The following is a 72,089-nucleotide window of genomic DNA, read 5'->3' as shown; positions in this document are numbered from 1 at the left end:
CGTCCCACCCCTCCCTCTCTCTCTCACCTTTCTCTAACCCCCTTCTCTCTCTCAGCCCCCAAATCTCTATCTCTCCCCCTTTCCCCCACTCTCTCTCACACTTCTCGCACCCCCTTCTTTTTCTCACCCCCATTCTCCTGTCTCAATTTCACACTGCTCTCACCCTCTCTCTCAACCCCTCCTTCTCCCCCATCTCTCTCACATTTCTCTCACCCCCTTCTCCCCCCTTTCTCTCTCTCACACTTCTCTCACCCCCTTCTCTCTCACCCCCCTCTCTCAACCCCTCCTTCTCCTCTCTCTCTCTCGCCCCCTTCTCTCTCTCATCCCCCCCTCCTCTCCCCCCTGCTCTCTTTCACTCCTTCTTTCACCTCCTCTCTCTCCCCCACTCCGCTCTCCCTTCACTCCCCCTCTCTCACTCATCCCATCCCCCCTAAGCACTGCCACTGATGTCATCCCCCCCAGCACTGCCACTGATCCCATCAATCCCACAGAACTGTCCCTGATCACACCCTCCCCCCAGCACTGCCACTCATCCCACCCCCCCAGCACTGCCACTCATCCCATCCCCCCCAGTACTGCCACTCATCCCATATTCCCCACCACCACCACTACTGCCACTGATCACACTCTACCCCCAGCCCCAGCAGCCAATGGGTGAGTGGTGATGATGTGCAATAAACTCTATCAACCAATCAGCAAGCAGAAATGATGTTCTGTAATCTCTAGCAACTAATCAGTGAGTGATAATGATATGCTGTAACCAATCGCAATCACTGCATGCTTTGCTGCAGTAAACAGATTTTGAGTCTAGCTGCTATTTATTTTATGCCTCAGAGCAGGTGGAGAGCAAAACTGCATGTGGGGTGAGGGGCCCAAGAAAATGTTTGCCCAGGGTCCAATCAATATTAAAGATGGCCCTGGTCTTGACAAAGGGGGACCTGCCCCCAAAATGTGTTGCCAAGGTAACCTGGTTTTAGGTGATTGGAGCGCTCTGTTGCAGAATGAGGAATGAGCACACACAAACAGCCCTGCAGATGTTTCCTGAACAGGAGTGAGCCAGAGAAGAAAATTTGAAAGGTGCGGGAGTGTACAATATCCCTGAATCTCCGGACCTGAATGAAGAACTGCTGTACTGCTGGCCCAGGTGACAGTTTTTATCGGTGTTTTGGCTCTGTATACAGTGATCATTTCACTTGCAAAACGTGAGTGCAATACTTTTATCTTTTTGTTGTTTATATTTAATAAGTGATTTACCTTGGTAGATCAATGCACTTTCTCTCTCTTTTTTTTTCTTTAAAAGAGCACTTTTGCCTGTGTCAGCAACAAGTGTGCACTCCCTAGAAAAAGTAAAAAAAAAGTATACCACCCAAAAAATAAAATTGTGCACTGTTCCACCTTCAGGGGTAGTCAGACTAGACCGACAAGGGGAAGCCCTCTTGTCACTTTGGCTTCCAACCAAGGTGCAAGCAAGCTCAAAGGCCTTGCAGCATTCTAAATTCCTTGGGATAAGGAAAAATTGAAAAACAATGGTCGAAAGGGAGGTTTTGACCTTAGCGCATTAAAATCCTTTTATTAAGTAAAACAAAGATAAAACAGTTGTATTGCACTGACATTTGAAAGAAATCAGGCAGTATCATTGCAAAGACCAAGAAGGTGCTCTGGCTTCATCTGGGGAGAAAACATTCCATGCGGGATGCATGGATCAAGTAGCCAAGAGATAAACCCTCAAAATACTTGCCTCTGTCTTGTGTAAATAGCCTGAATGCCAGGTGAACTGCCACCACAGCTGAGATTCAGATCTCCATAATTCCCTGAAAGCCTGACACACTGTAGCTGCACTGCCAATACTGAAAGCCACAGCCATGGCTAAGGGACAGCTGAGCTGACACATGCTGATGAGACAGACGCCAATTTGCAAAGGAAGACAAAGCATGTGTTCGTGTTGCCATAAAAACGTGTTTCAGGACACATGTCCCTTTTTATCAAGTCTCCTAGAGATAAAAACACCAAAACATATAACAAATCCTTTATCAAAAATGTCCCCTGATGTACAAGCCCACAAGCCTAAATGCAAAGCCAGAAGCCATTGGCAGGAATCTTGCTAAGCAATTAAAACTGCAGGTTAGAGGGGAAGCTGAGGGTAGCAATAATGTTCAAGCTGGTGATAGTAGGAAGATAGGGAGAACTCATTGTTTGAACTGTGCTTGGGTCCTATATCTTACAGTGGTGAAATGCATTGTTTGTTGTGCCTCCCCGTGTTCACAGAGCTTAAAACCCAACAGCCATTTTAAGTCCTACTATCTGACACTGAGCAATGGTTTTAAATGCAAGCTGCCTTTTTTCTTTTAATTTAGATGTTTTCTTCTTTTTTTAACTTCTTTTTGATTAAGATTGATGTAAGGGCAGCAGTCACAAAGTGGATTTTCTTTTGGGGATAGTAGTTTAAAGGTTATGCATTTTGTTTTCATTCTGTATTGATAGGGTTTTTTTTTTATTTTAGATTGAGGTGATTAGAAGGCTGCAGCTACTTATCGCTGACCATTTTTTCAAGAGATTTTTTGCAGAACCTACTGCATTGTTTTAAATTAAGAAAAATATATATATTGTGCTCACAGAAAGACAATTCACACTATTACCCAACATCAACATTCCCTGCAAAGACACAAGACAGAGAAAAAAAATACCTTTTTTTTTCATTTTATGAGTTGTTTGCTATGGAAGGGAAGGAGGCAAGAGGCAGCTAAGGGGCTGTAAGCAGCAGCAGCAGAGCCAGCAACAGCTGAAATTGTCTATTTCTTTTAAAATGGAACAGAAAAGAGACAAATTAAAATGTTTGCTGTTATGAGTGTAGAGAGCATGTGTGGTTGGTGTATTTTAAAGAGTTACACTACAGGGGATTACTAAAATGACCAGTACGCAACTCCTTATAGCAGGAAGCCATTATCTATTGATTTATAAGAGTTTGGGCTGTCACTGTCAATTTGTAAAGGCTTTACTGACTGCAGACTGCTCAGGGTGAAACTACTGAAGATTAGAATAAATTATTTTTGCATGTCCATTATTTAAGTTCCTGGTCTCATGCCACCTGTGCAGCAATACTAGCCCACCTTGCATTACAAATTGCTCCTATCAATCTGTGTGAATGTGTATAGGGGGCAGCCCCAGAAGAAAAATGCAACACAACACAACAGTTATTGACAAAAAGTCATTTTATTAGTAAGAAACTGTAGAAAACAGTGAGAAATACTTTTCTTTCAGCCTTTCATCCCTTGTTTAGCAAGTCCAACAAATTAACCACTAGAGAAGAAAAATACTTCAACACATACAGGTTTTAGATACTTCAGTCTTTCTGTAACTGAATACAACAGAGTGCTTTCTTTAAGCTCCAAGTCCCTGTAACCCTGTAGTGGCTACTAGACTTCTTTCTTGATGTTGGCTTAGGAAAAACAACTAACAGGCACAAGTTTAAAGCCACCCACAAATACACTCACCGCAGAAAAGGTAGGAGTATAAAGTTGGTAACCAACCTCTTCCCACATTGCCCCAAGTTTATTAAGGAGTATAGTCTTTTGCATTTACGTCACATGGCTAAATGCTGAGGACTGTAAGAAATGTAGTATTCAGCATTGACAAATAGACCAAATCCGTATCCACACGATATGGACTCAACTCCCATGTTGCTTTACGTTTGCTTGCACAGGTATGTTAAGGGTGTTAGATCACGACTTTCTATCTCCTGGCTTTATGTCCCATTGTCCCAACAGGTCTCTTATATTGTCAGTAAAGATGTTCACTCATCCACCTAGTAGTTGTTCCACACTTTGTTGTTTACAGTCCAAATAATAGCCAATAATTCAGGCTTGAAAGATCTATAATAGACACCGAGCAGATAACCATGGTGACAAGGCACCTGGGCAATCAAATAAGCGTCACTCACAGGTTTATCAACTGAATTTAGACCTTGCCTTGCTGAATGGTGGACAGCCTTTATAGCCACTTGCTTTTCACCTTAAGGTCTTTGCATGGCTTCACCAATATGACAGTTCCCCGTAGTTGTCTGAATTGCAATAAAAAACAGAAGAGTGTAAATACCCCATGGCAGACAGTGGTCAGTTAAAAAATTTAGTGAAAATCCGGTAAATCACAGTCCAAAATTTTAATAAAACACAGAAGATGGGTACTCAAGTGAATTCCACTCCAGGGGCTGACAGACTGATGAATAATAAAGTGACATGTAATTCACACAATAGCTTATTACAAAAGCTGTGAAAGTAGCACTCAAGCCAGCCCAGATGAGTGATGCAAAGTCTATCCTTTCTCTGTGGCCAGCAGGAAAGGCTAGATTGTCTGAGTCTGAATACATAAGGGGAGGGGCTCTGACGTCATGACGCTTACGGAGACAGGCAACATACAACAAGTACACAGCAAAGATTACAAATGCATACTGTGGATTGATTTTATAGCGGTTTAAAGTGATTTTAACAACAATTACATGTCAGTGCGTTACTATTTGTTTAATAAATGTTATAAAAAGAAGATAAGGCACTGTGTTTTTCATTACTCTTTATGGTACATACATCTATGGAGAGAGAGTCCTAAGGAAGTGAGGGGATCCCTAACTTTGAAGAGTGACATTCCCATCCAGCTTTAAGTCCAAATAATTGGACACAAGTCTTATATGACCTCAATTAATAGTTTGGTCATATATACCAGGTGAGAGCACAGCACAGTGTAGGTGCACATTTGGTTGTTTTCACAACTTATTATTGGTAGATTGCACAAAAATCGTTTGTGTTACATCACCAGAAGGAGTGTGAAGTCACGGATTGAATGAGGACTTTTTTTGCTGCAATAGTGATATTGTATCTTTATACAGAATTTGCTTTGGATAATATTTTGGTTTTGATATCACATAATTTTGATTGTCAGTGGAGCTCAACACTATTATGAATTTGGATTTGCTATGACACATTGGTATGAGTATGTGTAATGTGTAGGCAACCTACTACTATTTTTATTTTATTTTGTTATAATTTAGTTATTCACAGCACAGGATTGGTTTAACACATTAAGAGATTTTTTTTCATACCATAGTAGCTCACAAGATCTCACTATTTTAACAGCCCAGATGAGTGATGCAAAGTCTTTCCTTTCTCTGTGGCCAGCAGGAAAGGCTAGATTGTCTGAGTCTGAATACACAAGGATAAGCTTCCCATCACCAGCCTTAACTGTTCACATGGCTGTTAGTATCTGTGAACGCGTCTTTGTGTATTCAGTCTCAGATATTCTGTGACCCAGATTGTGCTATTCAGGGGCGGACTGACCATTTGGAAACTTGGGCACTGCCGGAGGTCCCGGGGTCAGTAGGGGGCCCCATGAGATGCCCCTGGAACCTTTTTCATAGGCTTTTTTGAGTTTGGGCAAGGACACAGGGGCCTCATTATTCCCTATTGCCCGGGGGCCTCATGAGTTGTCAGTCTGCCCCTGGTGCTGTTTATAGTATGGCTGAAAGATGGCCACTGAAATCTCAAGGTGGAGAACACAATAGTTCATTTCTGGAATCCCCCTAGTGGCAGTGATAAAAGCAGTGGTTACCTGACCACTTTCTTGACATTGGCTTAGGAAGAACAATTAACAAACACAGGTTTAAAGCCATTGCCCATACTCACTGCAAAAGGGGTAATAGGATATATCTGGTACCCAAACCATTCTTCCTATGAGCAAATTATTTACTTTTACATTACACCATATTCTGTATAAAATCATAACATCAAAGTCCATTTTTGGAGTCTACAGGTCACATAATATTACAGGATGTATAAGTCAAATGATATCTACATGTTAGCATGACATTTATACAGACAAGCAATTCTCATATATTATACTGTGATTAGCATTTCTGCCACTAGGTTGTAGTGTTATTGTAAAATGTAATGTCCTTTCTAGTGGAACTACATGGTTATGATGTAATTTCATGTATCTGTCTTCTTGTTTTCCAATAAAGCAAGAAAGGTTCAGCCATATACCCAGTCATCTGAATGCTAAGAGTCCTATCTGCAGCAGTTTTCCAACACCAAATAACTGAATTCATTTCTACTGGATTGTTGTATGAATTATCCAAGGGAAGAAAAGTCATGTTGCTTAGCATATAAAGTACTTCTTCATTTAAAAATTAATCTTTACAATTTCTCATTTTAAGCATATGTATGTGAAAAGGTGTGTTACAATAAATCATATTCTCAAACGCAATTCCAACCAATCACAGTGGCACCATGGTACACTTTGGTGTACCTTCTGTAATTTGCATAATCTGCAGGAAACTATACACCCCCCCCCCATGGAAAGTCACATTGCTTGTGGTGCAGCCAGGACAAAAGTTTTAAGTTCTTCCCTTTATTCACCCTATCAATGTTAATTAAGTTCCGCAAAATATGATTAGCTTCTCTGGACCAAGCCTCTTTCGTCTACTTTTCATTTAAGAGCCTACACCTAAAAGGAAAATTATACTTCTATAAAGAAAGTTGGGCCCCCACAAAGTGCTGTCATTGATAACTGATGGGTACAGGAGTTAAAGGTCAATGGCTTGTTGTCAATAACACTGCTCTTTCAATTGAAAATAAATGTTAAAATAAGTCTTCCCTTGCCAGGTGCTGTCAGGTCTATAACTGATTAGAATTTATGATGATTTTGTAGGCACGTCAAGATTAATGGGTGTGCTTGAGACACATTATGATTTAATAACAGGAGCTGAGAATGTAATTGAGCTCCCCTGCCAAGATACAGGCACCAGGCACCTGCTGTACGTGTAAACACATGATATGGTTCACCTGTATGATTACTGCAGAATTACAGTTTAACATCATGACGTGGCTCTGTACATTATATGTTTCCGCTTTCACTAACCAGGCAACATCAGCTTTAAATCTATTCTATATATATATAAGGTATATAGTACCAACATATTGCTCAGTTCTGTACAGAATAACGAGAACCTGCCATGTTTTTCCCTACCCCGAAAATCTCCTGTTCCCTACCACAATAGAATTCTATAGTTACATAGTTAGTCTGGCTGAAAAAAGACAAAAGTCCATCCAGTTCAACCATTAAAAAAAAAAAAGTTATAATCCTATACCCCCAGTTGATCCATAGGAAGGTAAAAAAATCAGCAAAGCATGATCCAATTTGCTCCTGCAGGGAAAAAAATTCCTTCCTGATCCCCCGAGAGGCAATCAGATATTCCCTGGATCAACTTTACCTATAAATATTAGTATCCAGTTATATTCTGTGTATCTATAAATAAATACTTCATTACTGTGCATTCAAACCTGTTTTAAAAAATACAATTTCAACATGAGGTAAAGGTGGTTTTTAGCATTGTACTGTAGGCTACAGTATTAAAAGAAGACAGAGCACCCCAGGTTTGGTACCTTGTGTGAGTGTAGTGAATGCCTGAAGAAAGAGGTATGAGACCTCTTGCAAGGAGCAATTGGTTAAAGCCAGTCAATGTCTGCAGAAGATTGGGTTATTTTGGATGCCCCTGCTTAAAGAGCCCACTGGATGCTACAGTACATGGCCTGGGACATTGGGCAATTGTGAAGCCTGAAAACTGCGGGTTGTGTAGCAGAATATTTATTTGCGTTAAGGTGAATGTATAATGATTCCCTCATTAATTCACATATTGCCACCTGGATTTGGAATTCAGCTTTCCCACTCTTCAAATGTTTAAATGTTTTTTTCAAAGCCAATACTAGAAATTGATGAATCTTACAAAATGCGATCTTTCAAATTTAGTCCTGCAATTTATTTCATAATGTGAGGTATATGCAATTTGCCAGGTAGTAAAGTGAACTGGTAAATCTGGACCTTTCTCTACTTTAAAGCTCCTATTGAGCTCTAAAAGGCCTCCTGCCAGCTTCTGGAGTCTACTGTAGGCCTCCTCCCCAGAAGGTGGGGAAACCATTGAGTATCCCCTATTTGTTAGACTGATCAGTAACTTGTATATAGTTTTGTCACTGAAGAGAAAACACCGATGCACTAAACATTTCACCAAATACGTAAATACAGTCTGGGCACATTACTTGGTGTTAACGTGTTATAGACTGACAAGGTATTGGATCTGTGAGCAGATCCAAAAATCTACATAAGAATTTTAGAGCACTCAAGTAAATTAGTAGATGGCTTAAAGGATCCCATTACATGCACACTTTTTGGGAAACTAAGGAGTGAATAGATAAACCTGGTGAATCAATCAAATTTTGTGAACACTTAAATATCCACAAATCTGCCAAATATGGGATTAATTTTGATTTAATATCTCAATTCACTTATGGCTACTCTCAACCCTAGCACTGGATGACTCCCATGCTGTCTGATATATTTTTCTTTATTTAGATCTTTAGAATAATATAATATGATGTTAACCAGTTTATTTCTAAGATGATGATAGCTTTTGAGAGTTCTGCTGTCATGATCATACACTGTAGCCACAGATCTTCTAATGCATTTCAATTTTTGTTATTGATTTGTCCTTAGATCCTGTCAAAAGTAACTCAAGGCACATCTAAAATTCAATAAAGTGTTTCTAAACTGCTTGTCCTACTAGTCCTACTGTGGTGGCTGCATTTGTGTGTGTTTTTTTTTTAATTTTCTTGTTTTAGTTTCACTGGGTAATCCTGCAAATTTCCTGTCCCTGGGTGACACTGTGTATATGGAGGGAACAATGGTTGTCAACCTAAGCTACTCTCCTGATATGGATTACACATATTTCCATATCCCTTCATCTCTAAGGGGGCAGGGCAATCGGTATATTATAGAAGATACCTTGGAAGGAATATATTCTTTAGTGTAGATAATGGGAAGTGACAAGGACACAGCATTTCTGATCAACAGGTATTTTCTGTATTTGCTGAAGTTCTTAGTTTAAAAAAAATATATTGAAAATAAATGCAACCACCACATCTAAGGACTGTGAGCTGCAATATATTACCTTTTTTTCTTGGGTTATTTATTCTTTAAGATTTCATTTGTTATATCACCTGATGTACGAGGGTACTTTGGTGGGTTCTTTGATGCAAGGGGAGGCTCTGGTAGGGACTCTTATGTAAGGGGGACTACGACATAAGGTGGACTTTGGTGGGAATCTAATGGAAGTGGAAACTCTGATGGGCTCAAGTTTATTTTGGAATTTCTTTGCGTTGTTTTACTGAAGATTTTTTCTGTTGTTTTATATCATATCATGCTGATTAGAAAAAAATCTCCAAGTAAAATTTTATTTCAATTTGATTTGTTTATTTTTTTTGGTCGGCATAATTTGTAAAATATAGGTGGCCCTTGTATTGAAATTTTGGAGACCCCTGCTTTAACACAAAGGTTTGACATGCATGTATTTTTAGATTTCAGGTTCTGTTTCAGTGCAGTCAACATGGAGCTTGATAACTGCAAATGCAGTCATTCTGGCTTCTGCTGTAGTAGGTGTAGCTGAACATTTTTAAATTTAGCTAATTATAAATACCAAATTTAAAACAGTTATATGCAGCCATAGCAATACATATCTACAAACACACTAAAACAGTTGCTAAGCATACTTTGTATTTACACACTGTTTGTATTAGATAAACTGTATAGCGGTCACATTTAATTTTAAAAAAGGACCAGTCTCTTACTCTATTAAATCTATAATGTGTATCTGCTGCATCACATAAATGATGTGTTTTTATCCAAAGACTCAGAACAAAATAGGCCAGTGGCTCTATAAACAGCAGCTTCCCTAATGCAAAATCAACAGCTGAGGAACCTTTGTCTCATGCTGTGTCTCTCCTTGGGTTGCTGCGGATGTGCACTGAGCACTCCACAACACTGTAATTAACATCTTAGGAGCAAGTCCAGATGTAAATCAAATTGCAAGCAACATGGCAAAGAAGCAATTTAGCAGCATAACATATATTTCAGATTTACACAGTTAGGCATGCTCTTTATAAACCAAATGTAATCTCTTTAACAACTTTTGCCCAGAAAGGTCCAAACCAGTGGTTAAAAAATAATAATAATTATGAAAAAAATTGAACCTTTTTTCACTCCAGTCTGTGATCCCATTATTTTCAGAATTCTATTTACCTTTTCCATTTCCAATTACCAAAAACCTGTTTTTCATTATGACCTGTTACTTATGACATGCTACTCAGCACACCCAATCTTTATTCTCATATTTCACTATCTTTGTCCCTCTTAATCATTAATATTGTGGGGGGCACAGCGTTGTCACACAAAGAGATAAACAGTGGTCGCTGGTCAGACTAGATAAATGAGCTAAAAGAGGATAAAATAGTAAATGGATAAGCAGGGCTCACTCAAGGCAAAGACATGGAAGGGCATTCCATTCCAACAAAGATGGATTACTGGAAGTTGGGAGTTTAGAAATCAAATGAGTAAAATGTAACAAAAGTCACAAAATGTTTGTGTTAATACAGTTGTGATTTTATTTCAAATATAGGGGGAAACATTAAAGGATACAGTTGGATTAAATTGGAGCTGGGAGAAAAACTAAATAACCAGAGCGGTAGCAAATGACCCATGAAATAGGAGATATCATTTTCCAAAATGACCTTGAGTTTGACCTTTCTAAAGGTCTGAAATTTTACAATACTATAGAGCTAATTGTATTGCTGTAAAAGGTGATCTTTATTTAAGATGATATGCACTTTGACAAATATATTATATAAAGAAAAAATAAAAAATGTATTGAGTAAAAAAGTGTCAAAACAAAAACAGGCTACAGCAAACAAAGATAGATCAAGAAATACAGGGACTGTAAATTGAGAAAGGCTACAAGCATATTATTATGATAGCCTTGATGACACCATATCAGACTGTGAGAAATGAATATGTGGTTCTATGAAATTTCAGCACTACATTTGTAGATTACCTGCAGGAAGAAAAAGCTTTTTTTAGATTATCAATACAGAAAGCTTTATACTTTGCTAATATTCAGTGTACATATGGGCCACCATCAATATTCTGCTCAGATGTCATTTGAGTAGGGTGCTGAATGCAGCTCTGATCTGATTACAAAGTAATACATAATAAATAAAAAGTTCCCCCATGAAAAAAAAAACATTATTAGCTTAAGGTGTTACTAAACCCAATATATATATATATTTATATATATATATATATATATATGTATATATATATATATATATATATATATATATATTATCAGTATTAGTTCTCTATGGCCCTTCTAATGGCAGCATTTGGACAGAACATACAGAAAATTGTGTTTAAATTTTCCTGGGCTCCAACTTCCTATATGAGTTTGGCTATATTCACATAGTCTACATGGTCCACATGGTCCCACTGCATATGGGATCATAGCCACCCTCCTTTTCTTGCTGCTGACATGTACTACAGTAATACATGCTAGCGCTGAGAAAAGCACAGAGAAAACATCCATTGATAAAATTGCCACCAAACACAGCACTGCCAATAGGTTTCAGAATGACCAGCCTGAATGGAAAAAAATGGGGACATATGTGCAGAACAAATGATTAGCGCGTTGATAGCGGGGAATTGTAGTTATGCTCTTCGCACACACTGGAAGTGAGTAGAAAAGAGAGAGGTCTATCAAGTTCAACGCATATTTGCATGTATATGTTTGTATGTCCAGGTACTTTAAGTACAGTTCTTTTTAAGAAAAATAAAACCACTAAGTGGGAGTTTCACACTTTTACTGATCTATCTGTAAAAAGCTCCTTATGCAGTTTAAAATGAACCCATTTGCTTCCAGAGCCATTTTTGCATCTTTAGGATTGAGATGACATTGAAACCCAAAGACATTATATATTTTCTAAATGCAGACACCCCAGAGCAGGGGTATTGAATTAAAATTCATGGAGGTCCGATCAATAACATTTTGTTGAAGCAGAGGTCCAAACTGCCTGCTTGTGATATGATTCAGATCCTTCACTTTACAGCTCTCCTCCTATTGTATCACAATCCTGTTCTTACATTCTCTGTCCCCCTGCATATCACATTCCCCCCTTTACAGCAGTGTCCTCCATCACCCCATTCACATCATCCCACCACAATGGTGTCCTCTGCCCCTCTTCACTTCGCACAGCGGTGTCTTCTGACCACCTTCACCTTAACTTTTCTTATTAACAAGCTGATGATTGGTTGCTAGAACCACTCTGCAACCAATCACTGACTGGTTAACTTGAAAAGTTAACTCTGGTAGCTACCATCCGAACTCTCCATCCACAACTGTTCTGCCTCCAGCTCTCCTGTCTGCTGTGAAAATGACGGCGGAAAGGCCTGATGAAGGGGCTCTGTGTGGCTCAGAAATGATGCCTTTGTATTTACCATGTGACCACGAAATAAAGCTTTGGACCTGTTTGAGGAATCCTTGGTGTGCTGGTGACATTTCTTTGCTTTGATCATCCACGGTTCCCAGCCTGTGGTCACTACAGCACCAAACCTACTGTTTGGCAATCACAGTCTTTGTGAAAGACAACAGAATTTGTTCTTGAATGGTTGCTCAAGAAACATGTACATAGAGCATGATGTGTATCGTGTGGCATAACCACCAGCCAAGGACTTGTCTACCACTAAATTAATGGGGTACTTAAATACTTGGTGTACTGTAAATTTGTGGTTAAGTTGGAGACTTTTTTTTAGTTGAGCTACTATCTTAGACCCTAGACCACTCTTTTCACAATGCCCAGCAAATTTCTGAATGCCCCGCAGTTTTCACATCATGCATAACTTCACTTAGTGCCCAGCAGTTAAAAAAGTGCCTGGCAGTCACAACAGTTCCCAATAGTTTTCATGGTGCCCAGTAGTTTTCTATAATATCCAGTAGTTGTTGCAGTGCCCAGCAGTTGTTATCACAATGCCCAGCAGTTAATATTACAGTTCTCAGCATTTAATATTACAGTTCCCAGCAGTTTTCATGGTGCCCAGTAGTTATTATAATATCCAGTAGTTGTTGCAGTGCCCAGCAGTTGTTATCACAATGCCCAGCAGTTAATATTACAGTTCTCGGCATTTGATATTACAGTACCCAGCAGTTGACTATTACAATGATCAGCAGTTGAATATTACAGTGCCAAGCAGTTGATTGGTAATTTTAATATGCTACAGTGGTGTAGTAATTTATGCTGGAATAGAATGGTATTGTAGCATGGAGTGTTTAGCAACACTTTCCATAGACTGTTACAGTATACAAAGCAATTTGAGCTAAAATTTGTACTCAGCTAAAACCTGTTAAAGTGAGCTCCTTCTTGGTACATAGGAATGATGATATGGCCATCAGTGTATTGTAATCCATCATCCAATTCAGATCATTACATGACCAATTGCAACAACTCCAACTTCAAAAATATGTGGGAAGAGGACACGCTCACCTCACCTTTCCCATGTGATAACTCTCAGTGCCTAAGCTATACCTTGACCCAAGCACTATTGGTTGAAGAGCAGAGAGCTCCATATTGGCATGTGTATTTGAGATTAAATTTCTGAGTCTTAGAATATGAGTGAGGAGCAGTGCAGGTACCATCTAGAAACATATGGAACCTACTAGTTTAACTTTTTTAACTAGCATAACTTTTTTTTAAATAAAAATATATTAATATTTAACATACCTATGAATTGTAAAAAACACAATAATCAAAAATTTAAATTTGATTTGTTTGTGGCCACGTAAAAAGAAATATTGCATACGAATAATATATAATCATATATCTAACCCACAGGGGAGATTTAGGCTTATTTTCACGTTTTCTGTTTTTTTCCTACCCACAGTTGTAAAAAGCCTGTTGCTTACAGAGCTCAAAAGCTAAAGCTAGAATTTAAACACACAAGTGAAAGAGACAGAGCAGTGACTTATCCTCTGTTGAATGGCTCCAGATGCTTCCAATCAGACAAACCTGACAGGAATCATCTGCTAAGTTTTGTATAGCCTGTAGTACCTTGGAAATCCTTTGTCATGTAATAAAGATTAATATTGTAAAATGAAGACTACATACATTTAGTAAAAAAAATTATATAAAACATCAGTTATAAATGAAAAACATAAAAAATTTAAATAACAATGTCTTTAAATCATATGATATTCCCATAGACTATGCTACATTTTAGATGTACTAGTCCTGTATTTTAAACCTACAGTAAAATTCAGTTAAGCTGCACTTAATGGGGTGCTGCATCTTTACCAATTTATTACATTTGAGAATGCATGGTTTGTGTTCACACAGTCTAAATGTTCACCTGGATGCCCCTAAATGCAGACTTAGTTAAAATTAGACTGGTACTAGAACAATTGTTCATTAAAATACAGATAAGAGCATAATGTAAAATTGTTCCATTTCATATTTATTTAATATAGAGTAATAAGGCTGACCATCTCTTCAGAATAGTTTCATCTGTTTTGTACTTATGAAGCTTAATTGCAACCAGTATTTACTGGCTGTTCTTCATTTCCAGGTATTGCCCCAGCTTTTGAATATTTGTTTCTGGGTGTGTATTTTACTGTCAAGGGCTCTGTTTTTAAATCTGACCAACTGCTCAACCAACACATTTATTTTATGCACATTCAAATCATATTCATTTCCATTTATACTAGTCTAGCATCAAGGTGAGGCATCAAGGGAGAGTTCTATAAAATAGAATTCAATGTATTTTTATGGACTTATTCAACCTTCCAAGCAATATTTTATTTATAGCATAAGCTGTTAACAAACCAATAAAGAAAAATACTTGCATGTAGTTAATGCACATAAACATTTACATGATAATTGCAGTAAGTGAAACCTTGCTCTGTGTGGCCTGCGATAGTATTGCCAGCCTCCCCCTCTAGTGACCTTCTTTTAAATGCAGTTATTGCACACACAAAGTAATCCTGCCAGTCATGGCTCCCAACATAAAATAAAAGTTCCCTTGGCCCCATCAGTTTAGCAGCAGGGGCTGAGGATAGCGGGGGGGGGGGGGGGGGGGTTACTTATTTCTTTTATGGGATTAGGCGTAATCCTGCATGATGTGGGTCCCAACAATAAAATAAATTCCAGTTTGCCCCGGTGGATTGATAAAGAAGAACAGGCTGGAACTTTAATTTAGTTTTTTGGAGCCGAGTACTTTGTCTACTCCTGAAAATGAGTAAATAGCCCCATCTTTGTCCCGGACCCCTGCTGCTGAACTGATGGGGCCTATGGAACTTTTATTTGTTTGCTGGGAGGCATGTCCCATGGGATTACTGTGCATGTGCCCAAAGGTATTTAAAGAGTTCTCTCTCTACCCCAGGCCCCCTGCTGAACTGATGGGATATGGGCATAGACCCAGTGCAGGAGAGTTTGGCTCTACCCCCCTATCAGTGGCCTTCTTGGATTGGTTCACTCAGATTAACCCACATGCCAGGACCCACCAGTCTAACACTAACTATGAAAGCAGGCTGACCAAGGTGAAAGTATACTTGCTGTAATGACCTTTCAATTATTTTACGTTGTGCAAGGCAACACAAAGCTGCCTGGTGTTCAATTAGGTTTTTCCTCTACGCACATGGACTTTTAATTAGGAACTGGAATTTTTTAAAGGTCCTTTGACAAGAGGAGAAAATATATCCAGAAAAGCTGTAAAAAAGGAGATTTTCTGACACCCAATTGGGAGCTAGAACTTTGAAATTAAAATGCTGTTGTGGCTATCACAGAGACTATGCTACTGCAAGGTGTTACTATATAAAATCCCTGGAGCTCCCTGATCCTAACTTGGATTGCTTGTGCATAGGAAGGAGAGCTGACCCAGGAAAAGCAAAGGTTAAGGTATACAGAAAGACATAAGAAAACAAGTAATAGAGGTAGCTATATGCAGAAACTTAACAGCTGCACAAGTACAAGATCGGGGTCAAGACTGAAGCATAAGCCAGGTCAAGACAAGGCCAAGGTACAGTATAGGAATGACAAGCTATGATAAGCTATGTGCAAATCCAGTAGCTATGTCTAGTGTTGTCACAATGATCCAGCGCTGGTGTATTTTTATCAATGTTTCATATAGGTTGGAAATACTGCAATTGGGAACTTTTAAATGAGTTGTATTGAGCTCATCTGCAGCCTGAAGCTTAAAGCGAACACAAAAGGTAAAGTATGAAGATCAGTCAAGCAATCTAAACTTTACAGAGGCCATGGATGCAAAGGTCCCTAATTCAACTGGAAACAGTGTTTGTGTATATGTATAAAGCACTTAAAACAATAGCACAATGCACTTAAAGCAGCAGTACATTCAGATGCAGAGCTTTATACCAGAAATTGTAATGTTAACTACATAAATTATAAGGTGAACTACAGACAGGTATGTAAAAAAACACAATTTTATCCAATACTGGGGTTGGTTTACTAATGGCAAATAGACTGTGCACCTTGCAAGTGCAGTTGTACTCTGCAAGGGCTGTCACTTCAGAGCCTAGTAAATGTGGTGAAGCTTCACTTTGCAAAGAATACCCAATCACATACAAGAAAAATAAACAAAAAACAGCATTTTTGCTTGGACATGATTGGATGATGGAAGTCAGCAGAGCTTTCCCTTCATTTACTAATCTTGTGGGGAAATGCCCTTGCAAAGTACATGGTCTATTTGCATTTAGTAAATCAAGAGATATGTGTTGATTAAACAATGTTTATATACAGTATATTTAATATATGTCTATATATGTCAGTATATCTAGTATATGTTCCTGAGTCTTAATATAAGCCCTCTATAAAATCCTACACAGCAGGACCGGAATAAGAAGGGTCAGCATTTTTAGACAAATAGGAGATGTGGGTTCCCAGAGTCCCTGTTCATGTATTCATTTCCCCTTTTCTTCTTTGGCCATCTAAAAAGTTCTGGATAAACTAAGCCCTAATATTCTTTATAATAATTCATGAATTATTATTAACAGAATTTATTCCTTCAGAATTCTGCATTATCCTTCAACTTTGGAATTCGACATCATAGTCTGGACAACTGCATAGTTAGTATACATTTACATTGTGGACTAATTTGTACTTGGGATCCCCAAAATACTTCTTCTGATACAAATTTCATCAATGCATGTGCCATGTACTACTTTTTTTATAGGTATAGCTGTAAAAAATGAGAATTTTCTTTTTCTTGCATTCAAGTTGTTTTCATATAGCATCTTTCTTTATTAATACGCTAGAAAACAAAAGCTATAGGTAGGAGGCTATGGCCATTTTGCCTAATATTCTATTTTTGTGTAAAATGTATTCTAGTTATCATGTTCCTCTGATGTATTCAAATTAATTCCAATACAAATCTATGAAGTGAGCAGAGCATTGGACACATCCTTAAAGCTGCTTTGCTTTTTGCTAATTTGTCATGATGCACTGGCCTTGCAGCACAGGACGCTGATCCATGGCAACATAATCCTGTCTGACAATTACTATGTTTTCCTTACACCATCATCTTTTAGCCAAAATAAGGATAGCACAGTGAAGTATCAATAAGTAAACTTCATTTCATACACTTAAGAGCTGCGGTGTTATTTCACAGTAGAATTAGCACAATCAAGCTCTGCTAACTAAAACTGTCTGCGGCTTCTAGAGTTATCACTCTAGAACAAACTAGAGTGAGCCTTATTAAACAGGATGGCCTAATTGTGAACACAAGGGCTATTACATTAAAGCAAATGGCTCAGACAAGAAGCAACTGTTCAGCAGTCAGCTAGCGGAAAGCAAGACAATGGGACTCACGTTTTTTGCTAGATTTGCATTGCTTGGTTAGATTTGCATTGCTTTTGCATTATCTGTTCAGAAACAAGAACATCGCCTGCTACTATATATGTAACAACTGTATATTCAGGCTCTTTTGTAAATATACAGTATATATTCTAGCATGTGTCAAGGTAAAAAAATACCTCTGCTGTGGACATGGAAGGATGGTGTCATGCCTTGGCTGCTATTTTATTCAGATCAGTGGAGGTACATCTTAGGGATGTAGGAGTGCAAATAAACTAGACTGGGTGTGGTTTAGAAGATGGAGTTTCAGCATCACTTCATCCCTCAATGTTAGGGGCTGCAAGGGATAGTAGTGCCTACAGCAATACATATATTGGCACCAGCAGAAAAATTATGCAAATCTCAAAACTATTGCAAAGTGAAAGCAGAAAGTTAGCAGAGGTGAAAAGAAGATGAGTACACAAAAATTCAAAATGTTGTAACCTTCAGTGGTGGTACCTATTCCCTATCCAGATCAGTGGAGGTACATCTTAGGGGTGTAGGAGCGCAAATAAACAAGACTGGGAGTGGTTTAGAAGATGGAGTTTCAGCATAACTTTATCCCTCAATGTTAGGGGCTGCAAGGGATAGTAGTGCCAACAGCAATACACATATTGGCACCAGCAGAAAAATTATGCAAATCTCAAAACTATTGCAAAGTGAAAGCAGAAAGTAAGCAGAGGTAAAAAGAGGATGAGTACACGAAAATTCAAAATGTTGTCACCTTCAGTGGTGGTACCTATTCCCCTTCCCCTCTCCCAAGTGATTGGCTAGCTCTAGTATCATACCAAAAGGTGCTACTATAGCCAAACAAAGGCTTGCCTTGATTGATTATGTATTTATATGTGGACAATTCTCTGTACAATTTACAATCAGCAGCCTGTTAATGCAATCCTTTGTGCTACTTCTCAAAAAAACATATGTGAAAAACAAATTTGTTAATCACAATGTGTTGCTGCTTACAATTAATTGTGCCTTCCACACCTAACAATAAAAACCCATCAACAAGTGCAGCACAACATACTGTATAAACCAAACTGTATCCCTGTATTGACTGTGTCTTCTAGCTAACAACACATTTTAAATTATACCAACATATCATATATACATAACATACTCAAATCAACACTTAAAAGTCAAAGTATATTGTATAACAACTTGTTTACATGTTACATAAATATTCATTGATGTGCTAGCACAGGGCCCCAACGTTAGCTGGCTGAAGATTCATCTTAGAGACTGCCCCTCTTGCCAAGTTAGAGTCCCCTTTTTCTTGGCGTGACATTGTTAACTAAGTTCTACTCATTGCCTGCCTGGTACTCTGGGTGATATTGCTACTGTTTATGCTGATTTGGGGCTATATGCTGTATATGTCCATTTTTTCTCTTGTGATTGTTAACTACCCAGTATGCGGAATTCTGTAAACAAAAATGTTTTGGCTTGCATTTGTCTATTAGCTATCTATCCAAAAAATAAGCAATAATTTCATGGTTCCATGGTTCTGTTATTTCACTCAAGATAGCCAGAGCAGTGAGTACTAAAGAACCTCTGAGTGTGTTTATTTCTTCATCTAGTAGGCCTGGTGTGTCAGTAGGGCTGAGGTCTTTGAAAGGATGTGACAGAAAGCAAATGACTCCTCCTACTTAGTAGTGCTCTAAGGCCTATGCATCCCAGCTATTTTATTTCCTTTTTATGTTGATGGTCAATGTTCCCTTAAAAAATGCTCCACATGGTGGTCAGTGAAAAGGCCAAGCACCCAATGCTGTTCAGAAAAAAACCGGAGAACCCTATAAAAACCATTAATAGGTCAATGCACAAATCTACTTGAAAAAAAGGGGTCGTGCTGTTTCTTAAAAATTCCAAAGTGCAATTGTGCATACAATATCAAGCCATATTATTATAGAGAAAATAGATAATGTGAACTCAATATATGCAATCATCTACATAAGTAAATAAAAAGATAACATCACAAATAAGATTGTGAACACGATGAGCATCACCGGTTTCTGTCATCGTGCATAACAGCGTCACGTGTTTGGCCCTACCCTTGCACATTTGGTTGCTTTATTCATCTTTGACTTTGTTTGCAATATTTATGTTTGTTCATTTAACTTTTGTCCCTATGTACATTTGTCCATCTGTTCACATATACACTTTTATCATGTTTTTTTCTATTTTGAGAGTGGAGTACTGGGTTATATCACATACATCTTTTAAGTTTGTGTGTTTTTGACATATTTAGGCATCTAGCTTATTATTGTCCATACATACATTTGTCCACCTGTCCGAATCTATACTCTTCTAGGTTTTATTTTTTATTTATGTAAAAAAACATTTTTTGGAAAGTTGAGTATGGTGTTTTGGCACAACCTCATTTGTGATGTTATCTTTTTATTTATTTATGCAGATTATTGCATATATTGAGCTCACATTATCTATTTTCTCTATAATAACATGGTTTGATATTGTATACACAAGTGCATTTTGGAATTTTTAAAAGACAGGGCACACCCTTTTTTTAGTAGTAGTTGTTTTACATCTAGTATCTAGATTGTGTAGTGGATGCAGCAGTAATAATAATAATAATAATAATAATCAAAAAGTTCATTTATTTCAGTAATTCAATCAAAAAGTGAAACTCAGATATTACCGTATTTCTTCAGTAAAATAAGCAAATAATGAATTTGCTCATTTTAAGTAGCAATGCGCCCACGCTCATTTCTATGCGCAATGTTGTACGCATGCGCATTTCTATGCCCCAGTCATCATACAGGAATTCCCTTACAGACTGCTTCTGGCCATTTGCCTCTTGAATGAAGATTTGCTGTACCCTGTACTGTGATTTCTTTCTAGAACCCTATTCCTTAATGCCTGAATTTTTTTGATTTGTTGTGGCTCCTGCTTCCATCCAGCGGCGGACTGACCATTTGGAAATGCGGGCACTGCCCGAGGGCCCGGGGTCAGTAGGGGGCCCCATGAGATGCCCCTGGTACCTTTTTCATAGGCTTTTTTGAGTTTGGGTAAGGACACAGGGGCCCCATGATCTCCTATTGCCCGGTCGCCCCATGAATTCTCAATCCGCCCCTGCTTCCATCATTCTAGTCTTGTTTATTACAGCTGTATAAAAATCAGTGCAGATAACACTATCTTAGAAGCTTTTTTTCAAGTTCACACTGGGCTTTGCTACTGTATTTAAATGTAAAAGTAAAAAAATCAACCGACCTTGTGGACACAGGCATTTTATTGTCCACTCGGCTGGTAAGAGCTTATACATCTTGCAACATTCAGGCTTCCCTTTTTGGGATGATAGTGTCCACTGTCCCCCATTGTAAAATCGTCACTATTTTTACAAATTTGGCCCCCTTTCTAAAGAAAGAATAGTTGAATTATTATGATGCTGCATATTTATGGTTAGTTACCTGTCCCTTTACGCAATGTCCTTCTTTGTTTTTTTGGTGAGCCCTCATGACAGGTGTCGATGTTGAAAATTCTGTTAATAGTTGTTAAATAGATTTACAACTGCATTATCACTCTACTCATGAGGAAGCAAAATGTGTGACCAGCAACTGAGTTCTGTTGATTCCAGATTTATGGTTCCAGAGACATGACCTAATTACTATGGTGCTTTTGCAGCACTGGCCCATGGTATAGCCTCTTTATGAGTGTAATTTACAGTGCTATTTGGGATTATTTTTTTTATCATGTATCAAGGATTTTAACTGTTGTTTTCTCATTTGATAATAATAAAAAAATATGATTTTAATGTTATTTGTGTGTGTTTAATTCACTGGGGTGTCACACCCTAAAACTAATATTTTTCAATATTTTGTATTTATTTTAATAATGAAGGATGTGGTGTGGCTTAGTGTTCTTTAAGGGGACCTTTATCCTCTGATCCACATTCATCTGAATGCATACAGGTTCCCATTGGTGAAACAATCTGGTATAATGAATTTACAAGACATGAGTAACCCAGCTAATTATCATTACAACTAATTCATGAAATCATCATATACAAAATGCAGAAAAAATAAGCTTTAAATAGGCTATGATGAACAAATGAATCAATGGAACACAAAAGTCCAAAATATAACCAAATATGATTTTATGAATTGTATTATAAAGCAACATCAATAATCACAGCATATTAAAACCCAAATTCATAAATCAATCACCTGTGATTACTTAAAGCATTGAGAAAATAGACCAGATTCATATGCTATATTTAAAATTCATAAATGTAATATATACCAAGGTCGTAATATACACCTTAAGAATACCAAAGTTCAAATGATTTCATACAGTACAAACCATATACATAATGTTCATTATGTTAATTTGATCATAAATAAGTTGTATAACATCCAGTCAAAAAAATTACTAAGTAAAAATGCCAAGAAAGAGCAGGATTCATTTATAAAATTATAATCTTCAGTGTTTCCAAACCACTTGATAACATTCGGGTTCCCATCAGAACCAATTATTATTGCTCCAGGACAGATGAAACCTGCAGATGTAGAATTCCTTTATTCCTCAGTAAATCGAATAAAACACATGGCAAAAGCATGGGAGTCTTCTACAATACTATCTCCAGAGTCAAAATTTCAATGTATAAATTTATTTTCATCCAAAAAATTGTCAGCAATTTTGAATCATTCATTATCTAAATCACAGAAAATGGTCACATTGCAGTAAGAATTATCCTATTTTTTGGAGTTCTTCTAATATCTGTTGAGTGTTTAGGAAGACCTTAAAGCAAACATATCATTTGCCAATGTTTACAGAAATTGCAGCATAATATGAACTGCCAACTCCCTGCTCCATCCTGCCTACAAAGATCACACTTATCCAGCATTGATTACCTCAGTCTTGCCTTTTGCACAGCATATAAAATTGTAAATCAAACTATTGATCACAGCCCACACATCTAAGAAACTTCTGGCCTTCATGTGACAGTCAACTGTCACTGTCCTCTATATATGTCAAAAACCAGAGTGCTTAAAGCTGAACTACTGGAAATCCAAAAACATCCCCCTGAGGTAGGGCTATGCCCATACTTTAATGGTTAACTGCTCTTTTTTGTCTTGTGGACTTTGAAAAGCACTTTTACAAACCGGATCCCTGCATGTGAAGGCTTTTCCATGTTGCTAGACCACTCCAGACAGCCTCTTCTCCCTTTTGCTCTTGATCTTTGTAGCAGCTGTTTTGTCTGTAAATTGAAGTCTGATATATTTTATGGGCAATGTGTGTAATTTGCTCAAATCTGTAGGCAGTGCCTGCAGTAGTGTCTATGTGTTTTTTGTATAGGTTAATTCCTGAATACTGTGGGGTTAACTGTGGATGGTGGTGCTTCAGTCTGATGTTTCATTTTCTGCTAGCTGGTATATAGGGGAGAAGAGGTTGTTCCCCGGGACTCTTTCCATAGGAGGCAGGAGGAAAACCACACATGCAATAACGTAGTTGTTTCTGGCCATAGAGAATCAACCAAACTTTGGTATGAGAATAAGAGAGATGGAATAGCCAGTTGCCTTTATCGTTTGATGAAGAACTAATCTGTAACTGTCATTATATTCCTCTCTCTGATCACAATCTCACCACCTTCACAGTGTCCTCGTCTTCAAACACTTATCCCTCCCAGCAGCAAACAATTACGTAAAGAAACCTTCACAACTTAAACCCTTCTCTTTTACACTCTACAACTCACTGCCTCTATGACAGAATCTCTCCCTTGTCCTTCCCTGACCTGGCCACTTTTGTCTACAACAGTTCGCTTTCATCCACACTAGACTCACTTGCTCCTCTAACTACACGAAGTATCAGGCCCCGACCATTACAACCGTGGCAGACTGATGACACTAGAGGTCTTAAAAGACATAGTCGTGTCCTGGAGCGACTGTGACGTAAAACCAAATCCCAACAAGCATTCACCCTATATAAATCTGCTTTCTTAACATGCAATTCCTCCCTCCATGCTGCCAAATAAGCCTACTTTTTCACTTGTATTAATACCTTGTCATCCAGTCCTCGTTGTCTCTTCTCTACTCTCTCCGCCTCCACCTCCACCCAGTAACTCACTCACTGCTTACAAGATTGCAAATCATTTCTAAAACAAGATTGATACAATTCGTAGGGGCATCTCCACTACACAGACATCTATCCCACTTAGCATACCTTATACTAAACCTCCCTCAACACTTTCCTCTTTTGACCTTGCTACTACTGAAGAGATCACTAAAGTTTTCTCAGAAACCCATCTCACCACGTGTCCCCTGGATCCTGTTTCCTCTCAACTACTACGGTCACCCTCTTCTTCTGTCCTATGCTCCCTCACTCACATCTTCAATCTCTCCCTCTCTAATGGCGCCTTCCCCACCCCTCTAAAGCATGCACAGATCACTCCCATACTTAAAAAGCCCCCTTTGCTGGGCCTCACCAACTTGAACAACTTAAGACCCATCTCCCTGTTCCTGTTTACATCTAAACTCTTAGAACGCTTACTCTGCAATCATCTGAGCTCCTACCTCACTGAAAACAACCTTCTTGACCCTTTAAAGTCTGACTTTCGCTCACTACACTCCACTGAAACTGCCCTACTAAAACTCACTAATGATTTACTAACTGCTAAAACCAATGGACACTACTCCATACTCTTACTACTTGACCTTTATGCAGCTTTTGATACTGTTGACCATCCCCTCCTCCTCAAAAAACTCCACTCTTTTGGCCTCCGAGACTTTGCTCTCTCCTGGTTCTCCTGCTATCTATCGCAGCACTCCTTCAGTGTTACCTATACCTCTGTCTCCTCCTCTCCACTCGCTCATTCTGTAGGGGTCCCTCAAGGTTCTGTCCTTGGACTCCTTCTCTTCTCCATCTACACACTCTTGCTGATGACACACAAATCAATATTTCTACTCCTCACCTCACCCCTTGAGTCTCCTCTCACATTACTAACCTACTAAGTGACATATCGGCATGGATGTCACTTCACTTCCTCAAACTAAATCTTTCTAAAACGCAGCTCATATTATTCCCTCCAGTCTGTGTCCCCTCCCCTGACTTCTCCATCAAGATCAATAATACAACCATCAGTCCCTCCCCTCATGCCAGGGTACTAGGTGTAATCCTAGACTCCCACCTGTCCTTTCAGCCCCAAATTCAATCACTGTTCAAATCTTGTAGACTTCACCTCCGCAACATTTCCAAGATACGCTCACTCTTAACCTCTGAAACCACTAAGCAACTTATTCACTCCCTTGTTATCTCTCTCCTTGACTATTGTAACTCCCTCCTCATTGGCCTGCCTAATCGCAGGCTATCCCCTCTCAGTCTATCATGAATGCTGCTGCCAGACTCATCCACCTTACTAACCGTTACATATCTGCCATCCCTCTCTGCCAATCCCTCCACTAGCTTCCCATTGCCCAACTAATAAAATTTAAAACACTAACAATAACATAAGATAAGATGCAGGTCTTAAACAAGGGGTTTTAAGAGGTGGGCAGAAACATTTGTTGGCAAGGGTTAATTCCTCTCTAGGACGCAGTAGCAATTGGCAACAATGAAGAGTGAACTGGGCATTAACGTGCAACTTGTGAACAATATCAGTAACTAGATAGAGAATGGCTGATTTGAGAAAATGCCAGTGTTGACTTAATTGCCTGGAGAATGGAACTCTCACATCGATCTGTGGCATCATTCAGGTCCTGGGCAGTTTCTCTGTAGATGGGGGCCCCCAGTGGTCCTTCGGTCCCCACTGCAGAGTTTGTTCCTGATAGCAACACTCTGGATCACTTGCCGACAAGTTAGTTCTTCAGACCCGTTGGTGATGTCACCCATCAGCTATTCCTCCCTTTTATTTCTCCACTCTCACACTCTGCAGCCTGGTCCAGTCCTCGCCAGCTCATCTGGAAATGTAGTTCTTTAGTTCACTGTCTCCCAGCAAAGTCCTGTTGTTCAGCCTACAAAGTCTATAAAGATTTTCACCAGAGTGTGTGTGCCACTGAGTTGCAGGACACAGCTAACTTGTGTCTCTTTTAACATCCTGCAATCTGAGAATTATAGCAGAGTGTTGCATAAAAATAGCCTTCTATTGAAAAAATACCAACTCCAACCCACACTAATAACCAGCACTAATAACATGTTGAGATCTTGTAGTGGAAGCCTCTTAACAGGTGCTGAGCCTTTGTGACTCTGGCTAATATGCGGGATCTTTATTTTACCAGTTGTTAAATCATACAAAAATGTCCAGATAAATAAGTGAACAGGGTTTATGTACATATACATAAAACTTTCTTTTATGTTTAGAACTGGGAAAATAAAATATTATTTCAGTTTTAGAAAAATATTGCATGAATTTGTCATTCTTACATGCAGCATGTACAGCTTCTAGGTCCTGTGCTTACTAGGCTGAGCATAAAGTCTTTTTAATCCTGTTGTTTACAGAGCTCAAAAACTCAGGCAGGTATCTACCCACACAACTGAATGAGTCAGGGGAGCAAAGAGTGCAACCATTATGTATGACAGGAATAATATATCTTGTAAAAATATTGGAGCAGCATGCGGTGTAGATGGCTATCACTGGAGGTGCCTATATGCTCAGGACAAATTTAGCAGCAACACCATGTTGCTTAATTTAGGAATATTACTAATTCCCATATCTAAAATATATATATATATATATATATATATATATATATATATATACACAAAATAGAATGAAGCCTCCAGGCTGCATGTCATCACTATGTCAGAGCTGACCATGTGGTTGTCTAATTGAAAACAAAGCTGATTAGCTCCTGATTGTCAGTGTGAAGTGTTGGCTACGTGCACTCAAAGGGAAAGAAATTTATTAAAGAAGAACTCTGGGATAGGGAAAAAAAATCACCCATTAATACACCCCCCGCACAAAACACTAAACAGTTAATAAGAGTTTGAAAATCCCTACCATTTAGGAGAAAAGTCTAATTGAACTTTCATGATCTCATTTCTGTAATTCAAAAGATAACAGCATATGCTCTGCCAAGGAGGAGGTGTAAAATCACTGAGGCAGGGATTACATCATATACTCCCTTCTCTCTGCAGTAAAAGGAAACTACAGTTCCCATCAACCACAGGGAACTGTAGTGAATGTGGGAGAGTAAACTAGGCCTGTACATGTTGAATGTGTCTGAGAGTCTCCGTCGGCCCACCACTGCAAGTGGGGCTGAATTACATCCCTGCTTCCTGGCAAAAGAACTACAGAAGGGATGTGCCAAGATTAGTGGCTGGGGGGGATAGAAGGCATAGAACCATTGGTCTTACAAACAAAAAACTAAAGAGAATTAACGGTTTGAGTTGAAAATGAACAGGCTATTTCAGAGCAACTACTGAGTGAGCCAGAAGATGGATGACATATTCAGTGAAGGTAGGAAATCAGCAACAAGGACATGTAAAGAAGTTTTTGCCTGGAGTTCTGCTTTAACATATCCAAAGCACAGGGCACTGAGCTGGGGAACATTAATAAACAGATTGTGAGCTGGAAGAGTTTAAAGAAAACCTAGGCTGAGAAGAACACATAGGATGTTATTGCTGTCCTCCTGTCTATAGCCTAAAGTAGATCTGACTCAATCACTAAAATCTCACATACAGTATGCTTTAACATATTAATGTCATTTTAAAAAGCTATTTTTTAATATCTGTACATTTGCAGCTTTCCTTAAAATGGTACCCAGTGATCCTGCCACGAAAGCCCTTGTTCAGGCACTTCCCAATATATGGTGACAACTGTGTCCCAACTGTGCTACTGTATTGTGACTGTCAAATTTGCCCCTGGTTGATTCCACAAGCATTTGTGCTGACACAAACTGGTTCAGAGCAATGGTGTGCAGCCAACCCTGGACTCACAGCCTATAGATAAGAAGTGGCTGAAAGAGGCTGGAGAAAATCAGCAGCACAAAAAAGGATGAATATAATATATCATATATTATAGAAAAGTTGAAATTATTCAAGATGCACAGTGCTTAAAAAAGTAAATGTCATACAGTTAGGGTTTAGCTCTAATTTAAGAAGCTGCCCTAGAACAATCATTAATATCAGAAAAGCCACAGTGAAGACATAATTTGCATTTTTGTTCTGAGTCAGTGACTTGGAAGTACAGAAGTCAAAGGATCAGCATGACTTCAGTATTTCAGGACTTCAGCATGACTTCAGCTTTTCTTAAGATGAAATTCAGTAATTGCAGCCACCATATCTCCATAATAGAGATTTTCTTACTCGACAAGCTGGAATACCTGCATTATTAACCAGTAACAGTACAACATACAGTATGTATAGTATGCAAAGAAATATGTTGAGCCAAACAAACAAAACTGTTTTTCCATTGCTGTGTACAAAGAAAAGCAATGATGGAGGATGTTCTGACTTATTGCATGAAGCTCTGAAGCAGAGATATACGTTTAGATTACAACAAAAATGGACCTACATGAACCATCTTTTTTGACACAGTAAAAATATTAATAGCTCTTCCCTAGACCATATCAATGTAAAAATATTGACAACATGTACTTTAATGTTACACACAATTTAGAAATAACTAAGTCTATTTAGGTTCATCCTTCCTTTTGTAGCACCCTCCTAGGTAGGTGCTAGGTAAGGTCAATTTACTTATGGGCTCACTGTAATTGGTGTAATTGTGTGTGATTATTCAAGTCTGTTCTGTGTTTCACTGGCTGCAGGGTTGACTTCTTCCCCCTGTCTGTCTTGAAATGTTCTGGAAGGTAGAAGACAGGAAGGGTCAAATCAGCTGCTGGATATTTATGCAGCCCTGGCCAATCCCTGGTTAGAAGTGCCCAGATGGTAGTCAGGAGTGTGTATAAATACTCAGAGACCTGCAACAGAAGAGGCTTATCCCTTAGGAGGAGATCACAACCTGGGGGGGCTGCTATGTGTCTGCGGTTCATTGAGATCTCAGTTAGTCTAGCTAGGTGGTCTATTCTGCTAAAAATTGTTGGAGCTGATGGAGGGGATTTTTTTTAAAATCTTATAGTGGACAGCTCAAACTGAATCCTTATAGCAGACGGCTCAAGTGACTCTTTACAGCAGAGGGCTTACACTGAATCTTTATATCCAATGGCACACAGTGAATCTTTATAGCAGGTGGCTCAAAGTAACTCTGTATAGCGGACGGTCTATAAGTGACTCCTCATTTCGGATGGCTCACAGTGACTTCTTATAGTGGAGGGCTCGCAGTGAATCTTTATAGTGACTGGTTCACAGGGAATCCTTATAGTAGATGGGTAACAGTGAATCTTTATAGCAGACGGTCCAATGTGATCCCTTACAATGGATGGCTCACAGTGACTCCTTATAGTGGATGGCTCACATTGAATTTATATAGTGGACAGGTCACAGTGAATCCTAATATTTTTGTTATTATTATACAGGATTTATATAGCACCAACAGTTTGCACAATGCTTAACAATATAAAAAGGGAGACAGTACAGTTACAATACAATAAAAAAAAAGAGGATTAAAAAGTCCATGCTCATAAGAGCTTACAATCTAATAGGGTGGGGCAAGTGGTACAAAAGATTATAATTGTGAGGGATGAGCTGATGGAAGTGATAAATGTTTAATTGGAGATTGTGATTAGAGATGAGCGAATCGAACATGACGAAGTGGAATTCGTTCCGAAGATTTGGAAAAATTCTATTCGCGACGAATCTGAAGATTAGCAAACTTCGGATGCACGAATCGAATTTTCTCAAAAATGGCGGCAACATGTGTGGCGACAGGAGAAAATGGACAGAGAAGATGGGGCGGGGATCTCTGGGAAGGCGCGCAGACAAGGCGCGCTGACCCATAATGCATTCATGAGTCATGAATCATGACATGTGATCGCATTAGCCAATCAGCAGCCAGCCAGCCAGCACTGTGTAATGGTGGAGCTATTAATCGCGGCCATCTTAGAATTCTCCATTAGCCTCCGGTCATTCAAGAGAGACAGACCTCTGTGTATTGAGGGACAGAGTTAGGGCCACAGAGACTTTAGGGCTACAGAATCGTTACTCAGGGACACAGAATTGTTACTCAGGGACACAGAATTGTTACTCAGGGACACAGAATTGTTACTCAGGGACACAGAATCGTTACTCAGGGACACAGAATCCTTACTCAGGGACACAGAATCGTTACTCAGGGACACAGAATCGTTACTCAGGGACACAGAATCGTTACTTAGGGCCACAGCTATCAAAGAATCGAAAATTTAAAGTGACATACACCATTTTTTTTTTTGGTGGCTGTCGTGCACAGTAGGTGCTGCAGTTTGCCGATTGTGTACAATAAACTGACTTTCTGCCTCACAACCACTATTGTACATTCAAAGAGTTAAATCCATTTACACGCCGGCTGGCAGTAATATTTTTTGGGTGATTAGTGCATTCCAGTGACAGAAACGTACAGTTTACAGCCAACGGCAAGCTGCAATTGACCGATTGTGTACAATAAACTGACTTTCTGCCTCACAACCACTATTGTACGTTCAAAGAGTTAAATCCATTTACACGCCGGCTGGCGGTAATATTTTTTGGGTGATTAGTGCATTCCAGTGACATAAACCTACAGTTTCCAGCCAACGGCAAGCTGCAATTGACCGATTGTGTACAATAAACTGACTTTCTGCTTCACAACCACTATTGTACGTTCAAAGAGTTAGATCCATTTACACGCCGGGTGGCGGTAATATTTTTTGGGTGATTAGTGCATTCCAGTGACATAAACGTACAGTTTCCAGCCAACGGCAAGCTGCAATTGACCGATTGTGCTAAATAAACTGACTTTCTGCTTCACAACCACTATTGTACGTTCAAACAGTTAGATCCATTTACACGCCGGGTGGCGGTAATATTTTTTGGGTGATTAGTGCATTCCAGTGACATAAACGTACAGTTTCCAGCCAACGGCAAGCTGCAATTGACCGATTGTGCTAAATAAACTGACTTTCTGCTTCACAACCACTATTGTACGTTCAAAGAGTTAAATCCATATACACGCCGGGTGGCGGTAATATTTTTTGGGTGATTAGTGCATTCCAGTGACATAAACGTACAGTTTCCAGCCAACGGCAAGCTGCAATTGACCGATTGTGCTAAATAAACTGACTTTCTGCTTCACAACCACTATTGTACGTTCAAAGAGTTAAATCCATATACACGCCGGGTGGCGGTAATATTTTTTGGGTGATTAGTGCATTCCAGTGACATAAACGTACAGTTTCCAGCCAACGGCAAGCTGCAATTGACCGATTGTGCTAAATAAACTGACTTTCTGCTTCACAACCACTATTGTACATTCAAAGAGTTAAATCCATATACACGCCGGGTGGCGGTAATATTTTTTGGGTGATTAGTGCATTCCAGTGACATAAACGTACAGTTTCCAGCCAACGGCAAGCTGCAATTGACCGATTGTGCTAAATAAACTGACTTTCTGCTTCACAACCACTATTGTACGTTCAAAGAGTTAAATCCATATACACGCCGGGTGGCAGTAATATTTTTTGGGTGATTAGTGCATTCCAGTGACATAAATGTACAGTTTCCAGCCAACGGCAAGCTGCAATTGACCGATTGTGCTAAATAAACTGACTTTCTGCTTCACAACCACTATTGTACGTTCAAAGAGTTAGATCCATTTACACGCCGGGTGGCAGTAATATTTTTTGGGTGATTAGTGCATTCCAGTGACATAAACGTACAGTTTCCAGCCAACGGCAAGCTGCAATTGACCGATTGTGCTAAATAAACTGACTTTCTGCTTCACAACCACTATTGTACATTCAAAGAGTTAAATCCATATACACGCCGGGTGGCGTTAATATTTTTTGGGTGATTAGTGCATTCCAGTGACATAAACGTACAGTTTCCAGCCAACGGCAAGCTGCAATTGACCGATTGTGCTAAATAAACTGACTTTCTGCTTCACAACCACTATTGTACGTTCAAAGAGTTAGATCCATTTACACGCCGGCTGACGGTAATATTTTTTGGGTGATTAGTGCATTCCAGTGACAGAAACGTACAGTTTCCAGCCAACGGCAAGCTGCAATTGACCGATTGTGCTAAATAAACTGACTTTCTGCTTCACAACCACTATTGTACGTTCAAACAGTTAGATCCATTTACACGCCGGGTGGCGGTAATATTTTTTGGGTGATTAGTGCATTCCAGTGACATAAACGTACAGTTTCCAGCCAACGGCAAGCTGCAATTGACCGATTGTGCTAAATAAACTGACTTTCTGCTTCACAACCACTATTGTACGTTCAAAGAGTTAGATCCATTTACACGCCGGGTGGCGTTAATATTTTTTGGGTGATTAGTGCATTCCAGTGACATAAACGTACAGTTTCCAGCCAACGGCAAGCTGCAATTGACCGATTGTGCTAAATAAACTGACTTTCTGCTTCACAACCACTATTGTACGTTCAAAGAGTTAGATCCATTTACACGCCGGGTGGCGGTAATATTTTTTGGGTGATTAGTGCATTCCAGTGACAGAAACGTACAGTTTCCAGCCAACGGCAAGCTGCAATTGACCGATTGTGCTAAATAAACTGACTTTCTGCTTCACAACCACTATTGTACCTTCAAAGAGTTAAATCCATATACACGCCGGGTGGCGGTAATATTTTTTGGGTGATTAGTGCATTCCAGTGACATAAACGTACAGTTTCCAGCCAACGGCAAGCTGCAATTGACCGATTGTGCTAAATAAACTGACTTTCTGCTTCACAACCACTATTGTACGTTCAAAGAGTTAGATCCATTTACACGCCGGGTGGCGGTAATATTTTTTGGGTGATTAGTGCATTGCATTCCAGTGACATAAACGTACAGTTTCCAGCCAACGGCAAGCTGCAATTGACCGATTGTGCTAAATAAACTGACTTTCTGCTTCACAACCACTATTGTATGTTCAAAGAGTTAAATCCATATACACGCCAGGTGGCGGTAATATTTTTTGGGTGATTAGTGCATTCCAGTGACATAAAGTACAGTTTCCAGCCAACGGCAAGCTGCAATTGACCGATTGTGCTAAATAAACTGACTTTCTGCTTCACAACCACTATTGTACGTTCAAAGAGTTAAATCCGGTTTTATTTTTGGGGTGCTTATTGAATTAAAGAGTATGTCAGACAACACGCAGAGGAGTGGCAGAGGAGGCAATGTTTCAGGAGCGAGCAGACGTGGCAGCAGAGGAAGGGGTCGAGGCAGCACTAGTCGCAGCCAGAGGCCAGTGCTCCCGGTGTCATCCAGCGGTCGTGTCTCCACCGACAACCCTGCCATCATCGATTGGTTGACTCGGTCGTCTTCCTCTTCCCAGGTCACCTCTGACACCTACAGCCAACGGTCGGTGGGTACGTCAGAAACAACCGTTAGTTGGCATGGCCCGGGAACAAGCCCACTGAAATCACGTGTCCTCGACCTGCCCCTGTCCTTTGGTGTTCCCTCACCAAGCGAAGTATCGCATGCTGTGGGCTCAGCCCCACTGTACAGTGAGGAAGAGCTAACAGAGGGCGGTCAGGAACGGGGGGAGACATCCGCCTCTTCAGCAGCCAGGCGAAGAAGTACTGGCGAGGAGAGTGGCTCGGTAGCCGGTCTAGAGACAGGTCTGTCTCCTGACCCACACGCAGCCGAGGGGGCTAGTAGTGACGCGGAGACTTGGCAGCCTCGTCGTCATCAGGCTATTGCTTCCGCCTCATCAGGAGAAGAGGGTGCCAGCTTGCCAGCGAGCAAAACAGTCGGTGGGTTGCCCAGGAGGCAGCAGGGTCGCAGCAGTGTCAGTGGAGCCAAACGGCCACGGAGTAGAGCACCAGCTCCACTGCAGCCTACCACCACGGCCAGTAGTGGTGCCGGTGTGCACGGAGGAAGTAGCAGTCAGCCAGTGAGGAGTAGCGGGGGCAAAGTTTCCTACTCGGCGGTGTGGCAATTTTTCGTCAAGCCGCCCGAGGAAGTAAACGTAGCCGTATGTCGACTATGTGGCCAGAAAGTCAAGCGTGGCCAGGGGGCCAATGTTGGGACTACAGCGTTGCGTCAGCATATGCAGCGTCGCCATTCGGTGGCCTGGGAAAACCGTGATAAAGATACGGCGGTTCTGCCTGCCCCAGCCCCCGCTCCATCACCCGCTCCGTTACTTGCTCCGTCACCCGACGTCAATCGCCCTCTATCAGCCAGTCAAGGCTCCAACACCTCTGCTGAGGGGAGTTGTCGCTCGTTGGCATCTTCCGCTCGTTCACATGCTCCTTCTCCTGCTACTCCTCTTCACGGATTCCGTCAGCAGTCTTTCTTGGAATCCGTTTCCAAGAGACAACAGTTTGCGAGCACGCACCCGACGGTGCAGAAGCTGAACGTCCTCCTGTCCAAGTTGCTGGTGCTGCAGTCCCTCCCTTTCCAAGTGGTGGACTCAGCACCTTTCCGAGAAATGATGGCTTGTGCCGAGCCGCGGTGGAGAGTGCCAAGCCGGCATTTCTTCGCCAAAAAGGCAGTGCCAGCCCTGCATTCACATGTAGAAGAGATGGTGGGCCAGTCTTTGAGCATGTTGGTCTCTGCCAAAGTGCACGGCAGCGCCGACGTGTGGAGCTGTAACTACGGTCAGGGACAGTACATGTCATTTACGGCCCACTGGGTGAACGTGGTGCCGGCACAGCCGCACCAGCAACTTGGACAGGTCACGCCGCTTTTGCCTCCACGTTTGCACGTCCTTGGTCCAGCAAAGATGTCCGCCTCTACCACCTCTTCTTCCGGCGTGTCCTCAGCCGCCACCCCCGTGCCAAGTCCCATTACCCGACCGGCATATCACATGTGCAGGGCGCAACGGTGTCACGCTGTGCTGCACCTGGTATGCCTTGGCGAACGTAGTCACACAGGGGAGGAACTTCTGAGTGTAATGAACAGAGAAATCGACAGATGGCTGTCTCCGCGCAAACTGAAAATCGGAACCATGTTGACCGACAACGGAAAGAACATGGTGTCTGCTCTGCGTCAAGGAAGGTTGTGCCATGCGCCATGCATGGCTCACGTGTTCAATCTGGTTGTCAAGCGGTTCCTAAAATCCACCATCCCACTGCAAGACATCCTTAAAATGTCACGTAAACTTTGCATGCATTTCAGCCATTCCTACACCGCAAAGCACACCCTCCTTGAGCTGCAGCGGCAGAACGGAATTCCACAGCATCGCCTGATCTGCGACGTTGCAACAAGGTGGAATTCAACCCTACATATGTTAGACCGCCTTTACGAACAGCGAAAGGCCATCACCGATTTCCTGATGTTACAAGCGGATAAAGGTACTCCGCTGTGTAACTTAGATGTCAGCCATTGACAGCTCATGCGTGACACCTGCCGCTTGCTCAGGCCCTTTGAGGAGGCCACGCTATTCGTGAGTCGGCAGGACTATGGGATGAACGACGTCATTCCTCTGTTGCACGTCCTGGAACAAATGCTGTTAACAATGGCTGGTCAGGGTGCGGTAGACGTGGCGCACAGATCTCAACGCCACATGACCCCTGTGGGGGCAGGACAGGAAGAAGAGGAGGAGGTAGAGGAGGACATTGGTGCTCAGGAATTATTGAGTGAAATGGGTGGTTTTTCCACTCAGCGGACAGGAGTGGAGGAGCAGGAGCATCTGGTAGAGGAGGAGGAGGAGACAGAGGACCCAGACGCACCGTGGCAGTATGCTGTGGAGATGGAGGCAGGGAGTCCCTCGCATTCCTTGGCACAAATGGCCCATAGCATGCTCGGTTGCTTGCGTAGCGACAGCCGAATAATAACCATCAGACAGAGGGATGACTTTTGGCTGTCCACCTTGTTGGACCCTCGCTACCGTTCAAAAATGGTGGCCCTTTTCACACCTGCTGAGAGGGAGGCCAAAATAAAGTACTATAAAAACCACCTATGTAGTCAGTTGGTCTCTGCCTTTCTGCGCCAACGTCCATCCTCAGACACTGTGGGCCCTGTGCGCTCGCGTTCCGCTGCCATGGCAGCAGGGGAGGGGTGGGGTGGTAGGAGCAGTGGCAGCTCCACCAGCAGCGGCTGCCTCAGTCTGCAGTCGATGATGAGTAGCTTTCTTCACCAGCGCAGTGAGGAAACTACTAACCAGCCGTAGCAGCAGCAGCATCAGGTGGACCTGGAGCAGGACCTCAAACAACAGGCTTGGGCCTACTTGGACAGCACCCTGCCAACCGAGGTAGACAATCCCCTTGACTACTGGGCAACGAAACTTGACCTTTGGCCCCAACTAGCTGAATTTGCCCTTGAAAGGCTGTCATGCCCGGCCAGTAGCGTGGCATCGGAGCGCGTGTTTAGTGCGGCAGGAGGTATTGTAACTCCGTGGAGGACACGACTGTCCACCCAAAGTGTGGAGAGACTCACGTTTGTAAAAATGAATCAGGCGTGGATTAGTCTGGATTTCAAACCACCAGTTCCTGACACAACTGACCTAATAACCTAGCCGTTCAGGCCACTCCCTGAACACCTCGGGAATTGCTTTGTATATCTGTCGCCTTAGAGGCCGCTGGCTGGACAGCTGATGAATTGATATGTATATATTGTGACAGTGTGGCGATCTGTCACCCTGGATTCTCAACAAGGCAGGTTGAGGGGCTCCAGGGTAAAGGTTTGATATGGAGGAAAGTGGCTTTTCACCTTCCTCCTTTGTTTGTAAGGTCTGTTTTGGGATCTGGAGCCTGGAGATTTCAAAGAGATCTGGGAGGGATGAAATCTCCAATCCTGGGACCAGGTTTTGGGAATGGCCAGGAGACTAATGGCACAGGTGTGTGCAGGCCTCTTCATAGAGTCAGGACCAAGGTTCTGGGCTCCACCCCGGCAGACGGAGTCAGGAGGGCTCCATCCCGGCAGACAGGAGGTCTCTGCCTTGGAGTCAGGTGAAAGCCAGACTAGCTGTGTGCTAGTGGCCATAATTTGGGAAGAGTCTGCAGGAGACAGACAGTGAACTGTGTACAAGCCAGGAGGCTGAATCTTTGTTGGTATTTCTTGATGGTGGATACCCCTGCGTGGGAAGCATTTGTGTTATTTGAACTTTCTTTAAATAAAAGTGGGCAAAAAAGCCCTTAAAGAAGCGAGTTGCTGTGTGCTTAAACAAGAAAAGCTCTACCAGTTGAAGCGAGTTCCCACAATATGTACTTATTGTCCGCTGTCCGGACAGCTCATGAATTACTTTTTGTATATAGCCTTCCAAACCACTCTCAGAATAAGTCATGATATTCATGCTGTGTATAGCCTTATAGGCCAATGGTCAATCAAGTCATGATTGTTATAGTGTGTATAGCCTTATAGGCCGCTGTCTTTACAACTTTATAATTCCATGCAGTATATAGCCCTATCGGCCACTTTCTGGCATCCAGTTGCTGTAGCCCCCATCACCACACTGTGCCACGGGCCCCTGTACCGCCTTCTCATACTGCTGCCAGATCCATCCTCTGCCATGTGTGTCTTTGTCGTCTGCTCACGCTGCTGGGTTCCAGTTTTAAACCTAGGCCTGTGTATGGCTTCCGAATACTGCTGCCTCCACCGCCACCCTGCTCCATGTGCCTCTGTCGTCTGCTCACGCTGCTGACGGCTTCCGCTTTTTAACCGAGGCCTGTGTTTGGCTTCCGAATACTGCTGCATCCACCGCCACCCTGCGCCATGTGTCTCTGTTGTCTGCTCACGCTGCTGACGGCTTCCGCTTTTTAACCTAGGCCTGTGTATGGCTTCCGAATACTGCTCCCTCCACCGCCACCCTGCGCCATGTGCCACTTTCAGGTCTCCTTACACTGTTGGTTGGTTCCATTTTGTGATAGGGTGCTGTATGGCCTTCCATTGCTGCTGCCTCCACCGCCACCCTGCGCCATGTGCCTCTGTCGTCTGCTCACGCTGCTGACGGCTTCCGCTTTTTAACCGAGGCCTGTGTTTGGCTTCCAAATACTGCTGCATCCACCGCCACCCTGCGCCATGTGTCTCTGTCGTCTGCTCACGCTGCTGACGGCTTCCGCTTTTTAACCTAGGCCTGTGTATGGCTTCCGAATACTGCTGCATCCACCGCCACCCTGCGCCATGTGCCTCTGTCGTCTGCTCACGCTGCTGACGGCTTCCGCTTTTTAACCGAGGCCTGTGTTTGGCTTCCGAATACTGCTGCATCCACCACCACCCTGCGCCATGTGTCTCTGTCGTCTGCTCACGCTGCTGACAGCTTCCGCTTTTTAACCGAGGCCTGTGTTTGGCTTCCGAATACTGCTGCCTCCACCGCCACCCTGCGCCATGTGTCTCTGTTGTCTGCTCACGCTGCTGACGGCTTCCGCTTTTTAACCTAGGCCTGTGTATGGCCTTCAATTGAAGCTGCTTCTGCTCCGCCACTCTGCCATTGGACTCTTGATAGTCGTCTCCCCACGCTGCTGCTGGGGGGACTTTTTAACATAGGCCTCTGTATGGCCTTCAATTTTAGCTGCTTACGCTCCGCCACTCTGCCATGGGCCCCTGTACCACCTCCTCATGCTGCTGCTAGGCCCGTAATCTGCCATGGGCCCCCGTACTGACTCCTCATGCTGCTGCCAGGCCCGTAATCTGTCATGGGCCCCTGTACCGCCTCCTCATGCTGCTGCCAGGTCCAGAGTCTCTCATGGGTCCCTGTACGGCCTCCCATTGCTGCTGTCTCCATCGCCACACTCTGCCATGTGCCACTTTCAGGTCTCCTCACACTGCTGGTGGGTTCCATTTTTGTCATAGGGTGCTGTATGGCCTCCCATTGCTGCTGCCTCCACCGCCACACTGTGGCTCCACACTCTGGTTTTGGCCCCGTGACTGCCCAAATGAGTGAAGTGTGCGGTGATTCTAAGATCGACGGCACTCATCTGCATGTCATACTGACTGACAGTATTATTTCTCTTCCCCAGCAGACTCCAAGGGCATTTAAATTAAAGGTACAGTGTTCTGCACTAATATAAAGGCTCTCTGAAGCCTAGAAACACCCTTTTTATAAGTTAAATTCGCAGCGAATATATTCGGCTCGAAGCGAATTTTTTCCGCGAATTCGGCGAATCAGCCAAACCGAATTTTTGAATAATTCGTTCATCTCTAATTGTGATAGGTTTCCCTGAAGAGATGAGTTTTCAGGGATCGCCTAAAGACAGCCAGAGTAGGGGATAGCTGGAGATGAGCATTGGAGGAGGAGACAAGGGAGCTTGAGAGCAGTAGATCATGAGAGGAGTGGAGCTAACAGTTTGGTTGATATTTTGAGACAAGATTAATGATGTAGCTCAGAGTTGTGAATAGCTTTGTATGTTGTTAGTATTTTGATTTTATTTGCTGGGCAATCAGAAGCCAGTGGAGGGATTAGCAGAGAGGGGTGGCAGACACTGAGCAGTTTGTAAGGTAGATGATTCTGGCAGCAGCATTCATGATAGACTGAAGAGGGGATAGTCTGTGATTAGGTAGGCCGATGAGAAGGGAGTTGTAATAGTCAAGGCGAGAGATATAACAAGAAAGTGAATAAATAGCTTGGTGGTTTCATTAGTTAAATAGGGGTTTATTTATTTTTTTTAACAGATATAATTTTATTAAACATAGTGCAATCTTACACTTGTAGCACAGAAAAGAAGCAAATCAAACTTTATTGGATAGTCTAGGGTGAATTTTAAAGATGTTAGGATGTGAATAGTGGATGGCTTACAGTGAATGGTATACTTTGGCATTATGCATATTCATTTTAACACCCAGTAATTCTTTTGATTCTCAAGCCATTGTCACATATTCTTAGGTACTTATTGAGTGCTTTCTGATAGTTAATACAGGAAGGATTTAATAATTCTGCCATGTTCCAGTATATCAAAATTCAAAGAAAAGAACTGATGATTCAAGTGAAAGTGCTTTATGTGAACATTGAATGTCATTGCTTTATTCTCTCCTCCACTGAACACTGCTATTCTGATATGACAATCCTTGCCATTTTAGATCTGTCCTATTTTTGTAATGCAATGGCATAAGCAGTGATACTGAATATTACTGGCAAGGAGGCAGCCAATCTGCCAGTCACGTACCTTGATGATAGCTAAGCTCATTTGAAGCATGCACTGTATTATGTCCTTATTACACATCTGTTTCTGAAAGCACATTAATGCCCTTATTGAAACTAAAAAAAATCTAGGTTTTCTAAGTTGGTATGTTACAGTGCACGTCAATGGACAGAAAAAGAAATCTATTGAGTCTGCCCCACATGAAGAAAAAGCCTTACCAATTAATAAAAGCTCAAGCAATGTATGATAGATGTCTGTGCAAACTACAGACAGAGCTGTCCTATTACCATGGAAATATGGAAAGTTAGGTGTAAAGAAGGTATTTGCTCCACTGCTATTTACAGCCTTGAGATTCCATAGAAGGTATAATGCTCATCTCTTTTGTCCGTAAAAAATTTGATCTCAGCATGTGATATATGCCAAGATATCAGGCAAGAAATACGACCCAAGCCTCTGATGTCAGCCAAGATATCTGGTAAAAAATATGATCCTGGCCTATGATGTTAGCTCAGTTAATCTCATCCTTTGGTTTCAGACAATAGTCAAGAGATAGAAGTCCCCTCTTTTACACAATCCAAGAGGAGTGAAAGAAAGGGGACCTTTACATCACAACTGACAGTTTGGGCAAATGTCAATCTTTCAATTAAAGGATATATCTATCTAAAACATATTTTATTTTGAGTAAATCATTGGGTTGACACATTATGCTACATCTCTAAGTCTCTATTAAGGTATATCTGCCACCTCTCAACTCAAAACACTTGCTGTGGGCACTTTAACAGCATGAAAGTAACTAAACTGTTTGATTCAACACTTTTTAATACTATGAAGTACACAGTAGTAAGAGTAAGATTTGAGACAGAAGAAGCCAGAGGGGCAGGTGTTAAAATATATGCCAAGCACCCCCTTTTAGCATCCCTGTGAATATAGCAAAAGCAGACTGTAGGGTGCAATGGATGCCTATACTAAAAAGTATACTATATGCAGGAAGGAAGACAGGGTGCATATTACCACCATTCATACAGCTGCTCTGTGTTCCTTAATGTGATACTCCCCAACCCTGGAGACTATTATATTTCAATAGTGTTTTAATTTAGGCTGCACTATGAATCCACAACACGGTCTAAGAAACCTACTAAGAAGCAATAGGTTCTTGAGGCCAAGCTGGGCTGTGCTGTGAAAAAAAGCTAACAAAATCTTTAGAAACTGATCATTCTTTAGATAGATGACATGTCTATGACATGTCTAATGACCCTATGGTAATATGAATGATTTTAAATCAGGCCATGTTATTCCAACCTCATGGAGGATTAAATGGATCACACCACTTTAAACCTGCATAAAATAAACACAGTGGTAAATAAGACCCCTGTTAAATATTAAAAAAACTCTAATCCAATCTTCTTTTTATTATAACATATGTATATACAATACAATTGAGATAACTACCCAATTCTATCGTAATAGCAGCCTTCTGTACTCCTCTGTGCACAAGTACCCAGATTGGAAACATCAATCTAAACCAATAAGGTTCCACTGAAACACACAATGCTGCCGGTCAAACATGTGAACTTACTTGCACAAGAATTTCCTAATTGATGTGCAGCTTCCATGACATTGGCAAATGTGCTTGGATCACAAAACTGGCTAAGCAAAATTATAAATCCACTTGCATACAAAACCGATATACAGTTGTGCTCAACTGTTTGCATACCTTGGCAGAAATCATGAAATGTTGGCATTTATATTGAAAATATAACTGGTCAAGCCAAAAAACTATCTTTTATTTAAGGATAGTGATCATATGAAGCCATTTATTATCACATAGTTGTTTGGCTCCATTTTATATTCAAATGTTTTTTATTGAGTTTTTAACAGGAATAATTCAGATAGAGGAACAACAAAAGGAAAAGGGCAGTCAAGTTCTCATTTGTACAGGTTCCAATAGGAACAATTGAGTACTGTTCGTGATACTTTTTTTATTTGCACTAACATACAATTTTGAGAACAAGCTTTTGGGGAATGTCCCCTTCTTCAGTTCTAAGCAGTACTGAAACAAAGATTTAGCAGAATGTTGGAAGAGATGTAGGGGATGGGGAAAAAAAAAAAACAGAGATAAGATACAGCAAAAGCAAATTAGTGTCTGCTAGTGTTGTCTCCCCCCCCCCCCCCAAACTTTGCTTTTGCTGTATCTTATCTCTGTTTTTCTTTTTTTTTTCCCATCCCCTACTTCTCTTTCAACATTCTGATAAATCTTTGTTTCAGTACTGCTTAGACCTGAAGAAGGGGACATTCCCTGAAAGCTTGTCCTCAAAATTGTATGTTAATGCAAATAAAAATGTATCGCGGACAGTACTCAATTGTTCCTGTCGCAAATTCACTAATACGGCTACAATCACCTCAAGCAAAATACAGGTTCCAATGAAATGCTTAGCAATGTCAACAGGATAACAGAACGTATTAATTTCCAGACATTGTACACAGTATTAATGTTTTAATTGTATATGGAGAAGAACCTGAGAGAACAGGAAAGACAAAAAAAGGGGGAGGGTAGGGGGAACAAGAGGGTAAGAAGGTGAACAATATACCAATCAACGACAAAACAAATACTTCAAATTGGGTGGGCTATCATATTTTAACTGTACATTTTGGATTATGAGACCATGTAAACCATGAACGGGAGAATTTGGTGCAGGAAAGGTTATTCAAGGCAAATCTCCTTTCCATTTCTCATTGGAAATTTAGGTAGTTAGTTAATCGTCATAGTTAGAGATGGTGAGGTTGTGGATTTCCATAGTCTAGTAATATTATTTTTGGCTGAATATAACAAGTGGATTACTATATTACGCAAGGTAGGAGGGAAGTTTTCTAAGCCAATATAAAAGAGTGCTATGATAGGGTCAGGATGTACTACCTTGCCCGTTATTTTCAGAAATTATATTGAAAACCGCATTCCAGAATGATCTTAATGATTTACATGACCACAATATGTGCAATAGGGTGCCTGTTTCTCCACATTGCCGCCAACAGAACGGCGAGCAAGAAGGATTTATTTTCGCTAGTCTAACGGGTGTCAAGTACCATTGATGCAGGAGTTTCAGATATGATTCCCAATGTGTAGTACAATGCGAGGCTTTATATGTGAGGGTGAAAGCTTTCTGCCATGTTTGATCTGAGAAGGTTTCGGAAAGTTGAAGTTCCTAGTTTCATAGAGATGTTGTTCACAGGTTAAATTTGAATGAAGTGATATGGGAATAAAATGTGGATATATACCTCAACCCGGATATTTAGGGTGGTTGAGATATTGAAATATAGGGGTCAAGGGTAGTATTAGACAGAATCTTTGTAGTTTGGAGGCAATGGACGATCCTTACATAAGTAAATTATTCTGAGGTAGGAAGGGAGAATTTGTGTTGGAGATCTTGGAAAGGGATTACTTTGTTAGTCGAATAAAAGTCCATTATCAAATGAACATCACATTTTTTCCCAGAGGTTTGGGTTGATATAAGGTATCAATAAGTATAGGACCTGTATGGGGGTCAGGATTGATCTGGATTCTGGGAAGGGATAGGACAGTATACTAGTCCAGGCCTCAAGGGAAGCTTTGATGCAGGGGTGGGTAAGTGAAGGTTGTGAACAATCTGGATCTAAGAATAAGGAGATTCTGAGGCGTGATTGAGTGGAATATTAGGGGTTCCATAGTAGACCAGATTTTTTCCCGCGTAGGGTGCCACCAGAAGTAAATCTGGTCTAGAAGTGTGGCTAAATAATATGAGTGTAGGTGTGGAAGGCCCACCCCACCTCTGTTGAGTGGGCAAATTAATAAGTTAGTTGCTCTTCTGGGTCGTTTGGATTCCCAAATAAAATGGGAAAAAAGTTTCTGTGCACTGTGGAAGAACGTGGTGGATATTGGAATAGGAAGGGTCCGGAATGTATAGAGTAATTTGGGTAGAATAAACATTTTTAGGGCTACAATCCGGCCAATTTTAGATAGGCCGAAGGTTTGGAGAGAGTTAAGTTCTTCGGGCAGGGCTAGGAGAAATTTGGCTCCATTTTAAATCATTATGATAACAAAATCACCCAAATGGCCCTGATCAAAAGTTTACATACCCTGGAATGTTTGGCCTTGGTACAGAAAAACAAGGCAACAAACACAGGTTAAAATGGCAATTAAAGGTTAATTTCGCACATCTGTGGCTTTTTAAATTGCAATTAGTGTCTTAGTATACATAGTGAATGAGCTTTTTAGCTTTCATGTGGATACACTGAGCAGACTAGATACTGAGCAGAAAATAACTGTTAAAAAACCTGCGTAACAAGACAATGGAAGTTTATAAAGATGAAAAAGATATAAAAAGATTATCCAAGCCTTGAATATGTCAGTCAGTACTGTTGAATCAGTTATTAAGAAGTGGAAAATTCAAGGATCTCTTGATACCAAGCCAAGGTCAGGTAGGACAAGAAAGATTGCAGCCACAACCACAGAAGAATTGTTCAGGATACAAAGAAAACACCACATGTAACCTCAGGAGAAATATAGGCTGCTCTTGAAAAAGACGGTGTGGTTGTTTGAAGGAGCAAACTATGACGATAACTGAACAAAAATGGGCTGCATGGTTGAGCTGCCTGAAAGAAGCCTTTACTGCTCTAATACCACAAAAAAGCCTGGTTACAATATGCATGAGAACACCTTGACACACCTCGCTGAGCTTTTTTTGTGCCATTGGCACAGTAAAGGCTTCTTTCTGGCAATTTATTTGCAGCTCATTTTTGTTCAAGTATCATCGTATTGTGCTAAAGCAATAAACAAGAAGGCACCGCCATCTAAAAGTATCAATTTAATAAAAAAGAAGTGAAGGAAAGGGTTAAAATACACTTACAAGGATGAGAGTAAATGGGCATATCATCGGTCCTTATTCACTGGAAAGTCTCGGTGGACAGCGGGTGGATGGATGGATGAGATGTATCCTTAAAACAGCTCTGCAGGATAGGTGGACTAGAGCTGGACTCAGCTGGACTGGAAAATTAGACAAATTAAAAAGGGATATAGAGGATTACAAATCTGGTTGTTTATTCTCTTGGAATAAAAAACATAGATCCAAACCCATATATCTTGATTAATCACAAATAAAAAGAGTGTCTACATTTTCTTCCAAAACCCAATTTTAACCTGGGTCTGATGAATAAATATAAACCTTTCCACATAAAAAGAGTGCCTATATCTAATAAGTTTCCCTCCTTGATACAGGATAATATGAATAATTCATCCACTACTGTGGATACCTTGGTCTCTACCCATACACAAAATGATGTCCTGCCCATTCACAACTCCATATATCATTCCTTTGAAAGCCTTAATAGCCATCTTTGATCTGACTCCATCACCACCTTTCCAGCTCACCTTCCAGAGATGTGTCTTCCTGGCATAAACACCACACCTCCTGGAGCCTCTTATAATTTTCCCACCACTCTTCATGATACTCAGTCTTATTTTTCAGCTCACCCTGCTGAGCAAAATAATACAACATTTTGCCCTAAGACATCTGGATTGTCCCCAATTGTCGACATCTAGAAGAACCCCCACCACAATTTCTATTGAGGTAATAGGTATTATTCCAGCCCCCACAGCCATTACACCGGCTTCTATCAGTCTCCCCAATTCTAAAGACACCCAAGATTTTTTAGTGGTCCCTCTCTCCTGACTCTCAAAAAGAAAAAACCTTTTTGAAGAGGAAGGAGAGGTGGAAGGAATAAGTGAGTGTATTCTAACCCTTTCCTTTGTTTTTAATTAAATTGGTACAGTTAGATGGCAGCGCCTTCTGTTTGTTTATTGTTTCAGTGCACAGAGTTATCCAACACCCTGTTAGAAGAGCTGCAGCCATTATAAAAGTGGATTACCACACCTGGATCTACCGTACAGAGACTACAGCTTCTTGCTTGGGACTTAATCACTCTTTCTCCATTTGCACTATAGAGTTTTTTCATATTTCTGTACTCATTGTATTGTGCTCCTTCAGACAACCACACCATATTTTACCAGAGCAGCCTGTATTTCTCCTGAGGTCACCTGTACAAACTTCTGAGCACAACTGTATATGTATGGTATTTCAACTATGTTTCTTCTACACTAAAAATCCTCGCTGTTTGCCCATTTGTTTTTCCACTTTAATGTATTGAGCATGCTGTAATGATTCAGCATGCTTTTGGCATAATTCAGTAATGTTGAACTAACCCTTTTATACCAGGAAGAATGGGAACATCTTCTGATGAAGAGGAAGTACTGTGCAGGACAGCTCTGGGTGGAAGGTGAGTATTGCAACCAGAGCTGCTCATTTTTTCTTTAGAAATCCCTATGGAGGTTTTTAAAAATAAAACTAGCCCATGGTTATATAAGTTTTTTATAAGTTTCTAATAAACATTGTTCCTTTTTCTTAGAGGTCACTTGATGACAAACTCCTGTGTTCTAACATCTATTTGATGTATTCACTATCTGTCTCCATTTAAAGATCACTGGCTAATATATGTTCTTTCCAATTTTACCTCCTATGTGCTTGTCCTAGCCTTTGTCTTAAGTACTATTCATTCGGTGTCGCCTTTACTCTTTCTTCTGTCAGTTCTGATCTGCTCCTTGTCAAACCCTATTCATTGCTGATACGCCTCTCTTTCTGTATGTGCATTATATATTTATTTGACTCTACAGCTGTCCATCCAGCTGTGCAATAACCCTGTCCATCAATCATTTCAGTTCCTGCCAAAAGTCTTGTCACTTTCTTTCCCGATTAATCATTCTTCCTATGCCTTTAATCCATCATCCTTTCTTCTAATTACTTTCTGTCCTCAATGTAAAGTCTTGGGCTCCTCTTGGACCCCCACCTCTTGCTGGCCACTGATCACTAATGAGAAAGCAATATTCAATGTAAGCTAAAGTGGAATCTATAATGCAGAGCCTAAATCACACAGGACAAAATAGACACCTGGTTGAAAAAGTCAAAACAATTATACGACTCTGAGTATCAGTTAGATTTAGCTGGTATTAGCTGTGGGTAGGCATAATGTCATGCTATAGGTCACGCAATCTCTCTGTTGTTTGATGGCAGTTTTGGTAAGTTAAGGATAACTTTTATCAATGCAAACACATATTCATTAAAGCTGAATTATATGTAGGTGTATTATTAGTTGCATTTTGGTATCTTTTGTGTATTTCATCTACACTATATCTAGTAATTTGTCATAAATAAACTATACTTTGCATCAATGCTGGCGTTTTTTGCAATAAAGACCTGTCAGTGCTGCTCCCATATCTTCTGCAGGGTGACTGGTCTTGTATCTGCCCTCCTGCAGTTTGTAGTGGGAGGACCTGTTGGGTCCTACCCCATATGCAGCACTGTGATGATGTCACTGCTATGTTTACATTGTAACCTCTGGGTATTCAAAGGCATTTGGTGCACACAAAGTGGGCATGTTTTTTGCAGACTAATAACAGGCCCTGTTGTCATAAATGGCGTGTGGGCAGCCAGGCCAGAGGCTAATAGCATTCAGCAAATCTGTGGGGAGCCCCTCTTAGATTTCTATCAGAGCATTCCAGTTCCAGTGGGGTGGCCCTTTGTCTATGGATCCTTTCAACTACTCACCTGTGTTACAAGAACCACCATGGACTTCACTGTAAGGGACACTGTTAGTGCAGATAAGTGAAAGTAGCTCTGTTCTAGACTTATAGAGGCTGTGCTACGCAGCCACACGTTACCATGATTGAATTACAGAGAATTTGGTGTAAACAGTCTATGTTTGTGCAGCTGTTATTATTTTGCATTGTATGTATATTTTGCCATCCTGAACTTGTTTTACAATATTGTTTCTAGCTTTGCACTTGTTAAGCAAAGTTACCATTACTCTCTGTCTGATCATTCACCTGACTGCCTATGAAAGCCGTGTACCCGGGGGGGCTCCCCAGGATACAGTGAAGTCACGAACGAGGAAAGCAACCCCAACACCAGCTTTTGCGACAACATAATTTTACTTAGATGTGGCAAGTAAACACAACCACAAATGCTGGGAACATACAATAAATTTACATACACCCAGCCCAAAGGCTGAGACCCTTGTGCTGCACAGCACGGCGCCTTCTGATGGATGAAGGTAGAAAGTGAAGTAATTTACCTACTGGCGGGCACAACTAAGCTGCCACACCTTACCCGTTATTACCCTAAAAGAGCAGGAATCAGTGTATGGGTATACAGTATGGGCAAGCCTGCCGTGCAGCACAACAGCTTACAAACTTACACAACTCTACAGTATTCCCCCTCCCATAACTGGTCCTGTAGCACGTGCCTGAGTATTCCTTCTGAGCAAAACGCCAGTCTGGCTTGAGTTTGTAGGATTTTATCAGTTCTCCAATGTGAAATGTCACTTTAAGCTGTAGAGTCCTTCCAATAATCAGTAACAACACTTGTGGTCTGACACAAACAGAGACCCTAACTAAATAACTATAGGCCTGAACTCAGTCTCAAGGTGCCAACACTGAAATGAGGTGTGTGCACGATCTTACCGACCCGGGTCTGCTTTGCATCCGCTGGTGACTCTGAACAGAACAAATGTCTCTCCAACAAGCATTCGGTCTTGCCGTATATGTTGCTTAGTTCCTCTGCTCTCATCAGCCTTCCTGGCAGTAATCTCATCAGCTTCCTGGCAGCAAACTCATCAGCTTCACTCAGCTGCAGGTCTGGTTAGTGAGGGACGCATTCACACCTGGATGTCATCGGATTCTTAGCTCACATGGCCCCCTCATTCAGCATCGTTCAAAACATGGCTGCAGTCTCTTCTTTCTGTTCACTAAACTCCAAACTCTGAGTGCAAAACCCCACCTCTTCATGAATATACAAATATATATGCAGTCTGAGGCTGTGTTAGAAAAACCAGTGACATCTTGTGGCTAAACCACAGAATGTCAGTCAAAACATTAATTTACCTACACAGTGTTCAAACAATGAGAGCTGATTCCCCATCTCACACCTATTCTGTTAAAAACTTCAGTCAGTTGGCTTAAAAGGCTTAGAAGGGCCAGTAAAGCCCTTGGATAGCCCGTCCCCCTCACTATAAACGGGTGAGGTCATAGCAGCCATATTGACAATGTGCTTTATCATTGATAGAGAAAGCAGAGGGTGCAGCTGACAAACTGCATAAGAAGAGATTAATGCAGGGCTTGAAAATATTGCAGGTCTGTTGGGCCTTGTTTACATAGGCAGTCCAAGGATGGTAAAAATAGGCTGTTGAGTCACAGGTTTCCTACCCCCTGACTGCCCAGCAGCAAGTTAACTGGGCCACCAGCCTTGTTAATACAAACTGGTGCAGTTTTGGTACAGCACAATGTATAGTACAGGTGGTGTTCAACAGGCAGTATGGCAGCCAAATGCAGCCATTTCAGTGTGACCCCCCCTGTATGTATTGCACGCTGTTGCAGTACAGTGCTGTGAGTTTTCAAGGGTTACAACAGGTGTCTGGGTGGCAACTTAATGCCTCTGAGCTGCCGGTAAAGTGCCTCTAGGAATGTGATTTAGCACAGATCGCTTTTCAGAGGGGTAGCAATGATTCTTGCAAGTGTAAACAAGTCCTTAAACTGTCACTGAATGTCATGTGGGTAAACAAATGCTGTATATACTCCATTAAATGTAATAATGATGTCCTACAGCCTCTTTACATCCTGTTTCTGTCCACATGCACTAAAATGATATTAGGCTGCATGTACTTTTTCATAGACAATATTTCCTAGTGGCTTTTTAAAAATGGTAACAACAATGGGAAATGCCTGTGCAATGCATATTAGCACATCAGCTTAAAGTTTCCATTGGAAGAGCTATGACAGAGAGATTTACAGGCAGGAGATTGTTGGAGACAGAGGCAGTGTGGTATCACTTTATAATCTAAAGTGCTCAAAAACTGAACTTTTCTATCAATATCATTAGATTTAATTTTGAAAATAAAATAGACCAAGGCTCCATGCACACTGGCATAAAAAAATGCTGCTCCTAGAGGAGTTTAGCATTTTGCCTGTAGAAGTAACTATTGTTATCCTATGTGTCCATACAAAGTAGGATGTTTAGAGGCATATTTTAAGCTCAGAGGCAGAAAAAAAAAATCTATTTTACATTGCGGTTTTCTGGCAGAAAAAAAAGCTAAACGCTCCTAAAAGCTAGTACAAAAAGCGCTCAAATTTGGCGTTTTTTTCTCCCAAGAGCGCTGATGTTTTTTTAAGCCAGTGCGCATGGATCCTAAAATTTTATTATTATGTTAACCACTTCAATACCAGACACTTTTACCCCCTTCCTGCACAGGCCAATTGTCAGCTTTCAGCACTCTCACACTTTGAATGATAATTGCACAGACATGCAACGCTGTACCCAAACTAAATTTTTATCATTTTGTTCACACAACTAGAGCTTTTTTTGGTGGTATTTAATCACCACTGGGGTTTTTGGTTAGAGATATGGGTCAGAATTCTCTTCATGCTATGTTAAACCTTGATTCAGCATAGGTGCTAAACAACTAGCTATGTCAATGAATAGCATCAATCCATGCTTTTGCCAAGAACTACTCATTTGTTCAAGCTATATGGCCTAGCACTGTCACATAAAGTAAGTTACAATCTCCTCCATAGTACTGGGTATTTCCTTCAGCTTCCCATGTATAGTTGCCAACAGTCCTGAGTTTCCCGCGACATTCAAAAATTTTTAACAGCTGTCACAATATGACATTGTCCCGACTGAGTCCCAGAAATCATGTCATGGACAGCTGTGAACTTCAAAACATGGTGGCAAAAACAGTGGTACTGTCAGGAGGATTGCACCTAGAACACACACGTGGCACACCCAGATCCTTCCCCCTAGCTCCTCCGGCTCCCCCAGCAGAGCTGTTTAGTAGCTCTCAATATTGGGGACTCTGATGTTAGGAAGTCATGTGGAGCCTGCCTCACAATGTGATTGGGCAGGACTCAAGAGAGGGCGTGACTAGTCTCAGAGGGGTAATCACGTCAACCTGCCTTGAGCCTGGTCAGGTGCAGCATGTGTGTGAGGCAGGAGGAGGCTGCAGGGGCAGAGAGAGAACAGACCCGACCTGTGGTAAACTCAGTGTGTACTCTTACCTACCCAGAAGTTCAGGAAAGTGGTGAAAAGCAATCAGGTGCTGGCTGCACGGAACAGGGCAAACAGTAAATGCTGAGCACAAATATGCAGTACATAATGTACTGCAGATTGTTTCCCTGCTTAAGTGGGAGAACTTGCACAATTGGTGGCTGACTAAATACTTTTTTTGCCCCACTGTAACTGCATTATTTTAAAAATTTAAGTTTAAAAAAACTTTAAAGGGAAACTGTTGATTATTTTAACCACTTTACACGGCCTTCATTCTGTGCACAGTGTCATTTCCATCCTGTACTGTCTTCTCCACCCTGTACACAGAGTCATTGTCAGGGATACCACAGGCATCCAGAAAGATGGGTTGTACCTAAAAAATAAAGAACCAGGAGTAAGGTTAAATGCATTGTATTAACATAAATATCACTCTTACAACACAGACAACACCAACACCAATAAACCATAAACAACGTAAAGTGACAAAATAAATGTGAATGTTCAGCAACCCAAATGATAACCTAACTATATACAAATGGAGGGAGCACACATAAGCAGGGCAAGGTCAGGACTAAGACAGAAAACAGGAGCAAGGGGCAAGGTACTGGGAGCGCTGGATGTAGGGAGGTACAGGGAGCAGGTCACAGGAACAGGTCTCAGGGTAACGTGCAGGTACAGGAACAAGGATCAGGAAAAAGGAAAAAGGATCAGGCTCAGGCAGGGACACGGCTTGCAGGAAGAATACTGAAGCACTGAACTTCAGTCAAGGGCGATATTATATACCTTCCAGCAGCCCACCTCATGTGCAGCCTAATTACTTGGACAGCCCAGCTGCTGGGAGACTGGTGACCACCGGAACCATGCCCTTTGACTCTGGGAACAACACTGCCACCAGCAGGTGACCCAAGTGATGACAAGTTCTTACAGTCATCTCCATCCTGTACACAGAGTCATCTCTATCCCATACACAGAGTAATTTCCTTCCTGTACATAGTGTCATCTCCATCCTGTACACAGTCATTTCCATGCAAGGGCCTACCCAGCTGAATAAAAATGTATTGTATTGTTTATGTAGGCCCATGTACTACATAATTTTAGGCAAATCTTAAAGGTTATTGTACAGCAATTCTACAATTAGATTGCTAAGTGTGAAGCCAGCATTACAGAACAGATTATTGTATATTCCTGTCATTTTTTGCTGTATATGTTTAAATTATGTTCTGGGTTAAAATCAATATTCAGCAGCTGGAAGTGTGTCTATGGGAATGTTTGACCATTCTTCCAGAAGCGCATTTGTGAGGTCAGGCACTGATGTCAGGCGAGAAGACTTGGGTTGCATTCTCCGCTCTAATTCATCTCAAAGGTGTTCTATCAGGTTGAGGTCAGGACTCTGTGCAGGCCAGTCAAGTTCCTTCACCCCAAACTCACTCATCCATGTCTTTATGGACCTTGCTTTGTGCACTGGAGCGCAGTCATGTTGGAACAGGAAGGGGCCATCCCCAAACTGTTCCCACAAAGTTGGGAGCATAAAATTGTCCAAAATATCTTGGTATGCTGACGCCTTAAGAGTTCCCTTCACTGGAACTAAGGGGCCAAGCCCAACCCCTGAAAAATGACCCCACACCATAATGCCTCCTCCACTAAACTTTACACTTGGCACAATGCAGTCAGGCAAGTACCGTTCTCCTTGCAACCACCAAACCCAGACATGTCCATAGGATTGCCAGACAGAGAAGTGTGATTTGTCACTCTACAGAACACATCTCCACTGCCCTAGAGTCCAGTGGCAGCATGCTTTACACTACTGCATCTGAGGCATTGCACTCCACTTGGTGATGTAAGGCTTGGATGCAGCTACTTAACCATGGAAACCCATTCCATGGAGCTTTCTATATACTGTTGTTGTGCTAATCTGAAAGCCACATGAAGTTTGGAGGACTTTAGCTATTGACTCTGCAGACAGTTGGTGACTTCTGTGCACTTTGCACTTCAGCATGCTCTGACCCCGCTTTGTCAGTTTACGTGGCCTACCACTTCCTGGCTGAGTTGCTCTTGTTCCCAGTTGCTTCCACTTAGTTATAATAGCCCTAACAGCTGACTGTGAAATATTTTGTAGCACGGAAATTTCACGGATGGATTTATTGCACAGGTGGCAACCTATCACGGTGTCACTCTTGAATTCACTGAGCTCCTGAGAGCGACTCATTCTTTCACAAATGTTTGTAGAAGCAGTCTGCATGCCTAGGTGCTTGATTTTATATACCTGTGGCCATGGAGGTGATTGGAACACCTGAATCCAATGTTTTGGAGGCGCACCCCAATATTTTTGGCAATATAGTGTGTGTATATACAGTATATATATATATATATATATATATAGAGAGAGAGAGAGTATATCTGCAACAAATATGTTAATGAAATGCTTCTTGTAGAACCACACCCATATTAAATGAATGTCCCACCCCTGATTAAAGTACATGCTCCACCTACAGTGGCTTTCTGAACAAAAAAAGTGTGCCTAAACCTTTTTTACATGTTGTCAACTATGCCCATGCTAAGCAGAGAGGGAAGGCAAGGTAGAAATATCTTGTAGGGGCAAGGGGGGATTAAAGCATCCGTTTGCTTTGCCCTGAACAGGCAAAGTACATATCAATTTAAAAGGTATTAATATAGATTCTAAAGTTAAGTTAAGTTAAACCTTTGGCTACGTTATAAATCTGCATGCATGCACTGTATTTGATATATCACAATATATAGCAACAGTATAATTTTTTCCATTTATTTTTTTTAATTGAATGTCTAGCTGACAATTTTTGATACATTAGGAAAAAGTTACCATATCAAGTTTTTATTGCTGTCTGTGTCCCCGATAGTTATATTGACCCTTTCTCTATTATTTAGCAGGGCAGCTGTTGTCACTAGAAATCCAAATTTTTACAGTTGTCACCATTGCAAGAGTTGAGGGTAAATCTTCAGATGGGAAAACCTCCTTTGATGACAACTTTCTTTGATGGGAATTCACCTAACTTTGTACAGATTTTCCCTCAATTCCTGTGGCATCTTTGGACAGTAGTTTAAAGAAAATTTTCTCTATACGGACATACCACAAGAAATAAAGTGATAAGGGTTTTTTAACCCTTCTCTATAATATCCTAAGCAACAAAACATAGTTTTAACCGATTTAATGATTGACTTTAAAGCTCTGTCTTATAATAATTCTAGTTTAAGTGTTACCTAGATAGAGACAAAGCTGGTTTTCAAGACATTTAAATAAAAATACATTTGTAGGATTCCACTGATGCTGATAATCTCCAGAGCACAATTTGCTTGTAATAATGCAGAACAGAAAGACTAAGAAAGGTTTGTCTCAAACTCCCAGCAATCAATGTCATAAGCCACTGAAGGTCAAGGCCCATGTGCAGTACAAACATAGGTGCTCCTGGGAATCTGCAAATGAATGCCAATTCTCCTAAAGTAATTGTTTCCACATTGAGAAATTACAGATGGGATCTATCATTAGGACCCACTGCAGTATAAATAGACCATTTCCTTTAAAAATGTCAAGTAACCAATTGCTTGGTTTTTAGTGATGGTAAAGGTATCTATTTAGAGCAGATTTATACTTATTGCATTTCATCAGTTCATAGAATGATAATATTTAATATAAAAGATCTGTACTGAACTTTTAGCCTGTCCTATTATTAAAACTTAAAGAGAGTCATTTACATGGCATTGAAAGATGTGTGAAGTCGGAAGTTTAATATAGCTGTGAGCAAGGTGTAGCGTGGTGTGTCGGCGAACAGAGATCACACAGAGGCTGAGGTGAACAAGAACATTGTATTACAGAAAGATCCAACAAGGCACAACTAGGCTCAGCAGATAGGCACAGCCATCCAGAGCCGATTATGGAAACTGGAGCAGCGGTGTGTTAACTGCAGATGATGCAAAGAGCACAATGGTTAAGTGGTTAGCACTTCTGCCTAGCAACAATAGGGTTGTCAGTTCAAATCCCAACCATGTCACTACCAGACCTTGAGTTTGCATGTTCTTCCTGTGCCTGTGTGGGTTTTCTCTCGGTTCTTCTGGTTTCCTCCCAAACGCCAAAGATATGCTAGTAGGTTAATTTGATTCTGTCTAAATTAGTATGAATATGAGTTAGAGACCTTAGATTGTAAGCTCCTTGAGGACAGGGACTGATGTGAATGTAAAGCACTGGGCTAAATAAGTATTTTTAATAAAAAATAAATGCCAATGGCTACTGAAAAAAGGAGCAGGAATGTGACATGGCCAGTCTACACCCAACTGGGATGCTTCCTAAAACAGAGGAAATCTGTAGTTCCTGCACCATCCCTGTCGCTACACTAACCACTTGCCAAAGACGTGGCAAACTCAGGAGTCAGTGTCTTAAATAGACATTGCCCTCACCTAAGATGGCTGTAGGATCAGTCAGGGCACCAGTGTCCAATCAAACAGCTGCTGCCTTGATGACGGCAGTGAGTTGTAGAGGAACTAAGTTCCTCACCCCTACAGAAGGAAATACAGACTGCACCTGCCTACATAGCAGTTACTTATTTATCAGATATTTTGGACTATGGTTCTTGGGCACTATACACTTTCTTTTGAAAGCTCAGTAATTGCACCTATATTAATTTGGAACCCTCAAAATGAAAGATAATATACTGCTGAATAAACATACTGTATCACTACTATCTACTGTATCTACTGTGTACAATGGTTAGTTTGTTTTCCATAACACAGAAAAGCACTGTCAGAAGCAGGCTTCTTTTTGTGCTACAGTTCCAATACGTTGCTGGCCATTGTTATTTTCCCACAAACAGAACAGCAAAGACAAAAAGACAACTCACATCTAAATGACTTTCTAGACTATATACAGTATATGTAAGGTAATTTTCTTCTTTGTTGAAGGTCTCTAATTTTCACCTCTAGGTGACTTGCTTCAAACAATCTAAATAATACCCTCTTGCTGATTATAAAGGCAACATTTTTTTTGTTTTGTGTCAAATACCATATAAAGGGGTTTGTCTACTCTTTCAATTGTCAAATGCCACAGGTAAAGTTGCTCTGATTTAGTAGAGAAGAAAAAGAACAAAAAGGGCACATTTAAGAGACAATTCCGCAGTGGCTATAGTAAAAGGTGGAGTTTGCATACTTGTGTTGATCACTGCAGAGCTTCTTAATTAATACCTATGGGCTACAGTACATTCACACAAGTGATAAGGTGCATGCAACGGATTCCTGCAGACAGAATTATCATATTGTTGTTGCTGGTAGGCTGGCTGCCTGAGAACAGCTATGGCTTTTTGCATGTGGTTCCAATGGTCCATCCTGTGGTTACCAGCAGTTAGGGACAGGTGAGACAGGAGGTTGCATGCCTCCAAGGTCAGACATCTGTCACTAGACGCAAGTAACCACAGGATGTGCACTTACATATGAACAGTCAGTTCTGTGAACTTGTTGGTCTTTTAGCAGACCAAGGTATCCACCTTGTAGATTAGGGTTAAAATACTGCCATTTTCTGCATCCTTTTCAAGAGAAAAATATTCCTTTTTCCATTGATTCCAGAAGCAATTGATCAGGTGTTATACACATTTCTTTTGACTATGGTACAGATTTTGTTCTGTAAATTCTCCAGGTGGAACAGGAATAATTCCAAAATGTCTGGGTAGGAAGATTCAGGGGAGTAAGGATAGCTGGGACTCTGGATCTGTAGACACTGGAACAAGAGTTCTTGAACTGATTATAGCAGACACTCAAGTTCACTCAAGCTGCAGCTGGGATCGTTCCTCATCCAGGCTTGATCACCATTGAACCTGCAAAAATGAGAATGAAATGAATGATACATTAATTATATGAATTTGTATTTTGGGACCTGTGCTTCCCATTTCTCTTGCTGGCTGTATGACAGTTTTGACAACACTAGATTTACGCCATAGGTGGTGTCTAAATAGCTTTGTCCTGGCATTAGAAGGCCTGTCTTTGCCAACTCTAATCTCATTGGGAGTTTTTAGGTCTTACAGTGACCCTTGTTAGTTATTTTTGGAAAGGTTTGTGGTCTTTTTATAATTCTTTATTTAGAAAGACAATGCGCAAACCAGTGGCTCATGGTTGGGGGGGGGGGTTTGCTTCCACAGGTCCGGAATGCATGCCCGTGCCTCATTCAGAAGATGAACTGTCAGGGAGCTTCTATAGCGACATAGCGGTACCAAGTTGAGATGAGAAAGGTAGGCTAAGGGGTCTATTCCCAAGTCAACCAAGGTCAGCTGTAAGACTAAGTTCCGCACTCCCGTCCAGAACTGAGTCAGCAGAGAACATCGCCAGAAGATATGCAGCAAAGTACCTCCCTCCTTCTTACACCGCCAACACAAACTGGAGACTATGGGGTAAAACTTGTTCAATAGTACCGGGAACCTATACAACCTAGACATAAGTTTGTATCCCTGCTCTTGGAAACGATTCGCTATCGAGGATTTGTGAGATAATTCAATGATCCGGTTTACTTGTTCTTCTGAAAAAGGACATCTACAGGTCAGCCTCCCACTTGTACACGTAGGAATGGACAAAAGTCTCCCCAGGTTTGATCAACATTTTATACAGTACTGACAAAAGATGAGGAATATACTCCTCTGTGGCACACACCTTTTCAAAGGGGGTAAGTGGTCTGGTATATTTGTGCAAGTCTGGAATCGATTGTAAGAAGTGGCACAACTGGTAAGCCGACCAGTCCTCCAGTGGGGGTTGTACCAAAGTGCTAAGTGTGTGAAGGGACACCCAATACCGCTGAATCGTGAAATGCCTACATTGAGTAAAGCCCGCCTCCCCCAAGCGACGCAATTGCTTAATTTCAATTCCCAGGGAAAAAGGGATTGAAGAGTACAGCAGTAAGGGGGAGGGAGCCCTGTTATGGCCGGGCTGGATCACACCTTACACAGAAAAGGCTTAAGGGGGAGGATACAAATTAAAGGAGAGAGGGGGCATCCTGCGGGAAATAATTTGAGCGAGTTCCATTAATTTTTACTGTGGCCGTAGGATGGGAGTATAGCGCAGATATCCATGACAACATAAGTACCCAATCCCACATGCCCCAATGTGGCCCGCAAGAACAGCCAATCTGCTAGAGCAAAGGCCTTCTCCACATCAGTGGACAATAACATGAGAGGTTGGTCCGTTGAAAGAGCAGAGTGGATCAGGTCATCAACCTTTGTCGTGTTATCTCTTGCCTCTCTCTGGGGATCAAAGCCCACCTGGTCAGCATGTATGAGCTCGGGAACATATGCAAGCAACCTATTTACCATGAATTTGGAGAATAATTTGAGATCGACATTAAGAAGGGCAATTGGTCTATAGTTGCAGCAGCAGGTGTGATCCAGTTTAGAGATAACAGTGATGTGTGCCCTCAACATGTCTTGCGGGGGTTGAGACCACTGGAAAGTGCATTGTATGCCCTCAGGAAGTAAGGGGAGAGGGTCTCTCTGAAAGATTTGTAATAAGATAAAGTCATGCCATCTGGACCAGGTGCTTTGTTCTTTTTGGTAGAGGCGATAGCGATATCCAGCTCCTCTGTGGTTATAGGACCCTTCATTTCTGCACAAGTCTTTGGGGGTAGGGAAGGCATACCAGAAGTTGCCAAGAAGGAGGCTCTCAGATCTTGCCATTGTGCAAAGTGCTGGGGAGGGTGGTCATGAAGTTTATAAAGGTTATGATAAAATTGCTGAAACGCTTTGGCTATTGTGGATGAATTCGTAGTCTTGTCTCCACCCTAGGTAGCTATTTGGGTTACCATTGATTTCGAATGGGCGCCCGAGGGCGTTAGGCAAAAGGGTGTCAGGCTTATTCCCAAACTCATAAAATGACCACCTGCATCTACAGAGTTTATCTTGTATGGTTACCCATATTAACTGGTCTAGTTGTTCTCTCATCTTCCTCAATTCCCTTTGTGTAGACAAAGCCAGGGATTTGTGAACCGTCTCCAAGCGCTTAATACATTTGAACAGGGAAGCCGTCTGCAATGTCCTTTCTTTTTTTAGTCTGGCTCCATGTTTGATGAAGAGCCCATGTATTGCGCACTTGTGGGCCTCCAACAGTATCAAGGATCCTGTGTCTGGAACATCATTCACTTGGAAAAAGGACTTAAGTGCCTAGGATACCTGGGCCATGATGGCAGGTTCTTTCAGCAATGCCTCAGTTACTCTCCAAGAAGCAAGTCTATGTACATGTAGTGAGAGATCTAGCTCCATATGTATAGTAAAAATATATGCTCTCTGTCTAACCCAAAGGGATCGGGAGGGGGTCCTATGGGGGGGGGGGTTAGATCCATGTACTGGCACAAGGAGAATATCAAACAAATAGACACGGATCGAAAATGCCTTCTGGATCGGGCTCTGCACGCTCTCTGTGGTCGAGGAGGCATGGCAGGTGGAGCTTGGATGTTATCTGGCCACTCCAGCCAGTCTGGGACTTCCACTTGTAACTTGTAGCTTCCAGGAATTGAAAAAGAGCAGGCAGCTGAGAAGGGTTATGTGAAACAAAGGCACAACTTTGTTTGCTGATAAGAATATGAAAGGGGTATCCCCATCTGTTCATAGCCCCTGTGGCTTGTTTCACCTCCAACAAAGGGCACACCATTCCTTGCATTCACCTAGTATGTAAAGAGAGGTCCGGATAGATCTGAATGTGCACCCCGTCAAAGTCCAGTGGGCTGTTCTGCCTTACATAGAATATCTGCTTTTATGGTGTAAAAGTGGACTCGGCAGAGAATGTTCCTAGAAGAATCTAGGTCTCCTGATCTGGGCCTAGGGATTCAATGCAATCTATCTAATTTCAGATCTGTATCAGGGGCCCTACCCAGGATAGTATTACAAATGGCTCGAACCGTGGTTCTAAGATCAGCACCAGATGTAGATTCCAGAATTCCTTTCAAGCAAAATTGTATTTCTCCGGCTACAATTTTTAGCATCTTCCAGGCGAAGAAGAATGGTAGTAAAACATCTGCGTGAGGTGGCACAATAGTCCTCCAAGGCCTTCAGGCGAGCATTAGGAGAGTCTCTCACTTCTTCCAGGGAAGTAACCCTGGCATCTACCTGGGAAATCTGTCTGACCTCCGATATCTCCTTCTGCAGAGTACCTTCAATGCTCAGCACTATTGCTTCTAAGTCCGTTCTAGAGGGGAGGGTCGCTATGTCCTGCCTGGAAGGTAAGGCCCTGAGGATAGATCTAAGCTCCGAGTCCATGGCCCAGTGCTGCTGGCCCGACTGTCGGGGGGATTCCAAGCCCAGCAGGGAGGGTCCCCTTAGAAGTCACGGGGTGGGTAAGGGGATAGCGGCATCAGCACATCCGCCGCGCTCTGCAAAGGGCTTAGCCTCCTATACAGGCCACTCCCAATCTGTATGAGCAGCCAAGTGGCTGGGCATCATCTTGGCCCTGCCACATGTGCCGCTGGAGGACGTGGCTGGGGAGAGATAATGATGAATCCCTGCCGAGCGCGATGCCCTGGAGTGTGCCAATGGATTCCGGCCTCTGGTTATGAGTGTGTCGGCTCTGTCTGCTATAGATAGCCCTTGAGGTAGCCACGGAGCAGCGGAGCTCTCAGAGTTAGCAGCTGCTCAGCCTCATGGTCTGGACACGCCCCCCCGGTTTGTGGTCTTTTAAATAAAGCACTTGCTATAGCTTCAGAGGTACCATACATTTGCTTGAGCCTTGCCCATGCATGCAGGAAAAATTAGACTGCAGACAATATAAAATTGATATTTATTTGTTTACATACATGTTCAATCTTGCAGACGCAACATTTCAAGGGCAGTTCAGATGTTACCCATTGCTTGCTTAAAATACTGTGCCTTGTAAGGCTTACACTATCTAATAGCAATAGTTTTGGATTTGTAAAGTGTTCATATCAGCTGATTTCTTCGCTAGTATATTATCTGTAGATTATTTTTGCCATGTTTCCTAGAGAATAATTTTGTTCAAACTATGCATTTTCATCTTATAATAGGATAGCTATCATGCTCCTGACATAGCTAAATGCAGAATTTTCAGTCAGACAAATTAAGCTTGATAAAGAAGGGAGAACAGACTGTTTATTATTTGGAACACAATGCATATAATGAATATTATGAAGCTATATTATGATAGTGTTTTCAGTGCCAGTGTATAACATATTGGGTACTTCTGCATGCAATGCAAAGTTTCTAATACAACATGCATTGCAGTTCCTAGCTACTAAAGGTAGAATAACGCTATCATAACCCAAGCAGCCCGTGGTATACAGTACATTACTTGTGTGTCATCATTTGAGGCTTATTTCCCCTTTTTTTCATCTGATGATCCTGCCAGTAGCACTTTCCTAGGGAAATGTAGCAGAGGTGAGAAAATGATAAGGTGTCTGTAAATCAGACAAGGAGAGCTGCCTAGTGTGACAATGCTGTTCCTATATAGATACAATAAGGTGAGTAAGCAATGCCATCCTATGTCACATACACCTTACATACTGTAGATAGTTGGAGGGTTGTGGTTCACAGAAGATAGCTGTGAAAGCTGATAACGTTGTTTGAGATTTCATTTCAGTCTAAAGGAAGTTACAAAGACTCAAGATTTTGACAAGATCAACAATTATCTTTCTGAAAAATATATTTTAAAAAATAATTTTAAAAATATTTTTCATATATTTTGTAATATATATTCAAGATGCAGTATATATATATATATATATATATATATATATATATACACACACACACACACACACACACACACAGCATGTTGAAATGCATTTTTTATATATTACAAAATATATGAAAAATATATATATTTTTAAATATATTCTTCATATTTTTTTTAACATATAGAGGAGTCATTTTAACATATATTGTTACATATATTTGTAAATGCATTCCAAAAATGTAGATTTGTATGTTTAAAGACATACAGTATATTTGAAATGTATTTTTCAAAATATTTTTCATATATTTTGTAATAAAAATGCATTTCAACATGCAGTGTTTATGTATATATATGTGTATATATATATATATATATATATATATATATATGTGTCAATATATTTGGAAAGAATATTTTTACAATATTCGTTCAATATAGGGTACCACTTATAAGTGGACAATTTGTATTCAAGCGTGCAACTATTTAGACATTTGTACAATCTTGGAACTGGTGCATTTGGCAAAGTGTGACCTAATGGGGTTTATTTACTAAAGCTGGAGAGTCCAAAATCAGACTCCCTTCTGCATAGAAACCAATCAGCTTCCAGGTTTCATTGCCAAAGCTTCATTGAACAAGCTGGGGTTAGAAGCTGATTGGTTTCTATGCAGAAGGGAGTCTGATTTTGGACTCTCCAGCTTTAGTAAATAAACCCCAGTGTGTCCCCACCATTAGAAGTGGGTGGATGCAGGGAGGAATATTCTAATGGTGGGCATACCACACACTTTTTCTGGCAAAGATTTCTTCTCTTTTTTTCCATTCAGTCCACAGGCTGCATACAAAAAAAAAAGAACATAGTATATATGCCCAACAAGGACCAGCGACTTACTGATACATCACTGGACTATGAATGGTTATTCCAGGATGATGCCTACAGCTACAGGCATCATCCTGGTGTCGTTTTTTTCAACCGGTTCATGTAAAAGCAATCCTAGTGGCTAATTAGCTACAGGATTGCTTTTACAAGCATTGGGAGATGATGCCCCCTCTCCCCCGCTGCCTTCCACGGGCAGTCCCGTGCCATCAGGGGAACCTGAGAATACAGCCAGTGTTTCTGCCAGCTGACCACAGAGCTGATTGGAGACCAGAGTGGTGCCAATCATTTCTATAGTCTAAGAATTCGGAAGCTATGAGCATTTCATCACTTCAGTTTCGCAGGATATGAACAGCGCCATTTGTAAATTGGGAAAGCATCTGATCACACTGATTTTGGCTTGATTAGAAAGTGTAAGAGCAGAGGAGATATCTAGAGACTGATAGACCCCAGATTTCTCAAAAAAGAATATATGACAATGCCCATAGAAGTTATAGGGGATATTTGCATTCCTTGTGATAGCATTAAAAGTGATCAAAAAAAATGAAAGGTACAATGTAAAAATAACAAAAAAAAACAAAATAACTTAAAAAAAAAACTACTTGCCCCTTCTAATGCACGCACACCTGTGTGCACAAGCGTTGACCCTGTGCCGGTATGTAAACAGTGGTTGCACCATGCATGTGAGGTATCGCCGTGAACGTCAGATCAAGGGCAATAATTCTAACACTAGACCTCCTTTGTAAATCTAAAATGGTAGCTTTTAAAGCGTTTCCTATGGATATTAAAAATGTATGCAGTTTGTCGCCATTGCACTGGGCATGTACAGTTTTAAACCATGTCATGTTTGGTATCTATTTACTCGGCATACCATCATATTTTATATGTTACCAAATAATTGGCCAATATATTGTGTTTTTCTGCATTAAAAGTAAAAAAAAGTGTATTTTTTTTAAAAAATTGCTTTTGAAAAATCGCTGCGCAAGTACTATGTTCCATAAAAAATTGTAGTACCCACCATTTTATTCACTAGGGTGTCTGCTTTAAAAAAATATATAATGTTTGGGGGTATAAATTAATTTCCTAGCAAAAAATACTGATTTTTTTTTCATGTGAACAAAAAGTGTCAGAAAAGGCTTGGTCTTCAGGTGGTTAGAAGAGTGAGTGATGTGTGGCATAAACTTCTAATGCTGGGCATAAAACGCCCCCACCCCCCAAAACGACCCCTTTTTGGAAAGTAGACACCCCAAACTATTTGCTGAGAGGTATGTTGAATCAATAGAAGAATTTATTTTTTTACCACAAGTTTTTGGAAAATGACAAAAATTTTTTTTTTTTTTTACACAAAATTGTCAATTAGATGATTTGCTGCTCACACATGCCATGGGTATATGTGGAATTATTCCCCAAAATACATTCTGCTACTTCTCCCGAGTATGGGGGCACCACATGTGAGAGAAGTTTTGGCAGTCTAGCCGAGTACAGGACCCCAAAATCCAATAAGCACCTTCAGGCATTTGTAGGACTTTATTTCCTCATTACACTTCCAGACTACCTATCACAGTTTCAGAGGCCCTGAAATGCCAGGATAGCACCTAACCCCCCCAAATGACCCCTTTTTGGAAAGTAGACACCCCAAGGAATTTGATAAGAAGCATGGTAAGTATTTTGCAGATTACCAGTTTACAGCCTATTGAGCTTGTACACACTTGGCTGTGTTATGTGATTGAAATATAGATCACAATGCACTTCAATGCAGTTGATGTTTGGTTGACATAATCAAAAGTCCTTTGCTGATAGTGTGTACAAAGTGAAATATTGTTTGCAGTTTTATTATATCAGTTTTATTATATCTGCTTTATTATATCAGTTATCGTAAACATATGACTTTTAGCAAGTCATGACAAGTTTTTTGCCTTTTTGCAGTTTTATCTTTTTTTGTGCTGAATTCTTTCTAAGACTTATTCCTGATGATGCTTATGCTGTCATCCTAAACTTGCTTCTTTCATTCCACTACACGATTCTCTTGCAAGAAAAAGGTCAATTCTCATATGATTCAGTTAAAATACACTGGGGCAATGTAGCAGCACTGTTGCTCTGAGCCTAATCATTTTTATTTTGCTTTAAAAATGAATTTCTTGCCTTGCTGAGAATAAATATCATACTGTGTGTACAGTGAGTCAACTTAAAGTTTCCTATGGTGTTCAGACCACTCATACTGCTGTAGCTAGAAGTTGCTGAGTTCTAAATCACTCAGGAATCTGGCTTCCGCAGAAAATGCAGATTGTCTGCAGACACACATGTATGAATATGTAAAAAAGAATGAAAAAAAACTAAAAAGTGCAAAAAGGATGTTAAAAAAATAAATTAATAAATAAAAACTAAAAACAATGAGATAGATTAATTATATGATAAAAATAATTATTAGAAAAAAGATGATAACAAAATTAATAATGGACAATAAATAAAAAAATAAAAAAGTGAAATATAAATAATAGGTAGCACAGTGTATACTTTTTTTTTTTATTGATTTTAAATGGTGGTCACATATTAGAGGGTAAATAAATGAAGTAAAAATCCCGTCTAAATTTATCTTATCTGTTCCAAATCTAATCTTAAACCTGCTCTCATTCCAATTCTATATTAACTAGCCTGTAGACGAAAGATGTGTATACTTTCCTCATTTAAGGGTGCTTCACTCCGGTCAAGTGATTGGCTATCAGCGCTGACTTAAGCCTATGAGTGACATTACCATCCAGGAATTGTAGCTATTGTCAGCAATCTTACCTCTTATACGAAGCCGGATGATGGGGAAATTGCATCTTTCTTTACTGTTATCCGCTCGCGATATCTAAGAATTAAATCTAAACCTGGTTACTTTAGCTGACCTCATACTAAAAAAATGTCATTATGAACTGACCAAATGGCCAAGTCCTTCAAATGTAATGTTGCTTTCAAGGGGGGGTTGATCAGACCTTACCAATTAGTTCTGTATCTACCACAGTCATAATTTTGAAACGTGAGCTTTGTTCCACGGCTGCTTAAATGTATGTGCCTGGTTTTGATCTGTGCCACACCACAAACAGGGTGGATACCTCTAGCGAAAAGGCATCTATAGCAAAGTATTCTTGTTACATTTTCTAAAAAGAGGGAGAGAGAGAATTTTTATGGTGAATTAATATTATTATTATTATACAGGATTTATATAGCGCCAACGGTTTGCTCAGCGCTTTACATTATAGTGGGAGACAATGTAGTAACAATACAGTTCAATACAAGAGGGATTTGAGGGCCCTGCTCCTTGGAGCTTACAATCTAGGAGGGAGGGGTGAATGATACAGTAGGTAGTCACTGTGGGGGATGGAGTGGTTGGAAGAGTAGAGGATTCCAGAATTAGCAGAGGGCGGGATAGGTTTCCCTGAAGAGAAAGGTTTTCAGTGATCACCGAAAGGCAAGTAGAGTAGGTGATAGTCTGATAGACTGGGGTAGGGAGTTCCAGAGGATGGGAGAAGCTCTGAAGAAGTCTTGGAAATGAGCATGGGAGGAGGAGATAAGGGAGCTAGAGAGTAAGAGGTCTTGCGAGGAGCGGAGTGTGCGGTTTTGGTGATATTTAGAAATAAGATCGGTGATGTAAATTGGGGCAGCGTTGTGGATGGCTTTATATGTCATTGTTAGAGTTTTGAATTTTATCTGTTGGGCAACTGTGAGCCAGTGGAGGGATTGGCAGAGAGGGGTGGCGGATACAGAACGGTTAGTGAGGTGGATGAGTCTGGCAGCAGCGTTCATGATAGACTGGAGGGGGGATAGCCTACGATGAGGTAGACCAATGAGGAGGGAGTTACAGTAGTCGAGGCGTGATATGACAAGGGAGTGAATAAGTTGCTTAGTGGTTTTCGGGGTTAGGAACGGTCGTATCCTGGAGATGTTGCGGAGGTGAAGTCTACATGATTTTGTCAGCGATTGGATCTGGGGCTGAAAGGACAGATTGGAGTCTATGATTACACCTAGCACCCTGGCGTGAGGGGATGGACTGAGGATGGTGTTAGCGATATTTATGGTGAAGTCAGTGGGGGTGGCGCGGGCTGGGGGGAATACTAAGAGCTCAGTTTTGGAAAGGTTGAGTTTGAGGAAGTGGAGTGACATCCAAGCCGATATGTCGCTTAGTAGGCTAGCGATGCAGGTGGAAACTGAAGGGGTGAGGTGAGGGGTAGACAGATTTGCATGTCATCGGGATAGAGATGGTACTTACAGCCATGGGAGTTTATCAAGTGACCAAGGGAGGAGGTATAGATGGAGAAGAGAAGAGGTCCAGGGACAGAACCTTGAGGGACCCCTACAGAGAGAGTGAGTGAGGAGGAGGTGGCAGTGTTATAGGTAACACTGAAGGAGTGCTGCGATAGATAGGAAGAGAACCAGGAGAGAGCGGAGTCGCTGAGGTGAATGCATTGCTATTAGTGACAGATGTGATTTCTCCTAACAATCATTGCTATTTATCATCTCAATGCCTTCCATTTTTCCTCTGATTAAATAAAAACAATATTTATAAACCATAATGAAGATGCACATAAATGCTTAAGAAAATTTGACAGAAACAGTAAATGGCGCTTTACAAGCTCAGTGCTTCCGACTTACATAATAATTTTCTCCATAATTATGTCAAGTCATTCCTCATAATATCACATACCACAATATAACATTTAAGACAATAGAGCTTTGGTTTAAGTATCTGTGTCAGACTAGTAGCTATTCCCCCCCCAAAACAACCATACCTAGAAACCACAACATACATAGTTACATAGTTGGTAAGGGTAAATAGAAGCTAATCTATTCAGTTCAACCTGTGTGGGTGTGTATGTGTGATTATGTCAAAAATCTTTCCCATATGCCTATATACTGTGTTTGCTACGATACCCATCCAAGAGATTTTTTAAACTATCAATACTTTCTGCTGACACCACTGATTGTGGAAATGAGTTCCACATCCTTACCGCCCTGACAGTGAAAAACTCCCTACGAAGTTTAAGGTTAAACCACTTCTCCAATTTCATTGAGTGGCCCCATATCTTTTTATGCTCCCTGAGACTGAATAGTTTATTTCCTATGTTTGAATTACCATTGAGGTATTTGTATATCACTATCATATCTTCTCTCAAGTATCTCTTCTCCAGGGAGAATAAGTTTAACCACTTGCCTACAGGGCACTTCTACTCCCTTCCTGCCTACACCAATTTTCAGCTTTCAGCGCTGTCACAACTTGAATGACAATTACACAGTCATGAAACACTGTACCCATATGAAATTTTTATAATTTTTTTCACACAAATATAGCTTTCTTTTGGTGGTATTTAATCACCACTAGGAGTTTTTATTTTGCTAAACAAATGAAAAAATGTTTTTCTTAGTTTCTATTATAACATTTTGCAAACAGATAATTTTTCTCCTTCACTGATGTGCGTTGATGAGGCTGCTCTGATGGGCACTGATAGGCTGCACTGATGGGTACTGATGAGCTGGCACTGATAGGGAGCACTGATGGGCATTGATAGCCTGCACTGATGAGGTGGCACTGATGAAGTGGTACTGGTTGGCATTGATGAGGAGGCACTGATGAGGCTGCACTGATTGAGCTATTTATACCAACCTCTATATCATTTATGAATAGATTAAATAGAATTGGTTGCTGGAACAGCTGGACATTCCCATCCAAGACTACCCCATACATTAGGAGCAACTGCTCCAGCAGGTACTAGAAATATATCATCTGGTCTTTGCCACTAGCCCAGAATACTACGGTTTCACTGAAGCCATTGACCACCCAATCCATACGGGGGACACTCCACGCATTTGGGCATGGTACTGTCACATTCCCCCAGCTCTCTGCCAAGAAGTTAAAGATCTGCTCCATAGCACACTCCAGAGTGGGGTAATTTGGGAAAGCCATAGCCCCTGGGCTTCTCCCATGGTCCTGGTATGAAAGAAAGATGGAAGTCTACAATTTTGTGTGGACTATCACAAGCTAAATGCCTGTATGTAATGGGATACCTACCCATTGCCCTGGGTAGAGGAATCGCTCATGGTACTAGGCCAAGCCAAACACTTCTCCCCCCGTGATCTGTTCAGCGGTTATTGCCAAGTCCCCTTTCCACCAACGCTGGTGTATAAGGTGATCTCAGAGAGGCCATCCCGGGGGAAGAAGCAACTTTACCGCAACCTACTGAGGCCGTGTGTGTGTTAAGCGGTGATTGCGCCACCAAACCAGCTGGCGACTGGGAGATGCTCATTCCACAGGGGCAGGATGCCCCTGCTGAATTGTTTCTGCCTGCTCTCTCACTTGAGCCCCCAGCCCCCACCAACTCAGAGACATAGAATTCTAGTACAGCAACTACAGAAGACCTGACAACTACTTCAAGCTCAAAAGACTGTTCTGACGGATCTAAAGACACAGTCCCGGGCCCAGCTGGAGAGGGTGCATTCTTCAAGTTACCCCCGACCACCTGTGGCCTCAGAGCCACAAATGGACGATGAACCTTTGCAATGTGAAGCCACTAAAGACAATCTAGTTCGTCTCCCTCTGCGGTACAACTGTGGGCAGCTCCCTGTAAAGTGTACTGACTACATTGTTTGAATTCATTTAATAGTGTTGCCCCAACCATGTTTACTGCAGTTTTGATGTTGCTCTTTGCTGCAGTGCAGAGGACAGCATCTGTCAAAGATGGGGGAAGTGTATGCGGGTGCAGTCTCTATTCTCCACAGCAGGTGGAGCTCAACCACAGTGGCAATGCAGAGAGAGAGGTAATCAAGAGGAACATATTCCTCTATGGTTTTCTGGGCCACTGGGGAAGTGATCCAGTTGGATGCTGCCACCCCATGTTACTCTGGCTATCTTGAGTCAGGTGGAGTCTAAGACCCTGGCTCCCAGGCTTTGCATGCATATTTGCGAGTGGATAGGGTAGGGACAGGTTTCCTGTTTGTCAGGGAAAGTGAATAGCGGTACACTGCTGCTGCACCCTCTGCATCTGTCTACTGCCACCTCAACGACTGCTGATCACTCAATTCTCAGTCTTCAGTGAGCAGAGAGCTGGTGACTGTCAGTCACTGTCTCTCTGCTCTGCCCCTCCATTGCTCACTGGAGTGCTGGTTTGTTGAGGGGATGGGAGCTGCTAGTTCAGGCATTCAGTGGCATGCTGAGAGACTGAGCCAGCTGCTCCTCAGGTGGATCCTGACATTAAAATAGTGATCCCTCTGGAGTCTGGACACACAGAGTGACATCAGTCACTTTAGCCCGCTGTCTGCAGAATATGGGTCACAGGACTGCAAAACAAAGTGCATTCCTGTGACCTACGGGAGAAGTAGGGCCAAAAGAGCTTTGGTCCTACTTCTCCTTTAAAAAAGAAAGAAAATACCTTGTTTTAAGGAAGTCTCGTTCTCTAAAAATAACGATCTATGCAACGAATACACTAAATAATTTTTTGATGGGTTTTCAGACAATAGGGTCTCATGCACACGGCAGAAACATGCGTCTGGCATTGTTTATGCCTCTAAATGCAGTCCATTTTAGCCAATGTGGCCATGCACATCAGGCATTTTGATCAGTATTTTAGGAGCAGTGTTTAAAGCAGGCATGTCCAAAGTCCGGCCCGGGGGTCGGTTTAATATGGCCCTCCAACAGCCCTCCCTGCTCTGTGTAATGTGGCCCTCCCACGGCCCTCCCTTCTATGGCAGACAGTCTTCTACTTGAGAGCAGAGGGCAGTGTGCATGCCTGACTATGGCGCGTTCTCCCTGGTCTGTGTAAATGCGGCTGTCGCACGGCCCTCCCTTCTGTGGCAGACAGTCTTCTGCTTGAGAGCAGTGCGCATGCGTGACTGCGCCGCGCTGGGAGCGACAGAGGGCGGTGACGTCAGGGCCGGGCTTCCAGCGTGAAGTGTGTTTCTCTTCCCCTCCCGGCTGCCGAGCAGAGACTTCAGCTCCAGCTACCTTTTTCACCCTTCACATTAGTGCAGGTAAGTTTTTTTTTTTTTAATTTATTTGCAATACATTGTGAAAACTCAGCTGTCAGTTGATCTTAATGTTATGAAATGAAAAGTATGTCGTTTGCAATTAACTTGGCATAAAATAATTTATTTGCATTTAATTGTAATGGTTCAAAGAATGTTTGGAAAAATGTTCGGCCCTCCACCATGTTCACTTCATCCAATCTGGCCCTCTTTAAAAAAAAGTTTGGACACCCCTGGTTTAGAGGTATTAAAAATGATAGATTTTGCTGAATTTTTTCTACCTGTGTTGATTTATGGTGAAAATAAATGGAGACATTGACTGGGTCAGCTCTATAAATAGACAAATGTCAGAATGGAGATTTCTGTTAATAAATAACAGCTGAGTTTCTTTAGTGTTCTGCTAAATGATATAAACAAGTAAACTTAATAGACAAATAGACAAAAATATCCAAGCTTTTAAAACTGGTTGTTAACATGTTAGTCAAAAGCCAAATAAATACAGCCTTTTCCATTGCATTAAGCATGTTATTTTAGTCTATGCAGATAAAAGACCCATTAGATAAGGTTTGGATGGCATCAGACAAATAAGTGCCTTTCAGGTAGTTTGTTTAACCCTAGGCCAGTCTGTAGCTGGATGTACTCTGTACTCAGTGTGCTCTTCCTCTCCACCTGCCCGGCGTTTACTGCGCTCCTCCTGCTCTCTCACATCTCCTCCCTAACCCCTTCTGCATAATTTTCCTGGCTCCCTGGAGAAAGTGATTGTGATGGATTCTTTAGAACCATCTGCTCTGCTTGTTAGGCTCTTAATTAACAAGTAATTACCTGCTTAATATTCACAGTGCTGACTGTAACAACATTGTCCAATAATAACATCTTACTGAAGGAGAGGGTTAACTTAGTCATCTGATCCCAATTGACCACTGTTGTCCTATGGTGGGGTGTTTATGTGAGGTCAAATTAGTCTACTGGCAACAGTGAGTTTTTGCAGGCTTCTAGGAAAAGGTGTGCAGGATCTCAGTAGGGCGTAATGAAGGAAGCTGGGCCAATTCTCAATGCTGCAGTAAATGGCAGGCACACTCCAGTTGTTAATGGGGCCTGGCAGGGATTCTGCAGCTTGGAGAAATACAAGTGTCTAATTACATTGCCTTGGAAAGAATTTTGTGATCTAAAACTGATCTAAAACTTTAGCAAATAACAGAAACTGTTTGTTTACACTGTGTATTTTGTCAGCATTTCTGCAGGCCATAGCTTTGAGCTGATGGCAAATTGATACACTAAGAGAGCCAAAAAAATAAGGACGATGGTGAAATCTGGCTACAGATCAAGCAAACAGCCACAGCAGCTGTCCAATGCCAGGTGTGACCCTTCATGTTCCTATTAGACACTTTGGTATTCTGCATATACATTAGCATGCATTTTACATAATGTGCAGCTTTTGCTAAAGACATTATGACTTAGATATGAAAAGCTGATAGTGTGGTAAATTCTACGACAAAAGTTTTGTAGCGCCCCTCTACAACAGTAGACAGGTGGAGTATCCCAGAGGCAGGGAGGGCTAGCTCCCCAGGGCTAAGTCCATGGCTAAAATGGGGGACAGAGAAAACAATGGGCA

This window comes from Staurois parvus, unplaced genomic scaffold (genome assembly GCF_062004578.1).
Source record: "Staurois parvus isolate SC_StPar_1 unplaced genomic scaffold, SC_StPar_1.0 ptg000548l, whole genome shotgun sequence".
Classification (NCBI taxonomy): domain Eukaryota; kingdom Metazoa; phylum Chordata; class Amphibia; order Anura; family Ranidae; genus Staurois; species Staurois parvus.
Note: the sequence above shows the minus strand (reverse complement) of the source record.